The 72,089-nt window shown below is 43.8% G+C and overlaps 2 protein-coding genes across 2 annotated transcripts in view; both read right to left on the reverse strand.

Annotated features, from left to right (window-relative positions):
• Positions 1-18,299: 18,299 nt before the first annotated feature.
• PRTFDC1 (phosphoribosyl transferase domain containing 1) lies at positions 18,300-53,107 on the reverse strand. The gene is made up of 10 exons (XM_088457798.1): positions 53,037-53,107; positions 48,843-48,920; positions 46,726-46,832; positions 44,604-44,787; positions 43,171-43,236; positions 39,964-39,981; positions 37,345-37,427; positions 32,076-32,122; positions 22,710-22,786; positions 18,300-18,777 (listed from the first exon to the last, which is right to left on the reverse strand). Exons 2-10 carry the CDS (start codon positions 48,891-48,893, stop codon positions 18,730-18,732), a joined length of 681 nt encoding a protein of 226 aa, XP_088313924.1. The 5' UTR covers positions 48,894-48,920; positions 53,037-53,107; the 3' UTR covers positions 18,300-18,729.
• Positions 53,108-65,440: 12,333 nt separating this feature from the next.
• The window catches only part of ENKUR (enkurin, TRPC channel interacting protein), a 12,645-nt gene continuing 5,996 nt past the window's right edge, over positions 65,441-72,089 (reverse strand). The window contains exons 3-5 of the mRNA XM_088457807.1: positions 70,960-71,213; positions 67,168-67,314; positions 65,441-65,708 (exon numbers count right to left, since the gene is read on the reverse strand). Of these exons, the coding sequence (XP_088313933.1) occupies positions 65,535-65,708; positions 67,168-67,314; positions 70,960-71,213 (575 nt within the window). The 3' untranslated portion in view covers positions 65,441-65,534. The remainder of the gene's footprint in view (positions 65,709-67,167; positions 67,315-70,959; positions 71,214-72,089) is intronic.

Here is a 72,089-nt window from a genome sequence, read left to right on the forward strand (position 1 = left end):
GTTAAATGGCGGCGATTTGACGATCGCGATCATTTTTTGATCGCGATCGTCAAATCGGCAAAATCCAGCATGTTAGATTTCTGAGATCCTGTGATGTTGGGTTGCAGCATCGCAGGATCGCGGCAATCCATCGCAGATGGATGGGGCCCATAAATCAGGCCCTATATCTCACAACGGGGAAGGTTTTCAGCATTCCTCAAACTAACATTATCGCTTAAATGATAATAAAACTTACAATTGATAACCTTGTGTACCAGTAATTTAATTTCAGATACTGACTTTTGCCTATGCTGAAATACCAGTATTGTCTTTATCATGGCTTCAATTAAGGGAGCAAAGTTATATTTCAAAATCATGGTAAGTATTTTGCAAGTGTTTTTATGAGAGATAAATGTCGCAATTCAGTATTATAGCCATGTAGTTAAAAATAGCAAATGGAAACTGGAAAAATATGATATAATATAGTGGAATAACATGATTTTGCTATATTGCAGATGAGGATATGTATCATGTTTACCTGATTCACAGAACATGTGTGATTGGGTGTGTGGCAGAGTCTTCATGGTAATGTTTTTTTACACAGTGCCTTTTTGTGTTTGCAGTTTTTTTAATTTCCTAGTGCACTACAAGTCACAGTGGGCCCTTGCAGGGGGTGCGAACCACACCCGGGTGTCATCCGCTGAGAGGTGACACCAATGTGCCGACTCCTCAGTGACGGGAGCCGGGTGCTGCACTGTAGCATTACGTGCAGCATTCGGCTGACACAGAGAGGCAGCAGGCACTGCACACAGAGTGGTCCCTGGGGGCAATCCGCATATCCGGGATCCCCGAAGTGACTAAAACAGGGGTTCGGCCCAAGGGGCCATGCCCCTGCCCGCAAGGCCACGCCCCCTTTTCACTGCACCGGGTGTCACCACGGGGAAGGATGCATCTACCTGATTGCCCAGGCATCCTGGTACTTTTAGTTCAGCAAATGCCAGCATGTCCTGACAACCATGGTAATGCTGACACTTGTAGTTCTACAAGCACCAGCATAATTAAGCAGTTTATGACTGCCAGTACTTGCTGGGACCAGTAGTGCAACATGAAAAGCAAAAAGCTGATTTACTGTATTTGATTAAGACATTTATTCCATCAAATCCGACCAACAGGTCTGTTGAGAGGAATCCTAGCTTTCAGCACACGCTTGATTTATCCACATTTTTGTAGGCCCAAATTCCCTAGGGCAGTGGTGGTAATCATTTAAATTGGGAAACTATTGGTATAAGGTTCCATTGCTAAATGAACCCCTATTCAATAATTACATTGCAACAGCATAAGGATATTTTATTAGTTACGTAATTCTCCATTTTTCATACATACTTACCAACTCTCCCAAATTCTCAGATAGCCCCCTGCACCCCCGAAATAGTGGACGGATCTCCCACATCCCTACCACTCCCTAGTGAAGTGGGAAGAATGGGGGAGATAATTACTGGGAATCGCAGCCATATGCAGTGCCGGGGAAGGGGCCTAATGACGTGAGACCCAGGCCCTGCCCCCCGAAGTAGCAAACAGCATCTCCTCTCTGGGCTTCTCCCGGAGAGGAGATGAAATAAGTCAATGGGCGGGATGCAGCAACCTGAGAAATGCTGTAAACCCCCCAAAATGCGTGTTTGACCGCATTTCCCATGTGCGCCAAGCCGCTTGGTTGCAGTGGGTAACGCCATCTTCCTGATGTCATTACCCATAGAAGCCTATGGGCTTCTATCATTAGAGCATACCTCCCAACTGTCCCGCATTCAGCGGGACAGTCCCGTTTTTATGGGACTGTCCCGCTGTCCCACCTGTGGGCCGCGGTGTCCTGCGGTGGGGGGGAAGTTGGGGGAAGCATACACCGCTGCTCTGCACAGCAGAGCAGCGTGTATGCAGAGCCAGAATATTCACAGTACGGGGGGGAAGCCCGGGGGCAGTCCAGCATCTCGGAGATGCTGGACGCGCACCTTAGTGATGTAAACGGGGCTTGCCGCTAGGCCATGCTCCTTTCACATATAGACCATGCCACTTTTCGGGATCGCGCACGCCTTCGGCGTGCAGATGTCCCTAGTTGGTATTATCAAATGTTGGGAGGTATGTTAGAGTGCTGTGAGAGGGATCCAATAGGATCCCTCCCAGCACTCCCTGCTGCACGCACATCCTTCTGTGCATGCGCAGTTAAATAATTAAATATCCCCCTTGGCCTAGGTGTACCACGGAAAGAATTGTGGAGGGCCTAATGGCGTCGTGAACAGAGGAAGCTTGGAAACCACTGCCCTGGGGGATTCATTCCTGTGAACAGGCTGGAGTCCTGTATGACTGGGGTCCTGCTACAGTGGGGATTTCCCTGCTGTAATGTCCCTATGGCCAGCCTGTTGCAGCCAGAGGCTGGTAGTGAGTTTTTGCAGGGGAACCCACGTAAAATTCCCCCCCCCAGTTTCAAAAGAAAAAAAGCCAGCCCAGGCTACGAGCACTGGTACCAATTTTGAACAGGGAGGACAGAGGATACACATCTTTTTTTTGTTCAATGTCTTTATTTACATTTTTTATAATTAGCCAGCAAAAAAATGCTGTCGTCATCAACTTGACAGTGGTGTCTGGTGTTTCTATTGCATGATGACAGAGTATGATATGCTTTACAGTAAATGTATCGTTATGCAGAAGATGCATTTCATATAGTATGCTAAGTGCTATGTATCTCAACATACGTACGTGCAACTCAGCATGTACATGTCATTGCGTCATTATTTTGGATACATTTTATTTCTGCATTATTTATATAAAATGCGTCCAACTCTACATAGAGATCTGGGTGAGTAACTATTAGTTATATTTATCTTATTTTCATCTATTTATATTATTTTATTTACATTATTTATATATCGCAAGTTTGCCCCTGAGGCTGAGTTCCTAGTGGAAGATTCTGGAACCAAGTGAGATTTAAGGGTCTATTTACTAAGCAGTGTTAGGAGACAGAGTGAAAAGTGATAAGAAAGTGATAAGGTGCCAGCGCATCAGCTCCTAACTGTCATCTCACAGGCTGTGTTTGAAAAATGACAGTTTGGAGCTGATTGGTTGGCACCTTATCACTTTGTCTCCTAACACTGCTTAGTAAATAGACCCCACAAAGAGTAGTCGGTGACACAACACTATGAGCGGCAATGAGAGCTGTCGAGGGGTGCAGCCAAAGCCAAGTTGGGTGCTGTCAGCCTGACTGTGAAATAACTGAATGTTAGGAGGGTGTATGTTCCCTGTGAGAGGGATGTACAATGTAGAGATTGTCCACTTGTTAGTAGCAAGTGGAGTAAGATAGCTACAGGGAAGAGATAACTTGGATGCAGTGAGATGAGAACAGGACAGGCGAAGTGAGCATAGGGGCTGGAGAGTGAGAGACAACACCAATCAGCAAGAGTGCCAGCTCTGGGGTTAAATTACATTTTGTGCTACAGCTCTGATTTATGCACTAGCAGAGAAGTGTCTGTCCCACACTACCAACTGTAGTAAAACAGACTTAACTAAGCCTGGTTGATGCCTAAAACGATCCCCAGAGCCAAATCACTTTTCTCTACTTTATCTGCAGACATCTAATGATTTAGCCATTGCCATACTATTGTATGGTGACTGAATCATGCAGATGTTATTATAAAATAATAAGTCCACTTTTGTGGCTTATTGTTTTATCACATATTGGCAGAATTCCCTGCTGGTATGTGTGCTAACCTGCAGTGGCCGGGCAGCTTCTCAGGCTGCGCACAAGATCTTGTGATGTTTGCCAGCCAGGAGGTACTGTAAAGGTGCCCACACATATACCGATGTGCTCACGATACGATTTTATGGCCAATTTCCTCATGAACTTTCACGGGAGCTCCCTTGCCGTCGTGATCACGATTTGGGAAAAAAGACACCCAATCTGTCTTACGATCTCACGATCTATCGGATCGTACGCATCGTGAGATTGGACATAACAAATCGTGAGTTTAAAAAAAAAAAAAAAAACAGGCTCTTGACTATTGGTGGGAAATTTAAATAGCCATAACAATGTTAGGGGCTATCAAGGGAGTATAAACAGCAGGAACCGTTTAAACTCTGTGTACATTCTGCTCTGCTACTAGATGAGGCTAGGTGTATTCCTGCTGAATCCTGTACATTGCTACTGTGCTCTTTGTATTTGGCTTGCCTTATACAAAGTTTATTCTACCTGCAAGTGTGTGCTACCTACCTGCATTCTATCCTATTCCTGAATTCTGTACTGATGTGTCCCTATCAGTATAAACTTAAAGTGTTGGTCGCTGAAGCCGGGGTCCGGGAGATTAGGAAGAGGGCCCAGCGAAGAAGGACGAGAGCATGCTGGACCAAGGAGTGGCTGCTACAAAGGGATACCCGCTCTCACATGTCCCTGCTGATAGAGATCAAGGAGAACAACCCGGAGGACTATCGGAACTACCTGCGCATGGATGACGCCAGCTTCCAAGAATTGCTGCATCTGGTGATCCCCCACATCAAGAGACAGGACACAAGGTGGCGGAGGGCAATCCCTGCTGAAGACAGACTGGTGGCTACCCTGAAGTACCTGGCTACAGGAAGGTCACTGGAAGACCTAAAGTTTGGGATACTCATCTCACCTCAGTCCTAGGGCGTCATCATTCCAGAGACCTGCAAAGCCATCGTAAAAGTGCTACAGTACCAGTATTGCAAGGTAAGTTAAAAAAAACACCACACATTGGTTTCTTGTGCAAAGAAAAAATTTTATATTTATTTTTTACTCAACATATAAAGCAAGAAATTGCCTTCTTTTAGTACAATGTGCACTGACCTGCAGGCAACTGAAAGTGTGCACTAAACTGTGTGCAAAATACTTTTTTATTACAACTTTACAAAAGAACATTATCACCAAATTTAATGAATCCCAATAGGTAGCCGGCTGTATGTGATAGGGTGGGTCAGACGCCAGTTTGAACAGGCCAATACACACATGGAACAAGTACACATTGTGGCCCCGGCTTCCAGCTATTTGTACTTGTGCCATGTGCGTAGTGACCTTGTTCAAATGGTGTCATCACCACCCTATCCCATGCAGCAAGCACCGATTGGAATTCATAAAATTTGGTGATATTACAATATAGAAAAAATGTACATCTCTGTATATTGGGGCGACTCATCTGCTGCATCCAGCAGAGCATTATACAAGGTGGTGCTGGTGCTTGGGGTGCTTGGTGGGGGAGTAATATCTAACTGGGCAGGGGGGGGGGCAGACATACCTATTTGGGGCAGGGGAAAATAGCATTGGATCTGCAATGTATGTCGAATTTGAGATATTTTTGCTCATACAGCGACTCAAGAGGTCGTAGTTTAACCGTGAAAATTTTTTTGGGATATCTGCATCCAGATTTCTCAATGTGCTGTTCACATGAGCTGTGAAATCATCAATTGCATCTGGGGGTTTCTGCAGCAGCCGTTCTGCGTTTTGTAAAAAATGGTGCTCTCGTTCTGTAAAATTCTCCTTTCTGCCTTTTTTTTTCTTTTTTTGGGGTTGTTGCGAAGATGAGGGTCCAGGTGGAACTTGACTTTCCACTTGTGTGCTATTCTCCGGATCACTGTCGCCACCGAGCAGACTGGGGTCCGGTGTTGATGTTAAATCAGGGTCTTGGGTGGGAGTCTATATAGGGAAAAAAGATATAAAAAATATTATAGTCATGTTTTAACATCTTTTTTCCTATTTTTACAGTTTCCTAACACCGTGGAGGAGTGGACTAGCATCGCGGAAGATTTTGAACAACGGTGGAATTTCCCTAACTGCGGAGGAGCCATCGATGGGAAACACATCCGCATCAACCCACCTGCCAACACCGGATCATATTACTACAACTACAAAGGATTCTTCAGCATCGTTCTCATGGCAGTGGTGAATGCCAACTACGAATTTCTGTTTGTGGATGTCGGCAAGAATGGGCGTGCTTCAGATGGTGGATCCTTCAAAAAGACGGCTTTCTACCAGAGACTCGCCAACAAAACCCTCAACCTGCCCTCACTGGACCAGACAAAGCATGGCTTAAATTACGTTTTCGTTGCAGACGAGGCTTTTGCATTACATGAACATGTGATGAAGCCATTTGCACACAGGGGCCTGTCCAGAGAGAAAAGGATATACAACTACCGTCTATCCCGGGCACGGCGCATTGTGGAAAATGCGTTTGGAATAATGAGCAACCGCTTCCGCATTTTCCACACCACCATCAATCTACATGTGGAGAAGATAGACTGGGTCGTGATGGCGTGCTGTGTGCTGCACAACTTTCTGCAAAGAAAGTCTACTCAACGAGGACCAGTCCCAGCTAGACCAGAAGATGTAGGACCCCTGGAGGACATTGAACATTTGACATCTGTGTCTGCACCAACAACTACAACAACATCCACCGCACGTGCCAAAGAAGTGAGGGAGGAGTACATGACCTATTTCAATGGACCAGGTGCTGTACCATGGCAGGAGGACTATCTGTGAACTACTGACTAAATTGGACATTTGGGATTTAACAACAAAAACATTAAGGATTTTGGTTTAAACTGTGTCACTACTTACCAAGACTTCTGCAACCTCCTCATCTCCCTCACGCTCAGACATCAAGATGATTGATTCCCTTTGAGGCTCTTGTTCACTGATGAATGACATCATTTGGTAGTACCACAGTGCAGGAGTATATATTTCATCTGTAGCCGCTCCTGATTTTTTGGAGTCATCCACCTTCTTTTTTTCTTTCATGTATACTGTCCTGAGATTTTGTATCTTTTGCCGTACAGTTTTCAGGTCTGCATCAGATATGTTTTTTTTTGTATACACCAACAGTTCCTCGAGTGCGGCCAACTTCTGCGACTTATTGTGGTACTTCCGAGAACTGATCTTCCACAGACAGTCTTTCGAGTGCAGAATTTCAATGAATCCTGTAACGAATTCACGTTCAGAATCCATGGACATTATCTATGAATAAGAAAAAAAAGGACATTTAAATATTTGTGTATATAGTTTTGTAAAATGTAATGTTGTAATAGCTCACATTTTTAATGTTTTAATATTTTCTTTTTTACAGGTTTTTAAAGGTTTGTTATGGTATTCTAATCATGTTTTCTTTTACAGAAATGTTATGTGTTTATTGCTTGGTAATATAATGTTTTTCTTTGACAGTATGGGTTTTCCACCTTTGGGCCTGTCATTGTGGTAGAACTACAGATCCCAGGATGCCCTAAAAATAGTTTCAAAGGTGGGTGGCAGGTCATCCTGGTATCTGTAGTTCTACAACAGCTGGAGACCGAAAGGTAGAAGACCCCCAGCTTGAAATAATGTGTGTTTTTAAATGTAATGTATGGTGTTTTTTTGGAAAAAACATGTTTATTTATTTATTTGAGGTATTACACACATTGGTGGGCAGTGGGGGAGCTTAATGCATGACCCAGCCACCGCCTGCCTCAATACGGCGGGCGGTGGCTGGGTCATGCATTTATTGCCTGGGGGCACACATTGGTGGGCAGTGGGGGAGCTTAATGCATGACCCAGCCACCGCCCACCTCAATACGGCGGGCGGTGGCTGGGTCATGCATTTATTGCCTGGGGGCACACATTGGTGGGCAGTGGGGGAGCTTAATGCATGACCCAGCCACCGCCCGCCTCAATACGGCGGGCGGTGGCTGGGTCATGTATTTATTGCCTGGGGGCACACATTGGTGGGCAGTGGGGGAGCTTAATGCATGACCCAGCCACCGCCCGCCTCAATACGGCGGGCGGTGGCTGGGTCATGCATTTATTGCCTGGGGGCACACATTGGTGGGCAGTGGGGGAGCTTAATGCATGACCCAGCCACCGCCCGCCTCAATACGGCGGGCGGTGGCTGGGTCATGCATTTATTACCTGGGGGCACACATTGGTGGGCAGTGGGGGAGCTTAATGCATGACCCAGCCACCGCCCGCCTCAATACGGCGGGCGGTGGCTGGGTCATGCATTTATTGCCTGGGGGCATACATTGGTGGGCAGTGGGGAGCACATATTGGTGGTCAGTGTGGTTGCAAACTGTACAAATACTCACCAAATATCCAACAAAACAAATATCCAGTGTGCAGGCTCCCAAAGTGCAACTGACTTGCTCCATACACGATGCTGCACAAGATGGCGATGGGGCGTGTCCAGGCTTCTGTCAGTCAAATTCTGCATTGTGTGATGAATCGTACGATTCATCGTGAGGAAAAAAACCCTCACGATCGGCGTCCATCGGGTTCATGGTTGGCTAATCTGCCCTACAGCACGGCAGATCAGAAGATGCGATATACGACGAGCGGGGACGCGCATCAGCATCGTGCTCGTGAGTATAAACTCACGATTTGTACTTTTTTTACCCGATTCGTCGTCACGATTCGTCGAAATCGGCCAAATCGTGTAAAATGTCGCTATGTGTGTGGGCACCTTAAGACAAAGCGCATCAGCACTAGGCTCATTCACTGTGGTTTCTCTCCCCTACTTCGGCGGATGAGATGTTAGTACATCTCTTGGCATTTTTGCTTCCTGCTTTGCCTTGATAAAAAGGTGCAGCAGGAAGAGCTATAGAGGCACAATAAGTCGCACAATTAAGCAAAGATTGTTTTTTATGTTCGATAGTGCACCAGACCGACATTTTTTTTTTGGCTGAAGCCCATTGTCTATATTTAAGAAAAGCCGCAGTTTATCTGCACATTTAACCTCGAAATTTGAAGCGCCACTAATTATTAGGGCCTGATTCAGACCTGGTCGCAAGGCTGCGTTCACATGCAGCCGTCAACAGCCAAAGTATGCAAATCCTGCCATCGCTAGCAAGACATTAGCATGCCCACTATGTTTTGCCATGTGATCCCGGTATGTATTTAGATGCCCACCAGCCTAACACAAGACGCCCATTTTCCCTTAGTAACATACGTCATCTCCAGGAAGTGTATTACACAATCGGTAACATCGCACCACTTGTGGCTGACCATACCCTACCGCAAGCACTGCGAGTGCTGCTGTGTGTAATTCAGCCATGTGATTTGTACGCTGTTGTTGCATCTTAATTATGAACGCCCCTGAAATTCCGTCCCAATGCACAAATACACCTGCGTACGCACCACCACACCCCCGTTACCATCAGTCACCCCCTATCACCACCCACAAACGGCACTTCCTGTCACTTATGCTAGCGGAGTGTCTTTGTACAGGGTGCGAACGCTTCCCGATCGCATGGACAAGTTCGCGCACGTGCACTGCGTCTTGTACGCATGCGCAGATTGCAAACATCAGCAGGCTGCGTGCGAGCGCAGCCTTGCGGCCAGGTCTGAATCAGGCCCTTAGTACGAAATCCACCACTTAGTAAATCTAACCCCATGAGTTTTTTCTCCTGAATGCTAGTGTTTCAAACTCCTGCAGTAAGACATAAGAGTGAATGGGAAAAGGTATGTCGCTGCTGAAAAGAGCAATACAATTGCCACACAGAGAACGCAGAGCTTTTACAGGCAATGCACTCACGTGTGAGCAGCGTTAATCCTTCACTGTAACACACTTCAAGTCTTTCACCCTGTACAATAATTTTCTAGTCAGATAATTGTAGCATTGTAACACACCAATGTAGAATTATATTAAGCTATAGGTGGTCTTTCCACAATTCTGGGCCTACTACCACCCCTCTGATGGTAATGCCTATAACCATACACTACAGGTTCCTCACGGATTTGCTGCTGCTCCTTATGACAACACAAGTGTAGTGTCAATATTATATATCTACTGCCAGAAGTAGATGGAAAACTGATTCAGTAGTGACACTGTCTGAGACTGAGCATAGTTTGCTTAGTAAATGCTGCATAGATTACAGTGTTTGGCTCGCAGAGATATCTGTGTTGTCATAACTTGTCACGTAAGTATTTCTCAAGTTATGCAACAGGAAGGCTTAGTCATGAAGATTCTGTCACATGCTGCCGCCGGTCCAGTCTGACGTCAAACTGGCACCAGATTCGGATAACTCTACTGTCTATAGACAACTCAGTATGACACTGCCAGAGTATTAGGTTTCACACCCTGATCTTTAGTATCCTTATTTAGGCTCCTGTGCGACTTGCAGGGCCGTATTCATAATAGGTGCAGGATATGCGGTTCCCACACCGCACCCATATTTAGTTATACTTACCTCTCTGCAAACTCCTGTGTGCTGTTCTGCAGCGCAGCAAAAAATCATAGGGAAAATGGTGGGGGCCGTTTTCCCAGCGACTTCAGCATGCGCACAAAATATGTCCCCGGGAAAAAGTCGCAGGCGCCATTTTCCCAGAGACCCATGCATGCGCAGTAGATTCTGGCAGTAGGCCAGCATGTACTGCGCTGACAGAGAGGAGGGGGCCCAAATGGAGGCTGCACAGGGGCCCCCTCTCTCTTAAAACACCCCTGGCTACTTGGTTGCTGTTCCTGAATATTGAACTGGTCTGTTTAGACTATTCTCTCCGTCCATCCTTTAGCATCATAACTGGTTCCTGGTTGTGAGTGTGACCAATGGCTAATCCTGACAATTCTCTGTATGTCCCATTGGCACCACATCTGTGATGCCCAGGGTCGGACTGGCCAACAGGGGTATAGGGGAAATCCCCGGTGGGCCCCAATGCTTGAGGGCCCCACCCCCTCCTCTAATGCCAGGTTCCAGACCATACACTTGAATTATACCTTATTACTCTATTAGAGGATCAGTTACCTGGTAGAGCAGGAATATGGAAGAAAAAGGGTGCTTGGTTTGTCCTATGTAATGGTTGGCCAAGCCTCTTTGGTAGTTGGCAACACGCTCTGTGGCGGCTAGCCCTTAAGCATGGGCCTATACCACTGCATTTCCCCTGGTGGGCCCTTCATGCTCCAGTCCAACACTGTATCTGATCCATGGCTAATCCTGACAATTCTCCGTATGTCCCATTGGCACCACTATGATTCCTGCACCTGATCCATGGGTAATCCTGACAGTTCTGCGTATGCACCCTCGGCAGACAAATGAGGAGGGGGAGGTAGGCCAACAGACGGGAGCACCACATGCATCATTTATAACGCTGGGCGGGGCACGGCTTACCTGGCATTGTGACTCCTCTGTGAGGAGTCCTATTGATTGCCAGGCCAGGGGGATTGCTTTAGCTTTGCCCATGGTCAGAATGGCACTCCCCCCTCCTTTGAACAGCTCCCCTGGCAGGTGCCATCCTGGCTAACCATCTAGTTATGGACCTACCGGGGATGGCCAGTGCTCTTCTTCTTTTATTTCTGGAATCTGAAAAATATTTTTTTTTCCAGGTTCTTTGGGATTTCCAACCTTTGATGATAGTATTAATGTGGTGCATTTACAGATCAGTATGTACTGAAAGTCCATGTAAATCCAAAGTGCAGTTTGGACATTATGAAAGCAACAGAGTAGCTCCTTAGATTACACTGTATAGAACCAGTGTCGGAAAAGACATAGGAAACCGCTGTATAGTAAAAATGATCCCTGGAAATATCAGATTGTATTTGGTTTTTTGCTGAGCACTGTTTTTTTCTCTGTAGGCATTATGGATAAGTAGTTTTAACAAGAACCTTTTGTGTGTAATGTCTACATTCGTATTTCAAGGACATTTGTTAACTGTCTTTTAAATGCAATGGGAGAGATGTATTAAACTTTCTAAAGAGAACAAGTGAAGTTGTCCATAGCAACTAATTGGATTCTAGCTATAATTTATTAAGCACATAATGGATAGAATTTGATTGGATGCTATCGGAAACATCTTCACTTGTATACTATATAAGGTTTAATACATCCCCTCAATTACCCAAAGTACTTTTGCAGCTCTCTTGTTAAAGAATGTTGCCAGTGATCATTATTATTAATTTGTGGCACAGACCCCATGAGGCCATGGTCCCCAGTTGTCAACAAGCTACCGTGCAGGATGCTGGTGCTTCCATAACGGTGTGATGTGTGTTCACCTGGCATAGGTTGAGTCTGCCTGAACACGTCATTGACCAGTAACTGCTATGTTGCTTTGCTTGATGGCCATTTGCAGCCTCTCATGGACTTCATGTACCCTCACTACAATGGAATATTCCAGCAGGATAATGCGCCGTGTCATTGGTCCCAAGTTGTCCAGAATTGGTCCAGGAAGCATTTATAGAAGGTGGCGGAGAGATCCATTCGCACCCAATATCCTGCACCTATAAATATCAAGGAGCTGTAGGAAGCTATCCAGAAGGCAAGGGTCAACATCTCTACAGAGCTCTTCCATCCACTTGTGGAATTGATGCCATGTTGAGTTGCTGCACTTTGTCGGGCTAGAGGGGGTCCTACACAATACTGGGCATCTATCCCTTGATTCTTTGGATATCAGTGTATAATTATTATTATCTTTTATTATATGGCGCCACAAGGGTTCTGCAGCACCTCACAAAGTACATAAACAAATGAGCACACAAGAAAATAGCAACTTACAGTACAAAACAATGCAGGACAAGGACATAGTTTATAAACATTGCTGCAATTGCAATCATAACTAAACCAGCATGGCATCAGCGCACAAGTGTTAGGTGCCTTTGTGGGGAGTTTGGAGTAGATGATCGCATAAGCAAGGGAAGGAGAAGCACATGAGGGAAGAGGGCTCTGCTCGTGAAAGCTTACATTCTATAATGCCATCATATTTTGTTACACTTTACAATTGGGGAACAAAAGAGTAATAAAACTTGGATAAAAAAATTATATTCTTGCATGCAATCAACATTGGATTAATTATTCTGTAAAATAAATGTAATACTTTCGTCAACAAAACTAATTAATTTGAAATTACACTTTGATTTGTATAAAAAGGATTTAGTACGCTCAACTCCATCATTGTGATTATACAGGTTGAGTCTACCATATCCAAATATTCAGAAATACGGCATTTTTTTTAGCATGACTGATTTGATGGTCAATGTACACAAACTTTGTTTAAGGCACAAAATTATAAAAAATATTGTATAAAACTACCTGAAGGCCCTGTGTATATAAAACAAATGCATGCTGTGCTTAGATTTGGGTCCCATCATCAAGATATTTCATTATGGTATGTAAATATTCCAAAATATTCCGATATCCAAAATACCCCTGGTCCCAAGCATTTTGGATAAAGGGAGACTCAACCTGTATAGAGAATTTACATCACCAGTTACGACAATGTAATCAAGTTTTTATCATAATATTATATTTGGCATATTTTTATTATGTTAGTACTAATTTTTTTTATATTTTTAGTGTTTAATGAATAATGATATATATCGCGATTATCTTCAGCTGTGGGCAAAATCATATAATAATACTGCATTGTTACGCAAATAGAGTTTGGTTATATACACAGTGAGGACATAAGCTGAAAAGTATATTTACGTCTGTTTTCTGGCTGCAGTTTAAGCTGAAACGCGATTCTTTTTCCAGTCACGAGATGGCAGCTGATTATTGTGATCATCTGGAAAGATATTACCTCTAGCCCACATGCCTTGAAAAAGGCTACAGTGTGCAAGTCGAAAAATGGGGAAATGCTTTGACTACTAGGAGCAAGCTAACATTGTGAACACAAAAAGTTCCTGAGGGTTCTGTTTTGGACTATGTAGATATGCTTGGAATTTCACTCTTCTGGTAGGAAGTAAAGCTCATTAGAGTTTCAGCAATTTAAGTTTCTATTTACATACAATTTATTCAATGTCCATTTTGAACGTAACTTTTTATTAAAATAATATATAGAAGGATAATATGCTAGATGCAGTTTTCCCCCCTCCTTTTATGAATCATTCTCATAGAAATCATGCATATATACAACAAGGAGTCTAAATACAAGTTTGGATAAAATAAAGAGGTTATCTGCTTTTCTATATGGATGGGCATATCTTTCCCTATCTTTATTTTCCCTGCTGGAGAAAAAGGGTGATTATTATACAGTACATACGCCTCCTTGAGTTCAGTGATCACATGGTGTGAAAGCCATTTTATAACACTACAATATTTTCTTTTCTGTTTTCATTTACATAGTTTGGAAGGCAACTGGGAGCTGCAAAAAAAAAAAAAAAGGTGTAATCTGTTTACACCTCTGTGTTTTCTGGGTATTGCTTTGGTAATACCATATCATTAGGTGACCTTTTCTAGAGAAAATTATTCCCATATCCTTTTGCTATAGTTTATTATCACGGTGTCAAAATAAATAGAGATGTCAGGTAAGGAACTACTGTAGGCTGGTTGCAAAACTAATATTTCTGGGGGGTTTTTTAACAGTAAAAGTGACGTGGAGAGATGACCTCAAGATGAAATGGCAGAAAGAAATTCAGTAATCTGGGTCAACACAGATGGTAACAGATCTGCAGAGCCACCCGGAGTGTTCAAGGGATGCTCTAGGTAAACACCCTGCACCCTGTAGAGCTGCCTGGAGAATCCTAAGGACACTTCGAGCAGTGCTCTACTGAGGGTTTTCCAAAGGAAATGGTATAGATTTAAGGGGAACCAATGGAGTTAGGAATGAGCCTTGTGATATTCCAACTGATAAAAGATGAGAACCAGGATAAGACAGTATTCTGAAGACCAAGAGATTGTAGTATTTGTGAGAAAAAAATGGTCTACAGTATAGTGTCAAATGCAGCAGCTCCTGTAGATCCAGGAGCATTACATGGAAGTAATGGCATTTAGATTTAGCAATAATTAAGTCATAGATCATCTTAGTCAGTGCAGCATCTGTGGAGTGTTAGGAATGAAAGTTGGACCAAACTACTGTAGGTCAGTAGTGGCTGAGAGTTTGGACATTCATTTGAGAGTTTGGACATTCATTTGAGAGACAGTTTGGGTCAGAATTTTGCCTTCCATGTTTGAATAATAGTTGAGATATACCAATGGAATGATTGCAGATTTTTGTATAGTTTGGGAGGAGCACATGAGACATGGCTCAACTAATTTGTGAGGTTATAGGCTTAAGAGGAGAGGTAGTAAAGTAAAAAGATAATAGAGTAGATACTTCATCTTCATTTGTGCGATCAAATGAAGAGAAGATGCCAGAGGATTCAGGGAAGAAATTGAGCAGGTTGCTGTTTGATCAGATGCAACATGAAATGAAATCTTCATCAATCTTTTCCTACAAGGAGGAAGCAAGTTCTTGGCCTCTGATGGTTTGCGGTGGGTTTAGTATGGGACAGATTAGAAGAGATTTAAATGTACTGTATTATAAAGGGGTTTGGGAATAGAAGCTTGAGCAGAGAGGAGAGGCTATATATTTGTTTGGAAAAGTCTAGAACCTTGTGAAAAGGAGTGGTAGACAGTCGTACATATGTGAGGAAGTTTTTAGAAGTGCTATATTATCACCATTGACGTTCTATTTTGCAAGAAAGTTTTTAAAAGAGGTTTTATTACTTTAGAGTTCCATGGCTGACATTGAAGTAAATGTGGAGAGTGAAGAGTAGCTAGAGCCACTACATCAAAGGCAATTTCTAGGGTTTGAATAAAATGTGGTACAGAAATAGACTTAATAATTCTACAGGTATGAGGAGGCTTGGTAAAATTCATAAACAGTGAGGTTAAAGTATTAGAGGAGAGCGTGCAGGTGAGAAGGTGATCTCAGAGAGGCAAAGAAGTGTTAAGAAACCGAGAAGTCCAGGGAATACAAGCTCAAGATCATGACCATTCAAAATGAGTAAAATAGTCAGTCCACTGGGAGAGACCAAGAGCAGAGATTAGAGAGAGTATCTTGGATCCAAACAACTCCTGAGCACTTCAGAACCATCCTGATTTTCGGGCACTGTCCAGTGGGGAGTGGCAAGGTTGGGAAGTCTCCCTCTCACCTGCTGCTTTGCATAGGAGTACAGCGATGAATGGATGCACATACACATGGCATCAATACACTGGGAGAGGGACCGAGGGCAGCCCAGCAGCTTAGGAAGTGCTGGGCATGCCCCCCAAAAAATGGGGGCATGATGCAAACCCAGTCCCTCGTACCAAAAGGCCACATCCCTGTACTGTGAAGGTACCTCCCTCTTTCATGTACATACCGTGGCCACACGCACAATGTCCCGCTCCCCTCCCCCCAATGTTGGGAGGTATGGTACAGTAACACACTAGATAGGTTTGTATTGTTATTCCAAATAACTTTTTATAGGTTTTGTTTTAATTTTCAGGATAGGTCGTCTGATTTTAACCCAATTTAAATAATTTGTCCATTAATGGTAATAATTAATGAGAGGAGTGAGCCCAGCACTGCACAAAAGGAAATGCACACTGTGAGACCCTCTCTCTCCAGAAGAGATACAGGTGCTCTCACCACAGTTCTTAAATTGCACCATGTTGCCCTGTTAGATGACTGCCATAGGGCCGGATTCATTACGGATCGCAACAGCGTATGCAAATCGGCCGAATGGGAGTACTGCACATACATCCGAGTGCGTGCGTGAGTTAGCATTGTGATTGCTTTGCAATCACGCACGCAGAAAGAAAGCCATCGCAGATGGAGGGACGGGACATCAGCATTTGTGGGTGGTGATGGGGGAGTGGTCGGAAAAACGCAGGCGTGTGTCCGGTTGAACGCGGTTGCATGGGCGTGCATAAATTAGCCACTGTGATGGCATACACAGCTTGTGTACTCACTGCATGCGACGAGGATAGCAAGTTCTGAGTAAGGTCAGGGTTGCTCTAATTGTGCGTGAGGAGCCAATGGTACTCGATGTTCCCAATGTATACGCAGGACAGCAAGATATTTTGCGGATGTGAGATAGCGGTAGTGGGAGTCTCTATACTGGCTGTGCGATGGCATTGTGATAGCAGTCATTAGCATATTTTCACAGAAAACTGCTTGCTTAATCGCAGCCACGATCGCAATAGCGTTCCGTAGTGAATCAGGCCCATTGTTCATGTCTAGTTATGTGACATAACTAAACATGAATGTAGTAATTCATTAATGCATATAATTCCACTTTATTCCATGCATGTAGGTTACAGTTTGTGATTGATTGTTGATATGTGTCATTGTGCTCATAATGTTTAAGTTATGGTAAGTAGATGTCGGTGTTTCTATTGAACAGACAATGATTGATAAATTGAATCGCTGTGATTAGGTTTTTCCACAAAAAAAATAAACATTTCCGTTTTTGTGTTACAAAACAAGTGCTGTAATGTTACCATCACAATCAGATATTTACTTTCAATTGCTTAACTGCGAGCCTCCAGTAGCCGTATACGCTCACAGGCCTTGCACTCAGACACAGGATTTTTTTGTTGTTGTTGGTCTACACATTATATATATATTACACACACAAACAATCTGCCGCCCTCTAACAGTTCACCAGTGCAGACGATTTACCATGTTTAAAGTCCGCCAGATCGCGTTATTTACCTATTATTTCATGTGTGATACGCTTCATTACTCCTTCGTCTTTCCATGCCTATGCCGATGCAGACATCCCCACACAAGCATTATCTGCAGAATAGATCATTTGCATAAAATTACCTGGTGGTCATAATAATGTGGCCAATCAGGGTATGTGTGTGGAAAAAAAAAAAAAAAAAAAAATTAGATAGATATATATCACGCAAAGACTTTCGGGGTATATTTACTAAAGTGTGGGTTTTTTGAAGTGGAGATATTGCCCATAGCAACCAATCAGAATCCAGCTATTATCTTCTAGAGGGTGCTAGATAAATGTTAAGTAGAATGTGATTGGTTGCTATGGGCAACATCTCCACTTCTAAAAACCCGCACTTTAGTAAATATACCCCTCAGGCTAGAATTTAATATGAATCTCACTAAATTGTAGACACACTGATGCATGAAACATACACATTGCTTTACTGTGTGTTATGGGGAACAAGTTACTGTTGGTTTTGGACTGAGCTCTATGTAACATTTATTCCTTGTAATAAAGTGATAATTTATCCTGAAGTCACTCTGCTGCTGAGATCCAAGGAGCCAAATTTATGATCATCTCCTGCACTTTCCTTCTATCAGGGCATACAAATAATTGCCAATCCTCATCATTCATATATTCCCAGACTGTGACATCACAGGATACTTCCTTTCATCCTTCTCTAGAACGAGAACAACACACAAGTTGGAGATTCATTAGTTGGGCTGCAGATAGCTCAGTTACACAGCTGGAGAACGACAGTATCTCTACAGCAGGTCACCCCTACTATAGTTGCAGGTAACGCAGGAGACATAATACAGAAATCACCATTTTTATATAGTAGCTATAGGGATAAGTCTACGTCTTAGCAATCAAATGATTCCTTGTCAAAGCCAAGCAGGTATCCAACAGTTCCCACAATGCACTGATTTTATTTTATTTATTTATTAACAGTTTCTTATATAGCGCAGCATATTCCGTTGCGCTTTACAATTGGAAACATTGACTGATTATGATCAGTTGATAATTGCTGGAATTTTCTTCACCCCATCAAATAAAGCAAGGGCTCGTGCAAAATTTCTGAGTGCTGCTTATATAATAAACTTCAGGATCCTTATTTAAAGGAGACACATCCCTATAAAATAGACATAATTGCTCTTTAATAATCCAATCTTGATTTACAAGGATTAGAAGTAACTGCACCTCATTTAGGGACTGAGAGTTTATTGCAGTCATAGGAATGAGACTTTCCTCCCTCACATGAGAGCTCTTCATGTTTCAGGTCGTCTTTCTTTGTTCGAATAATTGGAAAGCAGAATGCAATGCAGAGTTTTCACACCTTGTACTTCTCTTTGCCTTTTTCATTGATGATACATATATGCTGCAAAGCAATTTAGGACAATTTAGTACATATTTATTGCTTACTATACAGATCATAAACCTCCACTTTATTCATAACATCCTTGCGCAGGGGCGAAGTAGTAGTTTCTGGCCCCCAAAAGCAACATTTGCTGGGGCCCCCGGGTAAAAAAAAACCCCACATAGAAACATGGGACAGACAAGGAACACAGGACCCCTCAGCAGTGGGCCCTATAGAAGCTGCACCTAGGGTAGTTACGCCCTTGTCCTTGGGCCCTTTTTTCAGTCTACAGTTTCCAGACATCAATAATTTACCTCCAGCAGCCAGGTTTAATCACAGGTTGGAACCACATCTCAGGGATTAGGACCAGTTTCACTTTAACCAAATTACAGGCTTTCATTTTGGGTGTTAGTTTCTTGCCTAGCTGGCTTGTAGATAACCTATCAAGGGTGCCAAGTGGGAGAGGGGCTGATACGGATTACCAATGTCTGGAGACCACGACAAGGACCTGTGCCAGCCCTGAACACAAAGGATCGCCCTCCCCTCCTCAGCCTTTGTGAAGAGCAAGCACCATAGTGATTCTTTGTCAGAATGGACGTGGCCAAGTTCCTAAGCTTGGCCAGTAAAAGCTTCTCCCAAGTGACAAATCATTGGCAGATTCTGCCAAAGCCTTTATTCAATAGTATAGTACTATTCAGTGCACAACCACATAGTTGTGATGGGATCGGTATGAAACACAGCCGGACGCATGTTTCAATCGGTACGCCGGCAACAGAAGATCCCGACATAGAAGGTTTTTTTTGCTTTTACTAACCCTCTCCCCCCCCCTGACCCACCCTTAGGGGTGCCTAACCTTAACCCCCCCTGTAAGTGCCTAACCCTAACCTCCCCCTTCCCTGCAGCCTAAACCTAAGTCTCTCGGGGGAGTACCTAAATCTAACCTCCCCCTGGGGGTGCCTAACCCTAACCCCCCCCTTCCCCTAATCCTCCCAGGTGGTGCCTAACCCTAATCGCCCCCCCTTATCCTAGCCCAACCCTAATCCTCCCGGGGGGGAAGCTTAACCCTAAATCCTACCCGGGAGCCCCTAACCTATCCCTCCCCCCCGCAGCTGTCAGCGCCCGACTTACCTTCGTTTGGTATGCTGGGCGTCGGGCTCCCAGCGTAGGGATAATGATAGGAGTCGGGTTTCGAGACCTATCATTAGTCCCCTGTTGGGATTGCAGTGTTGGGAAGCCGGCGGTCGGCATTTCGACCGTTGGCTTCCTGACTGCATCCCGTTGTGACATATGGATAATGTGGCCTTCGTCAAGACAATATATATTTTTAGATATCTTAGTTAGAGCAGAGGGTTACCAACCCTTCATTTTGTAGCATCAGAAGTGTGCCATATTATTATTTTTTTGTTGATTTGTAACTAATGTGTAAAAATCTTATTTATTTGTTACTTCTTGTGGATTGATAAGGCTTCATGTAAATGTAACAAAATAGAATGACTGCATACTGTATAGGTCTGGCCTTATAATTGCAAAATAGACTCTTTAGGTTTAGCTAACACATAAAACCTAAGAGAGGAAAAAAACAAAACAAATAAACTTTGCTTCAGCCACAGCGCCAATGAATAAACATTCCTCTCCCTGACAGACAGTCACAGGTTCCAGCTGTGTAATATATATTTCTACTGTAAAAATTCCAGTACTCTAATTGGTTTATACAGAAAAAGAAAAAAAAGTGAACCATATACACAGGCAAATTAAACACAAACCTTTTGGTGAGGATTAAATCAGTTACTGGTTATAGACAATTTTCCCACTTGCGCTCAGTTTCCAAGGCAATTCTCAACTGTCTCCGCTCACAGACATAATTAAATACTTTTAACACATGGATGGCTGGAATTTATTTGTATCGCTTGGGTTTATGCATTACAGAAACACAGCAAGTGGAAAATCAAATTATAATCCTACAGCTAAAATATATGACAAGTGTATATCCCCTTGTATAACTCTATGCACAGTTACTGGCTTTAGCTGGATTGAAACCATTTACTTTCCAGATGTTTATTTTTAAGCACATATGTCCCTAAATAAACCATGGCGGCTGCCTCATAATGGGCTTTATTCACTACCGTATGCAGTTGGTAATATGCACGCAATCAGCCGATTGTAGCGTACTGTGCATGCATCGCAGTGTGCGACATAGCTAGTGCTACGCAGACCCCTCGCAGATTGACAGGAAGCACAGTTTGTGGGTGGTACCGGGGGTTCATCGGGGAAACACAGGCGTGCCAGTGCGTTCGCATGCCGTTGCAGGGGCGTGCATAAATTTCCCACTGCAATGCCATACGCAGCTTGAGGCCTCATAGCATGTGCGTGGTTGTTAGCAATTTCTGAGTAAGGTCAGAGCTTGTGCATGTGTGCGTGAGGCTGTGATGGTACTTGATGTTACCGATGGGTTCGCTATTCTGCTAATTATTACGGATTTGAGCAATGTAGAGTGGGCGTCCTTATGTAGTGCTGAATTTTCATTGCGATCGCGATGAATTAGCATACTATCGCTGTTGAACTGCGTGCATATGCAATATTGCGTTCCGTAGTGAATCAGGCCCGATGCCACTAGATACCTGCTGCTTTCTGAATCTCACGGCTAAAAAATGGCTGCCTCCAGTGGAGATAGGTACCCTGTCAAGGCATTAGGAGTAGACTGAAGATCTGCCTGAAACACTATTTGATCTAGCACCCTGGCAAGTCTTGCTAGTACTTGTGTGCACTAAACTTGGAACTACAGTGGCTATTTGGAGTATTTGTACGATTGTTTCTGAGAAGGCCTCAGGGCAGAATGACCTTGTATATAGTACCTAGTGCACAATTGGTTTTAAAAACTTAAACAATACTGTTTTTAGAGAACATATAACTTGGCACACTCCGTATATTAATAGCCCGGCACACTGAGCTATATTGTATATATTAGGGGACTACCAATCTAAAGCTCACCTACCCTGCAACAAATGATGACGGAAACAAGTATGCATAATGTGCAGTATAAAAAAAAAAAATTACAATCAATACTTGGTGACAAGTTCGCTGCGAGCGTGGCCTGAATTTCTATTCCACAGTGTTGTTAGAATTCAAATAGATTTGTATTTTGCATTTGAAAATATTCACAACGTCATGGTAATGAGGTTTCCTGTTTTGCCAAATGATAATAGCAATCTTTATGTACATTTCTCTTAGCGAGTTGTGTAATGCCATTACAACCTTCTGCCTGCAGATGGCACTGTTTCAATAACTGAGATGTAGATCTAATAGAAGATACTGTATGATAAGGAGCATCAGAAAGTACATTAAATAAAATTACATTCCTTGCAGAGTTAAATGATATTTCCATTAGGGTGTTTAACTGCTACACTTAAAGTAGGATTTAAACAGTAGAAACCTGGAGTAGATCATTTTGTCCCAGAGAACATGGATTACATCAGTTGGAGTTACGCTATTTTGTTAGTTGTATTGCTATAGGAAATCTCTAAAGTTTTAATTTGTCTTTTAGAGGATTATTGGATACACTTGTAATAAAATTCTAAATGTAACTTTATCTGCATTTATGGGGCCCATATATCTACGATGGAACTGGGGACATACAACATATTGAACAATGTAAATTCCCCAATTCCGCCCCGAAGATCGGTGAATCTGTTTGGTGGCGGCAGAACGGGGAATCGGGCCATAGATGAATGGGCTGCATTAGAGTTGGATTATTAAATGCAGGTCACAAAATTTACAATAGTATTTTACTTTGTGTGTTTTATATTCATAATCCTTAAAATGAGTTTACAAATGTTACACAGGTTGTACACACAGGTAACAAGCTATAATGTGCAGTTGTGCTTCAACCATTATAAAGTCTCGGAATCCCGCAAAGATTAAGATCTAACACTTCCCCACTGACTAAGTGCACTCACTTGAAGATCTCGGAAGTGCTCATTGTAATCCAGGGCGTAACCTACCACGAACCGATTGGGAATTTCAAATCCGGCATCTGCAATAAAATGATTGAAGTCAGTGGTAGATTGTAATACTAAAGAAAAAAAAAAAAAACATTACTGGTTCTTTCAATAGAAAACTAGAACATTATTTTTTTACAGTTTTATTGTCTACAGTTATTATACACTGCTGGACACAAATCGGGTGTAATTGCAAATGTATAACATGCCCCCCAATAAACTCACATGTTACTACAGTTACAACTTAGGATAGGCAGTGTAGCAAACTGCATTTTGTTCAGGACAAATCTTACATCTAAGATTACTTGCATCCATATAAGAGGGGCACAAATTCCTTAGTATTAGTATCCTACTTACATACTTTCATTAGTCTTTAAAGCAGCAATTTGCAGCATTTTACAGCAGAGGACAGGGCTACAAGGGATTGTGACCCCACCCCCTACTGTTCAAAGCTGTTATTCGTGGCCATTTACAACGGGGGCTGGGCTTTGGTGACACAATTCAAAGTGAATTGATTCATCGTACCTCCTGGCTGCCCTCCTCAGTCTAGAAACGGGTGGCTCTGGGAGACTGGTGAACTCTGTCTGGTGGGGCTGAAAGAGCTCCCCCAAATTAGGGAACTTCCGGGAGATTTTGGCATGTATAGATAGTATCCAAAATGCCACACTAGGCTTTGCCAGCACTATAGCAAAGACACTTGCAGTATGTGGTCCCCCTGCCACAGTGCCACACCAACCCTAGGCCGGTCACTATGTGGTTGTACTCCCTAGAGGGAATAATCAAATGCCCTAAGTAAAGCCAGCCCTATTGCTTATAGCACCAGGGCCATGCCCAAAACCCTTGGGCGGTCAATGTTAGATTAATGTTCCAAAAATAGAAAATAATAAATATATCATACTTTCCCTGGTGAACTACAAGTCACAGCATGTCCTGGCCAACTTTAAAGTGTTGGGCATGATGGACACTTCTAGTACTTCAAACTCAGGCTTACCTATGGCAGCCAGGGCATGTTGGCACTTGAGGAACCACAAGTGCCAGCATGCCCTGGTATCCAGGGCACGCTAGAACCTGTAATGTAAGGAGAAATTATAAGAAAAACACACAATAAAATCTTTATTTACATAAAGACACATACAATCCCTCCGTCACTGATTGCCATAGGTATGTTTGTGTTTACATGCATGCATGTATGTAACCAGCTCACAAGGGTGTGGTACAAAATGTCAAAATTCAGTCTGACAAATCGTGCCGATATTGTTCTAGTGTGTACCCGGCCTTATGGTGCATACACACGATCAGATTTTTCCTTCAGATATGAACGATAACGATTTAAAAATCGTTCGGTCGTTCATATCTGAAGGAAAATCGTTCATATCTGACATGCCTGAACGATGGACGATCAACGATGCGCGTTCCCGTTTGTCAGATAACGATATCTGACATCTGATGGGTTTGCAGTCAGACTTGGACGATTCCATTCATTTTAATGCAGTCAAAAATCGTTCAATCGTTCAGATCGTTTAATCGTTCAATCGTTCATCTGACAAGTCTGACAAATCTGACCGTGTGTACGCTCCATTAGTTAGACAATGCAAAATGCATGTCCTCTCTAGACTTCAATATAAAACTCACCTATAGGGCTCGATCCAATTAGGTGCGAATTGCAAGTGGCGAGTTTGTTTCTTTAAACTCGCACACTTCAACGCGAAGCGCACTCCCGACAATTCTCCAATCCAATTAAAATGCTTAATCGCACTACTCGCAGCGGAGGGGTGCGAACTGACTGCCAAATGAGATTTGCGAGAAATGCATGAAAATGTGGGGAGACCATCCTGGACCCCCCCAAAATGGATAATTTCGGTAGCAGGACTGTATAGACGGCTGTTTGTGGGCATTAGGCTTTGAAATGGTGTCAAATGGCTTGATTGGTGCTTTTTTTTTTTTTTTGAAATGCAAGAAAATTATAAAGATTAAAACGAAAAAGTTTTTTTTTTAACGAATTAAACGAAAAATGCAAAAAGTATGAAAAAGGGTGATTTTGGGGTACTTTGAGGGCACCTTGAAAAATGGAAAAAAAAAAAAAAAAAAAAAGCTAAAAACAAATTATTTCTCAACTGAAAAAATTATTGTAATTAAATTTGGGGTGCCTAAACGAACGAAAAAGTTAATTTGGGGGTAATTTGATGACTTTTTTTTACCTCAAAAAATGACATGTAATTATCGGACTAAATAAGCTAATTAGAAACTTCCAATTGCCTAATTGGTCATTAGGGGGGTAGCCAAGGGGTTCAGCACAGTGTCCCCACATTTTAACCTTACAATAAAGATTTTCCTTTCCATCTCTCACCCTCAGGGAGGTGCGAGTGGAAAGTTGCTGGAGTTTGCTGGAGTTTGTTGTGATGGCAAAGCTCTATGCCATACTAGATAACATTTAGTATGGTGTATCCCCACATACTGATCATTTCAGAGGATCAGTTTTCTGAATTATGGGAATATAAGTAACATGAGTCACAGATTGCTGGCTTGATGCACAGAGTACTACGCTGGTATCTCACATGAATTTGTCAAAGAACAGTGCACAAACACATATGCGTCTATGTAATTCTGCCTGTGCTTGGATGGGCAGTATGAGGCGAAATGCAGGTCTTCTAACTAAGGGTCAAGTATAGTACATGTGATAAGATGCAGACCCCGGAATAAGACACATACACCTAGGAAAACTATGTTATTGGCAAAAGCTACTGTTGCTGATGGCAATGCAGCTCAGGCTCTGGATTTGGGTGGGAATGCGCCAAGCCAAGTCGGTTTTATCCTGGGATGTAGTTTGGAAGCCGACGGTCTAAATCCCGACCGCCGGCTTCCAGACATTCTAATCCCGGCCTGTCATTAACCTGACACCGGAAGACAAACGCCCGGCATCCCGATCGAAGTGATGCCGGGCGCGGACAGCTGCAGGGGGGGGTGAGGGTTAGGCAACCCCCCGGGAGGTTAGGGTTAGGCACCCCAGGGGGGAGGTTAGGGTTAGGCACCCCCCCGGGGGACTTTGGTGTAGGCGCGGGGAGAGGGGGGTTAGGTTTAGGCACTTGGGGGGGGGGGGGGGGGGAGGTTAGGGTTAGGCAACCCTAAGGGAGGGTTGGAATTAGGTTAGCGATACTTACCGTAGGGATGATCTGGATTTTCACCCTTGCCGGGCTGCCGGTGTCAGGACATGTGTCCGGCGGTGATACCTACTACAGCCCTTATTATTATATAGCACCAGCATATTCAGTTGCGCATTACAATTGAGAACAAAACAATAATAAAACAAGACTGGGTAACGACAGACAAGAGGTAAGAGGGCCCTGCTCGCTTAGCCCCTGTATGTAGAAAACAAACGGATGGTCCTGAAAATAGAGAGACAGACACATTGCCGAGTCAAATCTACTAGTACACAAAATACTTTTGCTGGTTTTGAAATGATGTTCTCTATATGAAGATAAGTTTGTTTGTTTTGTTTTTTTAATCTGTCCCTTTAAATCCCCAAAATTTAAATGTACAGTTTCATAATAATGGCAAAAGTAGGAATTTTATTATTTGCTTACTCTGATAAAAAACAACTTCTGATGGAAGTATAAAATGATGACTGCACACTAATCTCTCGGCTTCCTCGACTGCTTCGTATAATTGTCCACCAGCAATACAGAGTTCTGCCTTAAGGGCAAACTGCATGACAAGGGCTGGGGCTGGCCTTGTATTTACTAAGTGAGCCGTCACGGAGGTTAGTATGCCTGTCTGGTGTTTGTGGGAGGCACATTATAAATCATTGCAGAACGATTCAGTGGAGACTGTGTGACATGTTGCAGTGTAATGTGTTTTATACAGCTATTCTGTCTCATTACTACTAACTATGCTTTCACAAAACTATTTCATATGTTATTGCACATATCCTACCATGTATCATAATCTGTCCACACGGGGCACTGTTCCATTGGAGCCTATAGCGAAAGTTTCACATCGCGCTGCTCAATATTACATCTTCATAAAATAACAAATCTGATGAAAATGAGGTTCTCTCAGTGGAATAAAAAACAAGATTTTTTTTTTTTACTTTTATATTGAACAGACAGGTCACCCACACAGTAATATGAGTGGAAATATTTTAGTTGGCAGAAAATGTATCCATTGATTTCCTGATAGTCCTTTTTTTTCCAATGAAATAATGAAAAATCAATAATAACAACAACTCTATTATTATCATCATCATCATCAGTTGCTCCACAGGCAGCCCGCAGTGGGAAAAACAAAACTTAAGCAGTGGCGTAACTAGGGTCTTTGGAGCCCAGTGCAAGATGAAAAACTGAGCCACCCCAAAACTGTGCGCGCAAAAAAGTGGGCATGCCCAGATGCCACAAGGGGCGTGTCAACATGACACACCAGCATTTCTCGTCACTCTGGAAACATTCCTTTCCATTCCATATGCACCTTAATGCCCCCAGTTGCAGTGCCCCTTATGCAATGCACCCAGTAGCAGTGCCCCTTATGAAATGCCCCAAGTAGCAGTGCCCCTTATGCAGTGCCTATTATACAGTGCCTTCATTAGTGCCCCAGTACAGTAGTAATGGCCCGTACACCTAAAACACACACACATAATTTACTTACCAAATCACCCCTCCTGTGCCCACCGCCATCCGCTCCTCCGGTCCCGCTCGACACTATGGGAGAGACGTCATGACGTCACCCAGTGCGGGAGCCAGAAGGCGGAGGTCATGGGTGAGCTCCAGCCTGGCTCTGGCCCTGGGTGCAGCAGCCAATAAAAGCCTGTCTGACACTTATTGGCTGCGGTGCTAATATAGTGCCGCGGACTGCCCTGCCCTACAGACTCCCCCAATATTGCAATAATGCGCATGCGATGTGCTGCCGGTACCAGTGTTTCTACGCCATATTGTAGCCACTGCAGTTAACTGAATAGGCCTGAGCATTATGGGGAGAGAGGAGATATGAGATGTATGATTTGTTTGTGTAGCAGAGGATAAACCATATAAACCAGATTATGGATGACATGGTGATTTTCTGTAGTTATGTGCAGAGAGGTACAGAGGATGGTAGGAGATGAGAGATCAGTCTGATCGCTGTACTTAGGATGGACAGAAACTGGGACAGATGGGTGTTTAGAAGGTTGCAGTAGTCAATTTGTGACTGTAAAGGGGCGATGCTGACACATTCTGTAAGGGGCTGGGCATGCTGTCACAATGAACATTGTGTGCACCCAGCTGCTATCTACACTTGCCCCCTCCCTACTCCCAGTGCTGCCCCAGATGCCATCATGCCCCCCCTCCCTACCCCCAGCACTGCCCCTAACATCTTCCTTGCCCCCAAGTACTGCCCTAGCAGCTATCTACTCTTAAAACCTTACTACCCCAGTACTGCCTGCCCCTAACCCCCTCCTTGCCTCCCAGTACTGTGCCGGGTGCTATCTACCCTTGCACCCCCTCCCTACCTCCAGAACTGCCTGCCCCTAGCCCCCTCCTTGCCCCCGAGCATTGTCGCAACTGCTGTCTGCCCTCACCACCCTTAATATGTGATGGACCAATAAACAGTGGATCAGGACCCCAAGTGAGGGATCCCTGGGACCCACAATTTTGTTCACTCAGCATGATCACTGACCATGCAAAGGCTGCTGTGAACATCCACCATTGCTGTCTTCCATGGACGTCCAGCCCTTTTTGTGTTGTAAGATGACCAGTGCTTTGTTCTTTTTTTAGAATGTGCCACACTTGATTTGGTCACTCCTACGGTTCACACTGTCTCTCATGGATTTTTTTGTTTTTACAGCCCAAGGATGACCTGTGTCACTTATATTGAGAGTTCACAGCAACATCTTCTAAATGTAATTGCCTCAGTTGGAATCAACTCCAAACATTTTTGCCTGCTTGAAAAGAGGGGCTACATATTAAAGAGCTGTAATTCCTTAACTCTTCATACATTTTGGATTTTAATACCCTCAATTTAAAGTGGATAGTATACACTGTAGAACCATATTCATTATATAATTGTCACTTGTATTTTTTTTAAAAACTGCTAAAATAACAAAATGAGTCAACGTCCAAATATATATGGACCTAACTGTATTTAAGCAGTTAGAGCAATCTGCCTGCTCAGAGTTTAAAGTCATTCAATATTTTAATTTGAAGTATTGCATTTTTGGTTGAGTACTGTATGTGCAACAGTGTTTACTCTATATCACAGGTTCTCAAACTCGCTCCTCAGGACCCCAAACAGTGCATGTTTTCCAGGTCTCCTTACAGAATCGCAAGTGAAATAATTAGCTCCACCTGTGGATCTTTTAAAATGTGTCAGTGAGTAATGAGGACACCTGTGCTCCTGCTGGGTAACCTGGAAAATGTGATCTGTGTGGGGTCCTGAGGACAGAGTTTGAGAACCACTGCTCTATATCTTTCACTGAAAAATATAATCATAAATTTAGTTGGAAAGTTTGTGATACCTCTGGTACCCAGCTAGGAATACAACAGTTCTTAAAATTTGCTAGGATTGTTTTGTTCTGTGTTGTAATGCTGGTTGATATCCGCTACAGTAGTTATGAGAATACCTTCTGTTTTTAGATGTGTTGCAATGCATTACTTGTATATGACAGGGCTATTTCGATCTTAATTTATGTAACTTATAACAATATGGAAATGTGCAAATTTTGTTTAGAGTGTTCATAACATGTTGTTTTTAGATAAAACTGGTCTTTTGATCTAAAGATTCACCTTGTGTATTGTCACATTATTATCCTGAACCTGGGACATAACTGGGGCACCTTTATCCACTACTCACATCATTTGTAGCTATGTGTTACAGAGCTGAATGTAGTGCCAGATCCTACATCATTTATCCTCACCTCTTGGCTCATTTACATCAAGTTACATTTTCTCAGCTTTACCTTTCTGCCACCCATAATGCCTAAGGTTACAGCTGGCCTCATTGGAAATATTCTGAAAACGAAACCCATAAATCAATTTCTCTTCCATATAGAACTATATTATTACAAACTATACAATTATTAATATAAGGTGTGCCTGGAGTGCGGGACCAATATTTAAGCTAAATTAAAAAAAAAACAAAAAAAAACGCACAATCAAACATATAACTTAGGGGTGCCAAAATCTATATTCGCTTACCAAAAAAATCTAGGCTTGGGCTGGCCCAGTGTATCACATATGATGTGTTTCCATGACAACAATCACCACACGTCAACCATGTAAGTGGGTCTCCCCTATTTAAAGAGACCATTAATTTCATCACAGAACATCCCTGAAGAAGGCTGACAAGCCGCTAAGTGTCGGACATCCACACATACTTTCTTCCTCCATCAGCTCACCTTCGTGCCTAGTATTCCTAACCTAATCCAGGACAACGTCCAAACTGTGCACGGCCCACGTGCACAGCCCGAACTGCCGACCGACTACATCCCCCAAGTCTCCCCACCGGCCGGTGGGTCGAGCGACTGGCCGCGTCATCTGTCAGCCGGGACCACGTGACCGGAAGGGAACGTGGGCTCCGGCAGACAACTTCACAGCTGGTGATTGAGGTGGACCAATAGTGAGAGTGTAACGAGGCGCACACTCCAACAGGAGGCAGTGGGACTTAACATGAAGGATAGCAGAGGACCTCGGCACCTGCAGGACACCGGATAAGTTGTCGGACTGGAGGGTACGGGACGCCGACCCTCCAGAGCGCAACTACCAAAGACAACACCTTGTTTTCTAATTGCCTGATTTTTTTCCCTTTGAGACTTTTACATGTACATAATTTTTATTATCCTGAATTTTTTTATTCTATTCCATACTTCCTCCATAGGAACTTTATCAAGGCTGTTAGCAGTCTCTCCCCTCCCTTTTTTTCCCAGCCCCACGCCAGCATTTTCCTATGAAAACACTGTTATTTATTGATTGCAGAGAGGAGCCGTGTGACTCCACTTAATTCTCTAATACAGCAATAAATAAATCTATAAAAGTACATACTTAGTCATCATCATTTACAGTAATATACAGGACATTTATTCATTTTCAAGCGCAGGCACATATTTTCTGTTTGTGAATATCTCAGCATGTTTGGCCTCAAAAGACCTCGATACCAGATAATGAAGCTTTCCAAATGACTAGCCATCAGTGTTTGGTCATCAAACAACATCCGGGTGACTGGTGTCCCCTGTGGCCAGATCATGCTCTGTGGTCATGTTACTGTTAGGTGTCGCACTGTATGACCACCTGTTACACTGTCACAGCTCTAGGAAGATTGATGCTGCTGAGAAGAATCCAAAGGCAGAATGCCAGGGGGGCATACCAAGGCACAGGTACATGGATGCAGACTCGCAGGATTTGCCAATAGCTGGAAGCAGAGCCGTAACTAGACTTTTTGGTGCCCTGTGCCAGAGAGAGCATTGGCGCCCTCCCACCCCCCCCCCTCCATTTTTTAAATAGGGACAGAAGATTGTCAGGTGCACTAAGAGCCTTGGCCTCATGGGGAAGGACCAAAGGACCAGGGAAGAGATAGGGGAGGACAGGAGATGCTGGGGATAAAAGATGAGGAAGCTACAAGTGAGAATGATAATAAACAGGAAAACTGACAGACCCAAACAGTGCCCCCTGCCCTGTGCCATGACACTGGTCACACCACCCCAGTTATGGCCCTGGCTGGAAGATAGGCACATGCAGAGTTTCAGGATTTGCCTCTTCGCAGAGGAGCTGGACCAGTTGTGCTTCCCAGCATTCTGTAGCAGGCTGCAGGAACAAACTGGAACAGAATGCTGGGAAGCACAACTGGAGCAGACTTCATGAATATACTTGAACAGAATGCAAAGAAGCAATGAAAAACTAGAATCCAGGGCACTACTGTAGGTCCTCTGGATGACAAATTGTACTAGCAATGTTCTGCCAGTATTTCCTGGGTTTAAATAGGACGCCCTAGGCACAGATAAACTGATCGATATGTGACTGGGAGCTGCTTAGTGCTTATTGGCAGAGCGGGTCATGTGACTAAATTGTAGATGGCGGCGCCCATAGTCCAGAATTGCAGGAACCACCAGGAAGTGGAGACTTGGGTGCGCTGCAGGCAGCCAGTGGGGAGGAACAAATTGATACTAAGTTACACTGCCAGGATCCAGTCATGAGGCCCCAGGATCCAGCATGTGACATACACTGTGTTTAATAAAAACCCCTCTGTCCGACAGTAATGTGCCCCTGGATAGTACATCCTAATATTTATACCTATGAAGAATAAACTAACAAAGTACAAGAGAGAAGTAAATTCTGTGTTCAAATTATCTCTTTAGAAATGACTCACAGTCTGGTCTGTATTTGTTGTTATCATCAGATCTTTTCACCAACAAGCTGGAAGTGAAACAGGAGGAGAGAAAGTTATTAAACAAGATAATATATTTCTGAAAATAAAAACCAAATAAAATCATAAAATAAAATAGCTGGTGAAAAAAAGATTATGCAGTTCTACAATTACACTAGAGACAACTGATGGCAAATCAAATCTATATAAAATATACCATTAGATTATCTGAACATGTTCAATTTATTTAGACTTCTCGTCAGCCACATCGCCTGGTCTTTTGTATATGCAGGAAGATCAGGTGATGCGGCTGACGATCCCATGGAGCGCTATGCAGCGGAGGTCAGCATATCGGGTGGTCGAGCAACAGATTGCCTGATGTCTGCCCATCGGCACTGGGATCGTAGGTCGCATCGCTGGGTACACAATCGTTTAGTGTCTACCCAGTTTCAGTCCTCAGGGAACCCTAAAGGCCCCTACATGCTACTCGATATTGCTAAAGATTTGGCCAATTCCAATGCATCAGAACGACAAATAGTACATATCATGCAGAGTCTATGCACTACATCGTGTAGTGTGCGCTCCCGATGGATAGTCAGCCGCATCGTGTGATCTTTTGCACATACAGGAATATCAGGCGATGCGGCTGACGATCCCATGCATCGCTATGCGGCGGGGGCTAGCATATTGGGTGGTCGGGCATGGGATCACCCAGTGTGTACAGACCACCCGATATATCGGCCCGAAGGCACTAGGATCATTGCAGGGGCATTTCTAGAGAGGAGTGGGGCCGTGTGCAGTCTCCGACACGGGCCCCCTCCTCTCCGCCCGACAGCCGGCAGCGCACTGAGCTGTGTGCGTACAGCACTGGAGTTATAGACTCTGGGCACTAGAGTGTGCCCATAGTCTATAATGTATGCACAGGTCACAGGGAAAATGGCTGCGGCGGGCATTTTCCCTGTACTGTGCATACGATGGGAAAATGGCCGCCGCAGCCATTTTTCAGCACAGGACCCCCGCGCCGACGTGGGACTCCGGAGCGGTAAGTAATCTTTTGGGTGCAGGGTGTGTGGGGCCCCCCTGGACTCAGGTGCCCGTGTTCCCCGCACACCCTGCACCCATTATAGATTCGCCCCTGGATCTTTGGTCCCATCGCTGGGTACACAATCGTTTAGTGTGTACCCAGCTTTACAGTCCTTGTTTTAAGGATAGTCATGCTTAGTTACAGGAGTCTTCATTAATACTTTAGTTAATTTGATATAAGCATCCTGGCTCAAATCATGGATAGCCTTAAAACTTGGGCTGTTACACTGCCTTGAAGATTGCGTTTGGGAAACCTTGTGCAAGATAAGATCAGTGCAAACCTTGACCTTATGTGAACCCACTCCACTGTCAATAAGGGCAATCATTTGGGCTGAAAGCCCAATTCAGCATATCACCAGTAAATTGAAGGGACAAATTCAAAGGCAAATCTGGAACAACTACAGACTGGGCAGGATTAACTAATTAATTTGTTTTTGGATTATTAGGCTTTGCATTTACATTGCTCATTTACATAAAACCAGACTGATTCATGGACAGAAAACAAGTGAGCCATGTTACAACTGTGTTGTCATCTCAACAGTTACAGCACTGGTAACAATGAAACAAAATCATGCGTTTGGGACATTGTAATTCTGAATATCAATGTTGGACATCTTTGTTTTAATGTATGTGCAATGACCCTGTTTAGAGAGCACTGATAGTGGATGTGTCACTATGGGATTACCTATGAGTTACAGTAACGCGGCGGGGAATGGATTGGAGATAAGTGGTAGAATTTGAGGATTGGGTGCAGAAAGAGAGTGAGCAAGTCTCCGAGTGAAGTTCAAGCTCATGGCTATAGCTTTGACCTGGTCTGGTATTTGACTGTAGGTATGCTCTGTGGAGAGCTGATCCAGATGCAAAATGAGACTGCTGCAGTTGACAGACCCATTAGATAGAGCACAGGTTCTCAAACTCGGTCCTCAGGACCCCAAACAGTGCATGTTTTGCAGGTATCCTCACATAATTACTAGTGAAATAGTTAGTTGCACCTGTAGATCTTTTAAAATGTGTAGGTGAGTAATGAATACACCTGTGCACCTGCTGAGTGACCTGCAAAAAGAACTGTGTGGGGTCCTGAGGACAGAGGGTCTCATTCAGACCCGCTCTCGAGCGCAGGACGCTCGCAAGCGGGTCGATGTTACCCCAATGCGCATGATGTTACCCCAATGCGCAAGACCCGGACAGCGACAGCACCAAAGGGGGCGTGCTGTCGATGGTGACTGACAGCACGCCCCCTTTGGTGGGCGTGCCGGGGGCGTGGCTGCCAGACGGAGGCGTTCCCATGGGAACGCCTACCGCCTGGGTCCGGCCCCACTGACATCACTAGTGATGTCAGTGGGAGTGATTTTGGCTCTGATAGAGCCAAATCACTCCAGGGCTTGCGGCCACGAGACCCTATCGCAGGGTCTCGTCGCAAGCCCGATGGTCGCGATGATCTTGACCATCGCGACCATCATCATGGACGCTCAAATAAGCTGTGGGTGGTAACCCACAGCTATGCGAGCGTCCAAAAGGCCGCTCCACATTTAAATAGGACAGCCCTGATTCAGAGCGAGCGCTCTGGTCAGAGCGTCCGGCTCTGAATCAGGGCCAGAGTTTGAGAACCACTGAGATAGAGTCTAAAGGAGAGTGCAGTTTCTTCATGTAGGGACCAATAGAGAAGCATCATAATCCGTAGCCATGGTAACCGGGAACTGATTCCACAACAAGTGTGTAACATTTATGTCCAGAAAGAGGAAGGGGCATGAATGATAGATGACCAGATAGTCAGCTGAGGGATGTAAAAAGCCTGTGCTAGGCTAGCATAAAGGTAATGTAATATGAAGGTAAGTGTACTGTTACAGATGGGGCATGAGTAATATTCATAAGAATGCAGCCTATCAAGTCATTTGTACCTAGTGCCTCATAAATACCTGGTCATGTAGTGTCTCGGGGAGCTCATTAGTTCCCAGTGAATTGAAAAGTTGCAGTCTCACGACTATGCAGTAGGTTCGGCCCACAAAATGGCTGCTAACGCTTACTATGTGTAGGTGACCCTTGTGACTAAACTTACGTTAGGATTCAGCATCTGGCGAAACATGAAAATGGCTTGTGAAAGTAGTAATTCCAAATGTGTGTCTCTGAAGATACAATACAACGATCAACTACAGGGGTTCTCAACAGGTCATGTTTTGAGGATGTGTCTGTGGAGGCAGTGGGGATAATTACGGAGCATATGGGAAAATTTCTGGACTGCACAACCTGACTATATATATGATGGGAGGTGCTACCTGATGAGACTAATTGCAGGCACAGAAACAGACAAATCTCAGGTGCACAACTCCAAATTATTAATAATATATATAAATGCAATAAAATTTTGCAATCAATAGAGGTTTTTAGCATAATCATGGTCAAGCTTATGGGCCCACCCACCATATCCATATAACCTCTTTCGGGTAGGTCCCTAACATACTAGGGTTCAAATCCAGAGCGCAGGACCCCCCAAAAACTGCCCCAGCAAAGCCGCCCCAGGGCACCAGCATAGTAAGAAAAGTGCAGTGTAAAGAGATAGTTAGGAGCAGCTGCATATAAAGAATGAAAATAAAAAAGTGAAGCACATATATATTAAACACACAGTGAAGGGTTAAAATGTGTTATAATGGAAAATGTGTTATAATGCAGTGCCCTGAGACAGATTAACCAACGCAATCCAGGGGGACCCACACCCCAAAAATGAACCAAAGTTGCACTACAGTATATAACTTTTAGGACTTACCTAGAATTGTGCCTAATACAGTGTGCATATACATCACCATACTCCATGCTTTTAAACCAATAAGGTAGGATAATTACGGACCAAGAAAAATATATTAACTCACGTGTATGATTAAAATAATCCACAAAACATGACCTGTTGATGATACTTGAGGACTGGAGTTGAGAATCCCTGATCAACTATATCAGTGGTTTGCAAATGGAGGCGAGAACCACTGGTATAGTTGAGGACTGGAGCCGAGAACCACTGGTATAGTTGAGGACTGGAGCCGAGAACCACTGGTATAGTTGAGGACTGGAACTGAGAACAACTGATCAACTATATCAGTAGTCCCGGGATGAAAAGGCTCTGTATTCCTGCTCTGGATGGTAGCAATCTAGTGCCCTTTTGCGTTAAGGGCCTGATTCATTATGGATCACAACTGCAACAGTGTACGCAGATCAGCCGATGGTGCGTACTGAGCATATTTCGCAGTGCACATGTGTGTGTGTGTGTTGGCATTGCGGTCGCTCCACGATCACGCATGCACAAAGAAAGCCCTCGCAGGTCGAGGGACGGGATGTCAGCATTTGCGAGGTGGTGACGAAAGAGTGGTCGGAGGAACGCAGGCGTGCCAGTCCATTTGAACGCCATTGCATGGGCGTGCATTAATTAGCCACTGCGATTGCATATACAGCTTGTGTACTCACCGCGTGGGATCAGGTTAGCAATTTCTGAGAGAGGTCAGACCTGTTTTAATTGTGCGTGAGGGGCCGATGGTACTCGATGTTCCCGATGTATACGCAGGACAGCAAGGTATTACGGATGTGAGATAGCGGTAGTGGGCGTCTCCATGCTGGCTGTGCAACGGCTTTGCGATTGCATTCATTAGCATATTTTCGCAGCAGACCTGTGTGCGTAATCACAGCCGCGATCGCAATAGCATTCCATAGTGAATCAGGCCCTCAAATCTCAAGGCTTCTTTTTCAAGGTATATAGAGAGAAGGCTTTTAAACCTCTTTAGCTGGGTCACATGATCAGGAACTGGTAACGTTACCGGTGCATATAACAATTCTGAACATTGATGGAGTTCATCTTAATCAAAATTCTTGAATTACCATGTGTCATTATATTTTTGTTATTATAGCAATTTTTCATCCTGTTTATATTTGATCTCCACAGTGAGATTATTATACTTTTCTAGGTAGCGCTAGTAAACTACAAACCATTTTGTTTCTTGCAAATTACCAACATCTATTCTCTCTAAATACAGCCAAAGAAATAAAACAACTTCAACCACAGAAAACTTTCCCAGCCCTAGATAAAATAGTACAGCAGTTAATGAGCGAGGTTGCCATGGGCACGGGAATCCTTTGCAGTTTTGCTTTATGCTAACAATATAAGTTCAAATACAAAGACTGTGCCGTGTCTGCTACTGTAAGTACCAACCTTGCCACCTTCACCATCTTTGGTTTGTATATTTCCAACTGCTCATGAAGAGCTTTCATTGTTCGTCCAGTTCCTATAACAGCCTAAAAATAAAGAGATGGACACATCAGCAGGACATATAAATCTCATTCAGCCTTGGGGGTATATTTACAGAGCGGCGGCTTTTGCAAGCCTTCTTGATTGGTTTGGACTTCAAACTTTCAAGCGGCACTAATCTTATGTGCAAAACCAGTAGCATTTTGCATTTAATGCCAGTTTCACTTTATATTTTAAGGTCAAACTTGCCAAGAAGCGGTAGCTTTTGCTTCGGAAATATACCCCTTGGTGAATAGATGTATGGTCACTGAAGCAACAAGGAATTGAAATACAGCCCAAGTCTCCATAAACACTTTAAAAAGATGAGTGATATGGAAAATACTGGATTTCCTTAGCAATTAAACTGAATTAGGCAGGTTTTTCATCCACATTTGGTTTGCTCACACAACTAATTGTCTTTGTTTTAATGCATCTTGTTGGTAGTATGATCTTGGCACTTAAGAGCACATGAGTGGGCTAGCCATACAAAGATGTGCGCTCATCAAGTTTGAGAAGAGAAAAGAGTATCGGTCACAATTAGGAAGCAATTGTTCTTCAACAAACCCATATTTTGCTTATATAGCCCATATGTCTTTAATAACGCAACGCTTGACTGTTGTCTATTTTTGCCAATTTACGTAGCCCCATCCAATCTTTAAATCCTCAAGAGGAGCGCGACCCTCCTGGTGTTATTCCGGAATCACTGGTTGTTTGTAAGGTTGGGGTTTGTATGGAATACTTTAATAATGTAATGGACAGTTCCTCAATACTTTCCATAATTGCCAGATGAATATCCATGATGGATCTCCAATATCTGGAGATAATCTACCTCCGATAAAAAGACAGTTACAGAATCCCCCGGCAATGATACTACAGGTCACATTAACAGCACTGCCAAAATCCTCCCTATACCCATACTTTAAATACAATCTGGGATGATGTTGTTAAGTATGGCAGTGTGTATTTTAATTATGATTTAGGGGGAGATGTATCAAACCTTTGATAAAGATAAAATAGAGAAGTTTCCCATAGCAACCAATCAGCTTCTGTCAATAGACAGCTAGATAAACAGAAGCTGATTGGTTGCTTTGGACAATTTCTCCACTTTATCTCTCTCTAAGGCTTGATACATCTCCACTTTAATCATTTAACAGTATAGATTCTATTTTCACCTTTAACTACTTATTTGCTATAACTTACTTGGACCCTACACTTAACATAAGTGGAGCACCCTCCCCTCATATTCCCCCAGTTTCTGCTGCACAGCATAGTCTCAGTGCATATGGTGACTGGTGACCTCTGCTGGACAGTGCCTGTAATGATGGATGAGAGTCACGGCAAGGAATTCCGTTCACATAATGGGCAGTGCTGAATGCAAGTCAGCCGTAATTGCTCCCATATCCCATGCACAGAACTAATTGTGTATATTCTTCTGTATACTAATCTTGGTGGCCTATCCGCATGCTTGGCTTCACAGCACTCGGGTATGAAGGATCTGAAATGCTGGGTACACAATATATCGACGGGTCGGCCGTCTGGCATACACACTTACCAATCAACCGCCTGGGGTTTCGGGCCTGATGTGACAACTAGGCGAGCATTTAAATTTGCCCGCTCAGAAGACCTGTCACTCACTGCCAGGTCCCTGCAGCAAGTGTACAGGCGATCTGCGATATCTCAGCTGTTCGATTGAACGGCCAATATACAGTATCGCCCAGTGTGTGTACCCTATCTTAACTCTGCATAGTATACAACTGTAAGAAACATGAAGCAGTAAAGGAAAAGGGGGGAGGGGGGGGGGGAGGGGAGGGAATTCCACACAGAACCTTTAAGAGCCAATTAGTGTGAACCAGCAATGTTATGTCATTCTATATTAATAAATCATAAGTAGTCGCTAGTGGTGCTCCCAGAGCCCAGAGTATAACATGATACACCAAAAAAAAAAAAAAAAAAAAGGAAGAAGGGCTTGTCGCTGGGGCACTCTTAAATTGAATAATCAGATCAAATAATTATATAAAAAATAACTTTTAAAAAAACTTAGTTAAAAATTGCAAAGGACCCCATGATACACAGAAAATTGCTATCACAAAATATTTGAAATATCAAGAGGTGATAACTTAATAATGGCAAAAATATTCAATAGGTAGAATAAAACTCCTAAAACTGTACTGTAATACTACATTAGACTCATATTACATTGGTATATAATGTAGAAGAAGGAATACCCAGAAAAAAACCCTATTAAAGATTTCACATATGATGAATTGCAAGTAAGCCAGACCGATGAACGTGTAAATACAAAAATATGTATGTAACTGCTCTGTTGTGTTACCACTTAATCCACCTCTTAATTAAAGAAGCTACAGTACCTGGTATTCCCGGGTGGTCTCCCATCCAAGTACTAGCCAATCGGTCATACAGTCGCAGTCACATTGCTAGTACAGCTATTAAAGTTGCACTCAATTCAATACTGGTTTGTAGCTCCATTTAAAAATGTTAACTTCCAAAAATGTAAATGATAAATTCAAATAAATCATGACTTACCTCTACAATCAGTACATTCTAAGAAAGGAAAAAAGAAAACAAAAATCAGAGAAAGAGAGAACGTGAAACGGCCGACTCAGACATTTGTTTCACAAAAAAAAAAAAAAACAACCTAGAATTAGACATTAAGATGGTTGCTATGGGAAACACCTTCACTTGTTCTATTAACATGATTTGATAAATTTCCTCCACCGTAACTATTAGCAGTGCACTGTAAGGTAGATTAGATTCAGAACATTTACTCTCCTTCTCCTGCCCCTAGTCCACTCATTACACTATTAACACATGGATTGCAGGAGGAAGTGCAGATAGTGTATGTACCAGATGAATTTCAGGGGGTTTGGGGGGAGTAAGGAAACAGGTAGGGGGTAAGGAGTCTCTGTTGCCCATTGAACTTTAATAGCTCACCTAATGGGAGAAATGTCCCTTATAGTAAATAGCACTACAAACAAACAATAAATTAAAAGCTGCAAATATGCAGTAACCTATAACAAGTAAACAATAATATTGTCCTTTATTGACCTAGTTAGAAAATAAATTATTGTATTTATTGGTTTCTGTACATTAGCACTAAACTACTTTTACACCCAAGCAAAAATGGTAGACGTTTCTACTACCACTAACGGACATCAGCACAAAGTGCCTGCATAGTAAGGATGTCTGGCTACCCTGGTGGTAACAAGTACAGACTGAGAGGCAGGTAGGCAATGCCAGCTATAGTCAACAAAACACAATTTCCTTTAAACTTGTGTAAAATATTGAAACTTGCAACTTCTATAGATCTTGAATTTAATTAGAAAATGAAGACATCCAACTGCGTTTGTGTCCTAGTTTTGATAAAACACACAATGTGCTAACATGTCACAAGTCAAGAGCAGATGGCCGCGTCAGTCTAATGAGAAACGCCCTTAGAATATTCTTGTGTAGTCAGGGCCGGATTAAGACTTGTGAGGGCCCCAGGGCAACTAAATTGTGAGGGGCCCCCTCCAATAAAATTGACACTATGACACCCTATATGCCCCACAGTGCCCCCTGTTTGGTATACAGTGTCCCACCACCAGTGCCCCACCTGTCCGGCTGTGAAAACTCTGTTCTGCATGCACAGTACATACAGCATAGAACGACATGTTGGACGTGATGTGTCACATGGTGCTGAGGAGAGGACTTGGTAGCCGCTTTGCACGGATTGCGCTGTGCATGCAGAACACAGAGCCAAGGTCCGGGAACAGGTATCGCCGGACACCTGTTCTCAGCAATTGCAGGGGAACCCTTCTGTGTTTGGGGGCCCTGGGGCATCCACCTGTGTCGCCCCCTCCCCCTCTTTATCCTACCCTGTGTGTAGTTGCTGATAGATGGGACTGATCCAACCTCCTTGACTTGTCTGACAGCCACCTGCGGACTTACAAAGTTACAGCTGATGTCGCAGGGACTGTGTGTGGGTGTGTATTCTGCTCAGGGGCTTCAGAACACGTACACAGCAGCAAAGTTCCTGCTGGTGCGGTACTAAGTATCCTGTAAATGGTGTTTCCATCTTAACCCCACAGGTAGATTACACACCCACATAGATGGTGTTTGTTATGTAGCAGCTGTAAATGTAAGAATTCCATTAACTGGCATGCACATTTTTTATTTATTTATTTTTAAAAAAACACTCAGAAATGATCCAAAAAAAACCTATAACTTACCATCGATTTTTTAATATCGGATCATCGTTGTTCGGAATAATGCAACTTCGAGTTCCCCAGCGGCAGATCCTCTAAGCAGCGGCTAGGTACACACTGGGGGGGGGGGGGGGTGTTAATTTACATTTCCCCAGTGGCTGCTCCTATCTGTAGTCGTCTGGTAGGGTTTACTGCCATGCCAACCGATCAGCAGTAATCGGCAGCACCACAGTCACTGGGGGAGGGTGCCGGAGGCCCCGCTGCTATTGGTGGCTGCTGAAAGATTACCTTCCACCAGCCGCCGACAGTGCAGTTCTGACAGGTCGCATAATTTGCAACTTTGGGGTCTAGTTACTAAGCAGTGTTAGGTGCCAGCCAATCAGCTCCCAACTGCCATCTCACAGGCTGTGTTTGAAAAATTACAGTTGGGAGTTGATTGGCTGGCACCTTATCACTTTTCACTCCGTCTCCTAACACTGCTTAGTAAATAGACCCTTTTATCAGTTGACGCGCAGCCTGATGTGGTCACAAACAATGTGAACTGAACAAAAATCAGACATTAGAAACCAGGCTCACAGAAATGAAAAAGGTCACTGCCAAAGAGGAGTAAAAATATTGTTAATTTTGCAAAGATATTGCTAGTTTGTGGCTGAGGTACAAACTATCTTAGGCCCTGCGGATGTGTACACTGCAGTACTTTTTTTCTGTAAGTATTACACACCTCCAGCACTTATCTCCAGGAACCAGCAAGAGCTTCCAATTACCTTGCCATGAATAAATCACTGACTAGGTTTTAAATAATCACATTGTCGGAAGTAATGTCTAGCCCAGTCTACAGACACAATATTAATGTTAGTTAAAGCACTACAGCAGAGTTCGACACTATAAATTTAAATATGATTCTTAACCAAGCAAGTTTAAAGTTATAATGCTGACCAGGAACATAACTAGGTATTTAAAGGCCCCATAGCAAAAGTTTGTAAGGGCCCCTATGTACCACCCAATAGTGAAAAATGTATGCAACACATGTAACTTTGACAAGGAAGATGGGCCCCCCTCCTCAGCTCTGGGCCCCATAGCAGCTGCACCCCTTGCACCTATGGTAGTTACCCATGATGCCGACATGGTTACAATGCTTTAAAGAAAATTGCTTCAGTGTTGGCATACTGGGGTTGACATTAGGCTGCAGACAGTGATCGTCGGCACATCATACCAATGCAGACAGTGATCGTCGGCACATCATTCCAATGCAGACAGTGATTGTCGGCACATCATACCAATGCAGACAGTGATTGTCGGCACATCATAACTATAATTACTAGGAGTATATTATGGTTCTTCTCTCATCCCCGTAATGTTAAATTAGCAATAATCACACTAGAGACTTGTTTTTGTCTCTCTCTTTATCAAGTCATTAAAGTGATGAAATCTTTAAACTATGCGCTAGACATCATTGATTGCATATGAGCATCTTTTGTTTTGCTTTGTGCAGGTGAAACCATTTAAGTGGTTCAATTTCTAGAAAAGTAAGAGATACATTAAATACCTTTCCAGCCAATTTTGACAGGTCCTCCCCTCCAATTATCTGCAGGTCTTCTGTGGACTGGTCATTCTGGAGAATTCAAGATGATGGGGAGGGGGGGGCGGAGAGATAGGGGAGAATTACAAAAGGTGTGCGCAGAAGCTGGGGGTGCTGAAATGAGACCTCCCCCTCTGCTGGGTGATTGACTACCCCGCCCCTTCCCCCTGTGCCAGCTTCTGCGCACGCCGATGGGTAACTTGCACTTTAGTATTAACAGAAACTCAAAAATAAACATTGCAACAAATAATAAAGCAAGATCATTGAAAGACCGGCCAAATGTAACCTTTATTTCATATTGCTAAAAAGGGAGAGTAAAAAAAAACAAAACGAAACAAAAAACAAACACATTGAACAAACTGCAACAAATTAATCAAAAGTGCGTTACATATGTGATTTTTTTTTTTTTTTTTTTTTTTTTTTAAGTGTTAGGATTGTCTCAAATCAGGTTATGGTCCTGCTACATCACTTTGACTACGCTCCGTCACTTCCCTGTTGCCATAACCTCCACCATGTGCCATCGCGGTGAAATGGTCACATATACATATATAATAAAAATTACAATATGCTTCTGCGCAGACCAGACAGCAGCTCCCCTCAATAGGCCCCCGAGTATCACCCGAACACAATTGGAACCTAGAGAAGAGCGCTTATCAATAAAGGTCAGTGGAAACTTCACCGGAGGGTGGTAAATCAAAATGTCACTTGAGATGTCTGGAATAGTGGAGATTGTAATTCTTCAGTCTCCCTTTGTTATCTTTGTACTTTTCTCAGTTCCTCCGGGGTGGGGGTCATAAAGAAAAACAAAACAAAAAAAAAAAACTACAAAAACAACCAATGTGTTTGGTCAAGAAATGATTGTAGATAAAAAGATGCCCACTATATCCCTCACAAATAACTTGCTGGAGGAGCGTGCGGTATATGTACTGTAAGAAAAGAAAAAAAAAAAAAGTCTCCTCTGTGTATGCTCCGCACCGTCAAATTCCCCACAACCAAGACAAGAAGATGGATGAAAGGAAATAACAGTGTAATCAATTGTATCAAGGTTTCTTTAAGTACATGCGTACAGTACTCACGTATGGCAAAGATGAAACATTCACATCAAGGTATCTTTCATGGGTATATTAATCTTCCATATCAGTATATCATTAGTAAAAGTATTTCACTCTCCGGTGAACTTTCCACTGACATTTATTGATAAGCGCTCCTCTCTAGGTTCGAATTGTGTTTTTCACATATATGTCTGGCCCCACCACTGCCCATACAAATAACTTCTCCCTCATCCTTAGTAAAAAGTATAAATATACAGAAAAGTAAGAATGTAAATGAATCCCAGGCAATTCTGCCAAACTAGGACCAGGTTTAAAAGAAAGGGGAGAAAAGTAAAATAAATAACTTACGCAGTAACTTCTCAGCCTGATAAAGTCCACTCTCATGGAGATAAACCTTTCTGAATTCCGGCTGAGGTTCTTGATGTGTTCTACTAAATCGGTACAGAATCTGTATCCTCCCTTCAGCACACATAGGACGGTAATACTATTGTCGCCAAGGTCTCTCATTATGTCACTGGCCAGTCGTTCTACCCTGCAAAACATACAATGAGAAGTCTGTGAATGCAATTTTCTGCCCATCACAGAAGTAGCAGGAGATGAGCCGGTCATCGATGGATGCTATTGGCAAGCAGCGGGCCAAGTTCAGATAGCTGCAAGCTCCCTCTAGAGCCGGGAGCACCTCTGTGTATTACAGTGTGTATACCATCTCTCTATAGGTCAAGATCATAGGGAGCGCCTTTGTGTATTATAGTATGTATATCATATCATCTCTCTATGGGTCAAGAGCATAGAGAGCACCTTTGTATTACAGAATGTATATAATCTCTCTATAGGCCAACAGCATAGGGGGCACCTCTGTATTACAGTATGTATATCATCTCTCTATAGGTCAGAGCATAGGGATCCCCTCTGTGTATTATAGTATGTATAACATCTCTCTATAGGTCAAGAGCATAGGGAGCACCTCTGTGTAGTACAGTACAGTGACGTGCGATGAGGTCAATGGCTGGGGAGGCACACATGGAAATGGGTCTGAGTGCTGGGGGCCTGTCTCACCCCCTACTCACTGTAACTCTCCCCTCACTACACAAAGCTTCAGTGTTTATGGATTCTCCTACCTGCATCACTGTGTCTACTCATGCCTCTGCTGACTAAGCTCCGATCTCTAAACACTGCAGTGCACTTCCTGGTTACATGACACATCCAAGGTGTCCATTAGTGCTCAAGGCACGCTCCTCCATACTCAGGGGCATGCCTCTATTGGCTCTCTTTCTGTGTAGCTTACGGCTCATGGTGTGGCCCCACCCCCAGCTCTGCAAGCAGTGTCTGACTTTACAGAAGCGAGGTCGAGCTGTTGCTGCCTCAACTCTCGTCTCCCTGCATTCTCAGGGAGCTCCACAAAGCTGGTGAGTGTGAACTATAAAAAATTATTACAATACACAAAGAAGATGTTTAGACGTTAAAAATATCTTCTTTGTATTATTTTAATCATTTTTATATCAAATCTCAGGAGTATGACAGGGGAGGCTCTGTAACTGGAGTATATGACCAGGTCATATTCAAAGGCCAGAGACTAGGGAAGACGTATTAAAGCTTCCGATGAGTGAAATGGAGAAATTGGCCATGGCAACCAATCAACTTACGAAGTACATTCTATAAAATGATAGGTAGAAGGCTAGAAGCTGATTGGTTGCTATGGCAAATTTCTCTTCCTGTCCACTTTTCAGAAGCTTAAATAATTAAATCTCCATCTTTAGCGGCTTCTTGGAAGAACATCAGAGCTCATTTCCAATACGGGACAGTCCAGACTGCCAAATATATGGCTGTTGTGAGGCATGTTGCACTCTAGATACTATAGTGAGGAGGTGCGCAGAGTTCCTGCCAATGCTACTAATGGCAATACAGGACTAGATTTTAGTGTAAGGGGCAATCTAGCACCTCAGTAATGCCATCTGGTGTGCCCATAATGACATGACCATATTCCACAGAGGAGTGCTTAGTGTCATGATTCTTAGGTCTGTAAGGTTGGAAGAAATAACTGCACTGTGTGAAAGGATTATAGTAGAAAAGCTAAACGTATTTTCTTACATTGTATGATCTATCTTGGCATTTTGACATCAGTACCAAGCTGGTACTAAGTTAGTTGGTGCAGCAAGACTAAATTGGGCCTGTACATGGCGGACAATTGCAGAGAAAGTGATGGGCAGAGGGTGGAAGCAGCCCAAAGTCTTTATAGAAGTATCTGTTGTCCAAAGTATCTGAACTAAACATTATGGGGCAGGTTCAATTAAGAGCAGGAATCCCAATGTTACTGTATTTTGTAAACAACAGCTCACCGGCACCAGGTTTGTGGGGGCAAATATGTAGGACTGTGTCTAATCGATTTAATCGAATCCTCTTTTTTGAAAGTGTAAAATGTATATTAAATATATGACCAAGTGGATATAGAACATGGGTTACTTGCCAGTACCTGTCCACGATGATTCCGTGAGGTATGAACACACATTCTAAATCTTCACAGTAGTGGTTGGGCAGCATAAATACATCCAGGTTGTATCCAGTCCAGCTGTCCGCAATCTGCAGAGTAACCATTTCATCAGTCATACAGAACAAGATACAATCACTACAACTTTAAATGACAGCTTAGTGCTGGCTGATTTTGATAAATATCACTACACAGATGTAGAACTGGTATCAGAAACCTATTGATCTATAGCATCTGCTTATCTAGAAGTGCCTGAACATGTGTTATGCTTACATCTAGTCCCATGCTTCTGGTATATATTTAGGGATATCCCCACTTCCAGAAAATGCTTGGTTACTATGGCAGGGTGTACATGACTTGGTTAGCTACAATGGAAATTGTGGGCAACACGGATGGCATAGTGGTTAGCATTACTGCCTCAGAGCCAAGAGGTAATTAGTTCAATACCCAGTTATGGTCTATGTGTAGTTTGTATGTTCTCTCCATGTTTGCGTGGGTTTCCTCTCGGTGCCCTGGGTTTTCGCCCACACTCCCAAAACATGCAGGTATGTTAATTGACCACTGACGAAAAAAATCAACCCTGGTCTGAATGTGTGTTCATGTGATGAGTGTAAGCTCCACTGTGACAGGGACTGCTGGGAATGAATGAAATATTATCTGTAAAGCGCTGCAGAATGAGTGCTCTACATAAATAACACTAAATAAAATAATAATTGTCTGTTCGACACAACGGGAGGTTAGTCTCTGCTACCTTGTTGAGATGGTTTCAATTCGCAACCAGGGGAAGCTGACAGGTAGTGACTAGCATTTGGTGAAATTGCTTTAGCTAAAATTAGTGTTCCAGAATTGGAGCTTCCCTTGAAGCAAAGGGCTAGATGTGGTGCATTATCCCCCATTTTATGCTGTACTTGTGTTCATGTCTGGCAGCAGACGTGGCGTTCCCAGAGGGTTTGGCGCCTTACAGATAAGAGGGCATGATTCCCATGTATTTGCTAAAGATGTTTGTATACCGACTCATTTCTCACACATACATCCAAGTTTAATCCTTAGTGCAGTGTTCGGTTTTTCCACCAGTTTCTAAAGTACAGTTAGGCAACTAGCAGTGCTCCAACTGCTGGGGAACTACAAGGCCCAGCATGCATTGCCAGCTACAACCACAGACTTCCTAGCCGTATACCGAAAACACAACATTGGAAATGCTCAGCAGTGTCCAGGAAATCTGCGTCGGAATACGCAGACTCTGGCCAATTCAGGTCTACAAAACGACATGCCCGGCTTTATGAAACGGACATCACTGACGCCCCCTCCCCACCCCCAATGGGCCGCAGCCTGTCAATCATGCTTCGGCTCCAGGGGCACTGTGAACGATCTCGCAGGAACTGTTCTGCACATGTGCAGAATGGGTCTTGTGCGTGTGCAGTCTCCCGCCATCGGAGAAGTACACAAACCATCGGTTTTGCTTACATCGCTGAATAGTCAGTTACTTAGAGCTAGTATTTTGTAGCAAAAGACTGGCATAAAGTCACAGGTTAAGCATAACGATGCATGGCGCTGGTCACTTGTATCAGACCTTTCTTTAGCCTTATTTACCGGAGATTTGTGCACTTTTTCTTCTACTTTGCGTTTTAGATCGATTAGGATTATGCTTTGACACGACTATGTCGCAAAGTCCATGGCATACTAAACAGGGCTATTTGGTGCAGTTAGAGGAATGGTGTATGTGGACACATCTGTATGAAACCATTCTTTCAATCATGTCCCTCTGTAATCAACATACTGAAACTGAGCTAACAGAACAAGCTTTGCAGTGGTAGATGCACCACCCTAGTGCTTGTTAGATAATACTTTGCATGGGGAAATGATCACAGAAAGCAGGTGAATGTTATCACCGGCAGTAGCTCCTGTCGACAATTGCAGTGTCATCACCGCTCTTGATATATCGGGTGAAGCCCCATCACCAGCAAAAATGGGCATAATGCTTACTGCCATATAATATGACCTAAACGTTTTAGCAGTGTTCCCCTCATTTTGAACAATCTCCCCCAATTTATTAAAAGTTTGTCAATACTTGTAATAAAAAAAAGTTTTGAAGCTTTACTTACCACCATTCCTTGGCCCTTCGTGCAGGGAGACCGAGATACATTATTATCCATTTAAACACATAGGAGGACTTGTCACCACTGCAGGGGAATAACAATATTTGTGAGTGTTGACATGCAGTCACAGACAGGGTGAGTGTATACTGTACATAATGGAAAGGTAGGAAAACAAAGTATTGACACACCTTTTCCATCTTGGTTTTGTCCAATTGTATTTTCAATGAATGTGTAAATAGCTTTGTTACTACCATGTCTGAGGTGCATAGCAATACATTTATCTATAATAAATTGTATCTGCAATTCCACAGCAAGTTACTATCCCTATATAACCTGGGGTCACATATGGATCATGGACACCTTACTTTCTAGTCCAAAACAAGGACATTCACTACTGACCCCTGCTCTGGTGTACATCATCTGTAGCCTAAATAGGTTCCATTTGAAATTATCCTCTTCTCTATCCTTCATCCAATTCTCTATCTATGTACCAGACCTCTAAAATGACCCCTTCCACCAGGTACTCTACTCTCGGACTCCCCATTATGTTTGCAGTCACCTGTGTTAAACTAATAAATTGATCAGAAGGGTGTTTCAACACAGGTGGCTGCAATCATAAATTACTGTAAGTGGGAATTCCAGGAGCAGAGAGTTTTGTGCCTAGTGGAATGGGTCATGTTGTAGGGTCTGATGTATCATGTACACTTTTGCCTTCTCTAGAGATCCAGTAGTACTGACATATTATGATCCAAGTGGAAAAGTAGGGAGCACTTTAGTAAAATCCAAATCTTCTATAATACAACCAAGTTTCAGTATAAAACATATCACCTCATAAAAACTCATTATGGATGTTTACTTCTTGTAACAATTCTTTGTCAAATATAATTTAGAAAAAAAAATTGATAGCAATCACATCCCTCAGAAGTTCATCAAATTATCTGCCCATAAAGTCAGGCTCACGTCCGTAGTTTTGTGGTTCCAGTGTTCTCCCCTAATTAAAGATTGGCATCACAGGCTCTAGCAATGGGTGTGGCACTCACTTGGTTATGAGCGTTGCTTTGACAACATGTTTTGGGCCTTGCTGTTTCAGAAGCCTAATACCTGAAAGTCCCCTATACAGCTTATTGCATGGATTGGGTGCAGCTTTATTAGGGATGATGATGATGGACACGTTAACAATCAAGTGATTTTTATTTCTGCACATGAGCAAAGGGACACGACTGCGGCTGCACGTGTGTAGTACCTACATGCAAAAGAGATTTCACCATCGGAACCTCTTCCCCATCAATGGTAAAACAGTTTTCTATACTGGCAATACCTATGGTGTTGATACAGTAAGTATCAGTGGCGTATGAAGGACTGTCCACACGGAAGATAACTTAACCAGACTTGTTAGTTTAATAACCAGCAGATAACAGGATGCAGGGTAACATAGGGCTAATGCAAGTAAGAGACAGAATCAGCCACATGGTTAATGCAGGTTGGATGCGTGGATGGAGTAGCACACATCTGTATATGTTGGTAGTGGACCTTTAACAGTAATCGGTGGTGACACATGGCACCCTGCAGCCAGAATCTATGCAGCAGTGCTGCCTGGAGCATCCTTAGGACGCTTCAGACGGTCACACCGCTGCCCTTACAGCTCCCCGGAGCACCCTCAGGATGCTCCAGGCATTGCTGTAATCACTGACGATTGTGGCCCCGTCTTTGTGTGACATCACATGGAGGGGGCATGGTCTGCACAGGGCCCGCAAATAATGTTATATATATCAAAATGGTCCTCGGTAGAAAAAAGGTTCCCGACCCCTGCTATACAGCCTCTGGAGGCATGTTGCACACAGTATTGTAGGTTCCACATGGTGGTGCTGGCCACATCCCTGGGTGGCACTTGATATGCCCAAGCGTGGAGCTAGAAAGGTCCCTTTGGCAGAATGCCTAGGTGCTACTTGCACAATCGCTGTAAAATAATTAACAAGGTTTTACTTCTGCCTTGGTTTCTGATTTTTCACAATTTATTGATAGTGTACACAAGTGTGCTTCCAAATATACTCACAACTGTAAGTGAAGTCATTACTAAAGGTTTTTTTGTACTTATTAATTATATAGATAGATGACACCTGACCCATCTCTCATTCCTGGGAAGGTTAGCATTGCTAAAGCTGGCCATACACGTTACAATTATCCGGGTGATCCGCCCGATAACTGCGGATCACCCCGATAATTGTAGTGTGTGTGTAGGTGACCGAGGGTTAAATATTGCTCGGTCGGGCATGCCGGATTGTCCAGCATGCCTGTCCGATGCGATATTTATGGGGTAATCTGTCGGCGGCATCGGGCAGTGTACTGCCTTCCGCGGCCGACATTTCCTGTGTTCCTTCCCTTGGAAGGAACAGGGAAATAGCTCCTCCCCCGAAGGTGGAGCGCCGATGTCGGGCTAATACACTGAGAAATCTCACAGTGTATGCCACGGACATCGGCGGCTGGCAGGCTGCCAGATAAAATGTCTGTCGGTCTGACAGGCATTTTATCTGGACGTGTATGCCCAGCTTAAGTACTTGACTGAACCACCCCAGCCCCCCATGACTGCCATCAGTGGAACTCTTGTAATTAACAAGTACTATATTTTTTGCCATCAAGAGGACATGGGGGTCCATTTATTAAGGATCGCATTTTGCAATGCGATCAGGGCATGCAGTACCGCCCATGATCACATTGCAAAATGCGATCATACCGGCCGAATGTATGACCTGGCACATGCAGGGAGACGGGCTCCGAAAAGAGCCCGTCCCTGCGATGTGGCCGGAGTGCATCCCGGGCTGCTGCGCATGGAAGATCCCTCCGCCAGCTGAAATGCGGTGAGTGCCCATAGGACACAGTGGCTAACGCCATCTTCAGATAGCGTTAGCTGCTGGGGTCAATATCGTGAATGCATTCCCGATATTGATACATTTGGCAGCATCGTATCCCCCATAGAAACCTATGGGGGAGGCGGCTGCAGGTGGCAATGGAGGGATCGCAGCAGATATCGGAGATACCTGCTGCGGTCCCTCCTTCATACATTCGGGGGATACTTAATATTTGAGGTAAACCCCCGAAAATTTACCTCAAATGCACTTTGATAAATGGGCCCCATGGTCTCTGTATAAACATACAGTATTCGGAATAGAGATGTGCAGGTCCAGATATCTGAAATCTGAACACACCCGAATTTAGGTGTTCCAAATAGAATCAGGTCATGGATCGAATTCACCTTTGTGTCCTGGTTCGGAACTCGGGTTTTAGGTTCGGACTGTTTAGATGTTTTTATGGATTCTTAATAGATTTTTATCCAAATCATGAAAATGAATCCAGATCCCCCCCAAAAAAAAAAAAAAAAAAAAAAAACATCTCTTCTTAAACTTCTAAAAATTCTCACTTTAGTAAATTTACCCCCAGGGATCTGTGCTCATCTCTAATTTGGAGCACACAAAAGATGACCTTCTTCACAGTTTTTAGATTTAAAAATAACATTACTACGTCTCAATATACGTTTCTTCTAAGAATATAATCTCAAACCCACGACGCAGGCTTCATTTTGGAGTTATACAAGTAACCAGCATACACAACTACTATTCAAAAAAATGTTAAACATGTTATTAACCAACCACCTCAAAATAAAAAAAAATCAACTTTTTCTTGTAACAAATCATTTCACCTTATTTCTTGCATTTCAATAATCAGTGATCTGCACAAGTCACGCCCACATGCAAACAAAGTCACACCCCTTTGAGTCCGTGAATGGGGATTGTTTAGATTCAGACCCTGGGAGGTATAACTAATGATGTGTTCCACATTAGAATAGAAGGCCTTGCACTTTTATTAATTATTATTACCATTTAGTTATATAGTGCCAGCAGCTTGTTTTGTGCTTTACAATTGGGATAAAAACAGTAATAAAACAAGACTGGGTAATAACAGACAGAGAAGTAAACAGGCTGTACTCTCAAGCTACAATCTGTATTACATTGTTACCATGATGTTTCCCTATCAGTGCACTCAGTCATCCTTAAATGAGGTCAGAGTTCACACATACACAGACAATGGCCACAAAACATGCAGATCCACGTGCACAATGATTCACTGAGCATAAAGTGTAGCAGCTGAGCTAGCACTTCACTGGGTCACCCCAGGTCCCCTCCGAGACACTAGTCCCCAGCTCACCTCAACTTTCCTTCCGGTCTCTAGAGCAAATAAAAGAAGGTTAGAGAAGGGGAGGCAGCTTTATTTGAGCTGGGGGGGGGAGGAGGGCTGAGCTGAAAGACTCTGCTTGTTTCTCTGTAATTTGCTGGCATACTGAGGGACTAGGTTAACTCTCTCAGCCCCGGAGTGGAATGCAGGGCACATCAGTTACGTAATTTGAGCCCAGTGCTAGTTTTGGAGAGGAGATTATATGCTTCAAAGCATGACTCTTCTCAGACCTGAAAGTCTACCAAGGCTTTTTAACAGATACAATAGGTCTGTATTATTATCATCCTTTATTTATATAGAGCGTTAATATAACGCAGATGTGTAGAAAATATGTGATCATTTTCATCAGTTCCTGTCTCATTGTAGCTTATAATCCAAATTCTATATCACACAAATGCAATAGTTTTTGTCTTTTTTGAAGCTATTTAACCTAGCAGTATGTTTTTGGAATGTGGGTGGAGACTGGAGGAATCACTGGCAAACATGAGCAGAACATACTGAGCTGCTTAGAATTAGGGATGGCCATCGGTACCACACCCATTGATGTTTGCCATCGATGGGTGTTTTAGCTGGAGCCATCGATGGCTTGAAACTATGCTGCCATCGATGGTTCCTGTTATCAAATAGTCGTGCATGCGCAGAAGAGGAGATGCTGGAGAAAGCCAGCGAGCAGCAACATTTTCCTCTGCCTGGTCCTTTCTTCCTCTATAACCAGTCCTGGATGATACACTTATGCTGGTCATACACTAGCGCGATTACGGGCCGCTTGCCCGATTTTCGACGCATCGTACGATGAATCGTGTCGAAATCATGTAGCATTTAGGTAGGATACAATCCGATGTGCACTCCCGCGGCTCTTAAAATGTATCGTATGATCAGATGTGCAGCCCATTATATCGTAATCGTATGCAGTACGTGTGTGTTAAAAAACACCAAATCGTGCCGTCGGGACTGCCGGGGAGTTGAAGGGAAAACGTACGATGAATCGCATCGTACAAGTGCCATAACTATAAATTTTGCTCCCTCCTGCCAAAAAAGTTTCAGACAATTAAAAAATTGCAACCGGTTGCTATTATATAAGTGTATATTCCTATAAAAGATCATAATAAAAATGGCATAAAAAAAACATTAAGACAAAAATAAAAATAAAATGTCTCTTATGTCTATACTCCAGGGGTCTTTCTATTGGTCCCCTTTAATGGTTATTAGTGTGAAAGCTCACCAAAGCAGTTTATATCCTTTTGGGTGTAATTGATATTGTATCCAAGTAGATCTGTAAAAAAGTTAGTTTTTAAAGGAGCACATTTCTAAAGTCCTGTTATTGCTGGCCCGGTTACCAGGATCTCCTGGGCTAGATTCACCTTAGTCCCCTGAACCTATGTGAGATTATTAGCACAGGTGCATAAAACGCTGTGCCATTTAGCTGTGTACGCACAGTCTATTATGCTGCATCCCCAGACAATGAGCGGCTTGTATGTATAACTGCATATACTTGTCACTTGTCTGGTGGTAGAAATCTCCCCCTTATACAGAGCCGCTATTCCCGGTGTCACCATGCAGCATCTGTGTAGGGGCACACCTATGTGGCTAGCCGTCAGCAAAGGTGATGTCTCCAGGCAAGTTATCATCCACTGCAGACAACTATCCCCGCCTAGCTACTTCTCTAGTTCCTGTCGGCACAGGAAGCAGAGAGAGAGCACAAACCGCAGAGCACACTGCACTCACTCCCACTTCTCCTGGTGAGAGAGATTTAATATGCTAGTAAATAGTAGAATGCAGCATAGTTTGGATGCACAGTCACGCCCATACCTGCTGTAACATTGAGCTGTTGCGCTCTGTGCTGCCCTGCCACCTGAGTGGTGCCCATACCGTCATAATACTACCTCCCAGAGGGTGGGTGAGAGACACTACACAGACAGTAACTATGTGCCGCTTCAAGTATACTAAGGATCCCATTGGCCCTGTGGGAGACGCGTCTCTCACACAGTGATGGAAAATGTAGGTGAACCTCCGTTTTTCAGTGATAGCTCCCAAAATATCTGAGCGTACGTCTGTGATTTCACTAGTCAGACATATAGGCACATTTGCCGGTGGCTTTGTCACTTCAGAAGGATAGCATTTCAGAGATATGGAAGTAGTCAGATAAATATAAGAGCAGATTTGGCATTTTGCTCTGAGGGGGTAAACGTATTGAGCTACTGGTTTTCAAACTTGATGACTTTCTCAGATTTTGCCAGACATTTTAAAAACAATATTATTAAAGGCCAAACACACCGGGTTTTGAATTTAATAACATTGCCGTTTTCATAACAGCCGGCAACATACCTGAAAAATCACTGATTTTGAAAGCAAGCAGCTCAACGCATTTATCCCTGACTGTCTATGTAGCACAATGTGGATTTATATAGAATATCACATTCCATTCTTTTGGTAAATCTGCTTGTAACCAGCAATGCATGACAGTCATTCCTCTTACATTTACAGCCTTGCATTGTGACTAATGAGAATCGTCATCCTGTCTGCTGGACTTCCTGCAAATACAGAAATAGTCACAATTCATCTTTTCTTCAGGAAAGCCGACAGCTGTGACTGAAAATGAGGTTGGATTGTCGGGTTACTACAAGATGATGCACCTAGGCCAGTACTGCTACCCATTGTCTATACCGGGAGCAGACAACCTTTGGAACTAGTACCACAAGTGGGAACTTGAGAATGTTCTAGGGATGGACATCGACAGTCGATGTTTGCTGACCATTGATGTTTTTCTTGTGACATTAGTGTTTTTACCATTTGATGGTGGCATTCCGATGTTTGCCACCATCAAATGGTAATGATTCGATAGTGTTGTGATGTTTTTTAATGCTGAGAGCTGCGCTGTCCCTGCCTGCAGCTCTCAGCATCAAGCATCTTCCTCTGCCCTGATCCCACCCTGTCCCGCCCCCAGTGCCGTCCCCTACCAGCCATGAAATAGGGCTATTGCCCATGCGCAAGAAGGGTATTTTGCACATGGAAATGTCAAATTAATAGGTTTTTTTTTTATCTAATACTTTTGATGCTATGGTTATTTTACCATTGCATCGAAATTTTTGATGGTGGAAGCCCAGCCATCATTTGATGGTGGGCTTCCGATGTCCATCCATAGAATGTTCTAAGTGGCACTTGAGTTGTCAGTCCCTCTTCTACTATGTGCCCTGTGCTGCTTTTCCCCTCTTGTGCCTCACCCTTCCCTCACAGAGGAGACATTTTTGATGCACTAGATCCTCTCCAAACTGAAGAAGCATGGCCTGCATACCCAACCTGGGCCTATGTGCCACGGTTAGTCCTGCTCACAGTGGAATAAGAGTACAAATTTCTGAAGCATGACTTAAGTCTCCAGACTACAAATGATCAACTTTAACCTGAGTAAACTAGCTGCAAAAAGGGAAGAGCAGGGAAGCCACGAATGTTTAAAGTACCCATTGATTACTTTTGTAAATGTTTGTATAGGTAGTAATGGTTGTGGCACTGCGGACATTTTTTGGGTTTGTAATGTTGAACCTCTGGCACCCAAAGAGAAAAGCATTGCCTACCAGTGGTCTATACAGTATGCTGGAAGCAACTTATGAAGCCCAAAACAGATGCTCTGCAGTGCAAAAGAGGCTTTGTGCCGGAAAAGCCTAGATTTGCTGGTGCAAAACTGGTCACTTTGCACAGTAGAAAGTCGTTCGCCCCTCTGCACAGCAGCGGATCCTTACAGTTTAGAGGATCCCAAGGGCCTCTCTGTTCCACAAAAGGACTTTTACTTCAGTTTCTGAGCTGGTAGAGATCAAGTCACTACTTTTAATGGTATTTCTTTCCTCTTGGCACGTTGCACTTCAGTGTAAGAATGTATTGCATACTTGCCTAATATCAGGGTGTTCCCTTGCACTGCCGGGCCCAGGAGAGTAGACAGATGCTGTCCACTACTGTGAAGTCGGAAGTCCTGGAGGATTATGGTGCTTGCTGAACAATGCTGTGAATTACCACTCATTTATAAAGTCAGCAAGTATGGTTTATGTCAAGGCCCGCTCTGGCCAATGTAGTAAAAAACACACATGACATAGATATAATGCTGTGTCTGTGGTGCGAAACCTTTTATTTATATATATAAGGAATTTCTGGGCAGAAGCGAGCTTTGGATGTACTAACATTTAAGTAGGGACCACATATAGAGGAGGCAGTAAAGCCAGGTACACCATGGACGATGTGTGTACCCAGCAATGTCGGATGTAGTGGGGGTGCCGGCATCAGCAAGTGCATACACACATTGCAGCGTGGCATCGCTAATGATATCCCCAGATTGGACTGCATGTACAGACGACTGGGGATATCGTTAAAGACCTGCAGGAGCGCGCATCGTTCGTTGGTAAGTGTATACACACTGGACGATTTGATATATATTGTTCAAAGATATCACTATCGTTCAAAAAGATCGTCCAGTGTGTACGGACGGGGCTCAAGTTGGAGAGTATTTGCTGTGTGATCTGCTCTCCGCTCTGTGAGGAGGGTGTGTCTGTGGATGTGGCCACTCTGTGTTGATGAATGTGAAGGGGTATCTAAAGCAACGCCTTTGGAAAAGTCAGCCTCAGTTGTTTTGTTTGCAGAAGGACCTCCTGCACAGTGGCATATCCTTATTGGGTCCAGGATGTGCATTCAAGGGGCCCCGCTGCGCACAAGAGGCTCTTAGAGTAAACCCCATAGTGTGTCTGTAGCAGGACACCCATATTTTATCTGCCACTGACACCATCGGGTGATATGTTCAGATAGGTGGCGCCAGCGTAGGTATTAGCAAGGTATACAATCGGGAAGCCGGCTGCCGGAATCCCGGCAGCAACTGGCTTCCCGACTGCTTTATCCCGCTGTGGGATAAATGACCGGCGTCTAGATATAGACGCCGCTCATTTCCCCGACGCCGGGAGGCAGGCGCCCGGCATCCCGATCGAGCGGATGCCGGGCGCCGCAAGCGAACAGCCGCGGGGGGGTAGGAGGGTTAGGTTTAGGGCACCCGGGGGGGACTTAGGGAGGGTTAGGCTAGGGGGAGGGAGGGTTAGGCACCCCTGGGGGGGACTTTGGGTTAGGCACCCCCCCGGGGGACTTAGGTTTAGGCAGCGGGGAAGGGGTTATTAGGCACTTAGGGCCTGATTCAGAGCCGCTCGTAAGCAGCCGCTCGATGGCTCCGAGCGATGTTTGCCCAACTGCGCATGCGTACGGATCGTTATACGCATGCGCGAACCAGTCAGTGCGGTTGAAATTCATGTGCTCGCAAAATAGCGAATGCCTGATAATTTGAGTGACAGGAGTAGGCGTATGTGGGTGGTAACGGGGGAAGGTGCTTGAAAACGGGGAGTTGAGATCCGTATGCAGGCGTGCTTAAAGGTCAAAACGGGCGTTTTATGGGTGTGCATAATTAATACAGCAGCGTCATTGACCACGTCACTGGGTTATTTTATAGCCAGAACTGCTCGCAAATTGTGGTAGCAAAAACCAACCCCAAGAATAGCGAGCAGTTCATACCCTGGTCGATGTACTCGATTAATCTAATAAATAGCGGATATGACGTAGGATGCGAGCGGCCAGGAGGCGTATTTATCAAAATTATGTTCGTATGTTTTGTTCGCTCGTTCAGACCTGGAGGCGTGAACAGACCGCAAAGAGCGAACGGTTCATTTGAATAGCCACCCCTATTTTCTGGACGAGCGAGCGCTAATTGCGTTAAGCTCTGAATCAGGCCCTTAGAGAGGGGATTAGGGTCAGGCACAGGGGGGAGGTTAGGGTTAGGCACCCCTGAGGAGGGTTAGGTTAGTAGATACTTACCTTACCACGATCGGGATTTCCAGCGCTGTGGGGCTTCCGCTGCGGGGCTCTGCTGTTTTGTCGGGCTGCCGCTGCCAGGATTCGAACTGCCGGCCATGCGGCAGCCGGGATATCATACTGATTCCATTAGCAAAGACTCTGGCACACTGGCCATTGCTATCTTCTGCACATGTGCTATTTTCCTGCATATCACACTGAAGCTGGCGCCACTGCTGAAGGTGGAGGGAGGCAATGTGCACGGGCTACACCAGACTTTACTACGCCTCTGCTCCTGCACATAGTTGTCACATCCACTTGTAACAAGTTAAATTGGACTTTCTAAAGCAGTGGATGGAGTTTTCTTTAAAACACTGACCTCTTCCCAAAATAGTTATCCCTTTCAAACTGGGCTACCTATTCTATTTAATATGTATTGTCACTGTAAAGACACAAGGTCATTCTTCCCTCTCCTAAAGAAAACTGGAATATCCTCTTTTGCGACGAGTCCGCTGTCAATATATGGAGCACCATATACAATGCAATATACAGCACTTAGCAAAGAATGTGAAGGGGAATGGACAGATCTTTAAAAGAGCTCCAATCTCCATTGCTCTTGCTCCTACAAAGTTTAGAGCACCATAGTATGACAGAGAATTTCCCTCTTTCAAACTACTATTCCCGAGTTTTTTGCGGCTTCCCCGTCCCAGGAATAGCAGCGCAGAAAATAACAAAGGTACTGTGACAGAGGGCCTGATTCAGAGCCGGACGCTCTGACCAGAGCGCTCGCTCTGAATCAGGGCCGTCCTACCTGAAAATGGAGCGGCCTCTTGGACGCTCGCACAGCTGTGGGTGAGCGTCCATGATGATGGTCGCGATGGTCAAGACCATCGCAACCATCGGGCTTGCGACGAGACCCTGCGGTGGGGTCTCGCTGCCGCAAGCCCAGGAGTGATTTAGGCTCTATCAGAGCCAAAATCACTCCCACTGACATCACTAGTGATGTCAGTGGGGCCGGACCCAGACGGTAGGCGTTCCCATGGGAACGCCTCTGTCTGGCAACCACGCCTCCGGCATGCCCACTAAAGGGGGCGTGCTGTCAGTCACCATCGACAGCACGCCCCCTTTAGTGCGAGACCCATAACGACGGCTTGACCGTCGTTATTCGGGTCTTGCGCATGCGCACGACGGAGCTCCTTCCGTTGTGCACATGCGCATTTGGGTACCATCGACCCGCTTGCGAGCGGGTCTGAATGAGACCCAGAGTCTGTGCTATCTACTACACAGGCAGTGATGCACTTTATAGATGTGGTCAGGGGACTGACTGGTTTAAGCCTCATTACGCCCCTGAAGACAGCACAGGACCCCCTTGGTTTATTGTCCCATGTGCACTATAGACCCTGCACGGACTGCTCCTTAGTATTTATTTATGGAGTTTTCCAGGAATTAATATATAATATACAGTCAGGTCCATAAATATTGGGACATTGAAAGAATTTTCAGATTTTGGCCTCTATTCACCACCACAATGGCTTTGAAATGAAACAAACAAGATGTGATTTAACTGCAGACTTTCAGATTTAATTTGAGGGTAATTACATCCAAATCAGGTGAACGGTGTAGGAATTACAACGGTTTCTATATGTGCCTCCCACTTTTTAAGGGGCCAAAAGTAATGGGACAAACTAAACAATCCTAAATCTAACATTCACTTTTTAATACTTTGTTGCAAATCCTTTGCAGGCAATTACAGCCTGAATTCTGGAACGCATAGACATCACCAGACGCTGGGTTTCATCCCTGGTGATGCTCTGCCAGGCCTCTACTGCAAATGTCTTCAGTTCCTGCTTGTTCTTGGGGCATTTTCCCTTCAGTTTTGTCTTCATCAAGTGAAATGCATGCTCAATCGGATTCAGGTCAGGGGATTGACTTGGCCATTGCATAACATTCCACTTTTTAGCCTTAAAAAACTCTTTGGTTGCTTTTGCAGTATGCTTCGGGTCATTGTCCATCTGCACTGTGAAGCGCCGTCCAATGAGTTCTGAAGCATTTGAGCATATAATATTGCCCGAAACACTTCAGAATTCATTCTGCTGCTTTTGTCAGCAGTCACATCATCAATAAATACAAGGGAACCAGTTCCATTGGCAGCCATACATGCCCACGCCATGACACTACCACCACCATGCTTCACTGATGAGGTGGTATGTTTTGGATCATGAGCAGTTCCTTTCCTTCTCTTCCCATCACTATGGTACAAGTTGATCTTTGTCTCATCTGTCCATAGGATGTTGTTCCAGAACTGTAATGGCTTTTTTAGATGTTGTTTGGCAAACTCTAATCTGGTCTTCCTGTTTTTGTGGCTCACCAATGGTTTGCATCTTGTGGTGAACCCTCTATATTCACTCTTGTGAACTCTTCTCTTGATTGTTGACTTTGACACATATACATCTATCTCCTGGAGAGTGTTCTTGATTTGGCCAACTGTCGTGAAGGGGTTTTTCTTCACCAGAGAAATAATTATTTTGTCATCCACCACAGTTGTTTTCCATGGTCTTCCGGGTCTATTGGTGTTGCTGAGCTCTCCGGTGCGTTCTTTCTTTTTAAGAATGTTCCAATCAGTTGATTTGGCCACACCTAATATTTTTGCTATATCTCTGATGGGTTTGTTTTGATTTTTCAGCCTAATGATGGCTTGCTTCACTGACAGTGACAGCTCTTTGGATCTCATATTGAGAGTCGACAGCAACTGTTTCCAAATGCAAATGTCACACCTAGAATCAACTCGACCTTTTACCTGCGTAATTGATAATGATATAACGAGGGAATAGCCCACACCTGTCCATGAAATAGCTTTTGAGTTGATAGCCCCATTACTTTTGGCCCCTTGAAAAGTGGGAGGCACATATTGAAACTGTTGTAATTCCTACACCGTTCACCCGATTTGGATGTAATTACCCTCAAATTAAATCTGAAAGTCTGCAGTTAAATCACATCTTGTTTGTTTCATTTCAAAACCATTGTGGTGGTGAATAGAGGCCAAAATCTGAAAATTCTGTCAATGTCCCAATATTTATGGACCTGACTGTATATACATTTAATATGAGGAAGGGGTATACAGTACTCTAAAAGCCCCCTAATATTGTCCCAGTCAGCCTAATAGGAATGCAGGGCTGCCCACATTTGCTACAGCTGCTTGTCTGCTTTTGTAAAAGTATATGCTTTCTTTATTTTCTTATACTTCAATCTATATTTATGGCTCTATTATTATAACATAGTCGTGTGTGTATCGGATATATATATATATATACATATATATATACACTAGCTGGAGTACACGGCGTTGCCCGGGATTTTAAGAATATTTGTTTACACATCATCCTCCAACCAACCTCTCCTTAGGCAGGACTCACGAAAAGTGTGACAAACTTCCCCATCAACGGTCCTAAGGTCTTCGAAGGAAGTAGGACCGGTAACGGTGTATAGCAAACTTCGGAGATAGAAGCATTCAAAATTTATCGGATGTTCAGTGTAAACACGGCCAGGAGCTTCTGTTGCTCTGATACCAGGATGACCATCTACGGCGACTCTCTGTTTTCTGCGCATAAAAACTTTTCGAGAAGCATTCTATGTGTAATATTTTGGCAGCTCACAGTACAGCAGGGTCCTTGCAAAGTCATCATCTTGACACAGTTCTTAGAAAGAAGTCAATGTTGTTGCGTAATTTGGTATAGTTAGAGAGCTGAGAATGCTGGCAAAGGCTGCTAAAGCTCTCTTTGATAATAAACATTAAATCATGACAACACAAAACGTTTGCTCCAAGGCCCTACCCATATGCCGTGAGGCCCCACAATGAGCGTCCCACAACAATTGTGTTTTTTAATTAATTAAAAATGAACAGTAATTCATTTAGATTTAAAACATTTTTAGTTGCCTCCGCCGTGTTTTAATACACTCGTATGTAAAATTTCACGATCTTCGCTTGTAAACTGTGGATTTGTATAGAAAGACAGAAGGACAGTAGGACAAATTTTCTCTTTTATATAGTATAGTAGAGAAGATAGAAAAGAAAAAATAGTACCTGTAGATAAGCTAAATCCTTTTCTAATTCCATAGCTGACCTGTAGAGGGCGAATGCTATGCAAATATTGTGTTTTTTAATTAATTAAAAATTAACAGTAATTCATTTCGATTTCACATTTTTTTAGTTGCCACCGCCATGTGTTAATACGCTCATATGTAAGATTTTACGATCTTCGCTTGTAAACTGTGGATTTGTATAGAAAGACAGAAGGACAAATTTTCAATTTTATATAGTAGCTTTATATATATAATGGAATCAGTATGATTTACCGCTGGCCGCATGGCCGACAACGGCAGCCCGGCAAGGGTGAAAATCCCGATCGTCAATTAAGGTGTAAGTATCGCTAACCTTTCTGACCCCTCTAACCTTCCATTAGGGGTCATGAAATGAAATGGGGAAGGGAAAAGAGGGGAATGAATTCACCGTACCGATCCTGAGTAGATCTAAATGAGTAGGATGTAATAGGTATGCTAAGGCCACCTCTGATGCGTATTGTGGGGCTATAATACCACTAATGTTACAGGGTGGTGGTGCTACCCAGAGTAAATATGTAGGAATCAGAAAAATTGGGTATCAGTTCATAAAGAACTTCAACCAAGAAACTCTGAGTGCACTCTAATAGCTAGAATATCATATTTAAAACATAACTTATATGAATACCTACAAAGAACTATGTTTTAAATATGATATTCTAGGTATTAGAGTGCACTCCTATAGACCTCCCTTAGGGGTGCCTAACCCTAACCTCCCCCCCAAGTGCCTAACCCTAACCCCACTCTAAGTGCCTAAACCTAACCCCCGCCTTCCCCGCAGCCTAACCCTAAGTTTCCCGGGGGGTGCCTAACCCCCCCTTCCCCTAGCCTAAACCTAACCCTCCCAGGGGGTTACATAACCCTAAGTCCCCCACGGGAGCCCCTAACCTAACCCTCCCCCCACGGCTGTCCGCGCCCGACTTACCTTCGATCTGGATGCTGGGCGCCCGATCGTCAGTTAAGGTAAATATCGCTAACCTTTCTAACCCCAACCCTCCCTTAGGGGTGCCTAACCCTAACATCCTCCCCAAGTGCCTAACTCTAACCCCCCTCCAGGTGCATAATCCTAATCCCCCCTTCCCCGCAGCCTAACCCTAACCTCCCCCCAGGGGTGCCTAACCCCCCCCTTCCCCTAGCCTAAACCTAACCCTCCCGTAGGGGTGCCTAACCCTAACATCCTCCCCAAGTGCCTAACTCTAACCCCCCTCCAAGTGCATAATCCTAATCCCCCTTTCCCCGCAGCCTAACCCTAAGTCTCCCGGGGGGATGTGTCTAACCCTAACCTCCCCCCAGGGATGCCTAACCCTAACCTCCCCTTCCCCTAGCCTAAACCTAACCCTCCCGGGAGGGTACCAGACTAAAGGTCCCCCCCGGGAGCCCCTAACCTAACCCTCACCCCCCGTGGCTGTCCGCACCCGGCTTACCTTTGATTGGGATGCCGGGATCCCGGTGTAGGTAAAATAACAGGCGTCAGGATTTTGACGCCTTACATTAGACCCTTGCCAGGATTAGACAGTCGTCGGCATCCCGACTGCATACCTATATAATACAGATAGGCTTGCTATGTCATCCCTTTTTTGCTATTGCACCACCTGCTGGAAGTCATTATGCATTTCAGTCTTAGGCTACTCAGATAAACAACTCCTCACATAAGATAATATTTATCAATTATGGGGACTTTTTCCCATTAATTATAATTTCTTATTGCCGCACATCGCAGGGACAGGGGCTCCTTACATATATACACAATGCGTGGGGTGTTACCACAGTCCCCCACTCCACACCCAGTGGTCACACTCGAAGCCAGCCCTGATTGCATTGTGTATTCATATTTTGGACAAAAAGGGGTATATTTACTAAAGTGATGGTGCTGCCCATAGCAACCAACCAGATTCTAGCTATTATCATCTATAAGGTGCTAGATAAATCTTATGTAGTATCTGATTGGATGCTATGGGCAACAGTTCCACTTCTAAAAACCCGCACCTTAGTAAATATACCCCAATGTCTTTCTTTGAGTTTAGAAAAATAAAACACATCACTTATTTTATTGCAGTTTACTTTCTGGTATTTCCAATGATAAAGCAACAGCTTTTCTGCTATTTTGCATAGATGCTCAAGGGTTGTGAACAATACAAGTTTCTAAAATGTAAAGTAGTTGGGATGGGATCATCTGGAAGCACGGTCTGCACAGGGGCGATAACAGCTTCTGCAGTGAAGGGGACAACTACTAGAATACCTGCTGAATGTGTCTCATCTCTATCAGTATTAGTGTACCGCTGACAGAAGGAGATGAAGATATAAAGATATATAAATAATCTGGAAGAACTTATTTGCTAGCATAGTTTAAAGGCTGTCTGTATTATTGACTGATATAAATACCCGTTTAGTTTAAAATATCTGCTTTTTAAAGCACGCAAAAGAAAATATTCAAAGAATGGAAAAACACCCAATATCTTTAAAAGTGATCTATAATTTACTATTTCATGCTATGACAACTGGTCCTCTCCTTCTGGTTTTGTAAGCACACAGCCGGGAATGAAAGTGCTAGTGATTTGCAATGTACACGATCTTGTGCCTTTCAAAAACATCAATATCCCGCTCCAGCTGTCTCATCTCTGCCTCCAGTCTCTCTTTGTGTGCCTTTTTGGGAGGTGTATCAATCACGACGGACAAGCGCTGATACTCATGGTGTAGCTCATCCCAGTTTTTCTTCAGTCCCTGCAACAAAAAAAGAAACGTTCAAAGAGCCTTCAGGCCACAGTACAACTGACCATGAACATATCCGACTAAATAAGTTCTGTGCAGATGAGCCTGCACCACGTCACAGCATGCAGGGACCCTTAGGCTGGAGTTACACCAGAAAGGCTGAGCCCAGGGTAGCTAGGATTCTCTCCGCTAGTTACTCTTCTCCTGTCACACAAGGCCATTCCCGAAGTCACTGACTCTTGTGTGATGGGAGAGACTGTTACTGTGGGAAAGGGAGCAATCTGCAGCCTGACATTGTGTCTTTTCTTCTACCAGCCTCAGACCAGCGACACATGGGTGCTCTGAGTGCAGTATATCTCATCCCCCCGCAGCCTGGAATATATAGATACATGGATAAGCTCTATAAAAGTAGCCCTCAGCATTCATAAAGCATATCAGTGCTTGCACATCTGGAAGATGGTTTTCACAAAGCAGTCAAATGATGAGTTCCAGGCCTGAACGACAGGCGTTCAGGAAAGCATTCTTGCAGAAGTTGCCCATGTTGCTTTGAATATTGTGCTGCATCGTGATCAGTGATCCTGGTGCTTGTCTCTGGTCACATGAGCATAAGTGTGAACCTCGGGGCAGCCTGAGAAGCTGGAATGTCATACATGCCGATTTACAAGGATACCACAGAAAACATGGGAATCTTGGGACTTGTTTGGTTGTCTGCTTTATCTATCATTACATGTTTTAGGGTCTATGGGGGGGGATATATCAAGCCTTCTAACAAGTGGAGAAGTGGTCTATAGCAACATTCTATATGGCTCAAGTACATTTAAATGGCTTGATACATTTTCCTCTATTTATGAAAGCAAATAGGGAGGATTGAGGGGCACACGAAGACCCTTTCCTCTATATGCGCCTCTGGATGGTGTGGCCGAGGGAAGAGTTGGGGTGGAGTGAGGGGCATATGCATAATAATGAGAATAAATTATTATCCTGCAGTGTGCTGCATGGCTCCCTCCCCATCTGCATCAATATCCTCAGTCACCTCTACTCTACTTGTTTTATGTAATACATATAATTATTACATGTGGTGCTGCTATAAACTGGAGCCTGTTAATACATAAAACCCTTGGTATCTGTAGGGCCGCCAAGAGCTGAACGGGGCCTGGGTACTGGGGGGACGGACATGGCCCCTCTGAAAAAGGAAAAAAAAATGAATTTGTCCCCCTCAGTAGCAGCTGACCCGGTACCCTGCCGGGCCCCTTCAACAAGTCCACGTAATCAGTTCTCCCCCCCCCACACACACACACCTTGGCGCCCCTGGGAATCTGCAACACTTACACATTATAACTAAAGTTGTTAAACAAGTCTGTTGTGTGTTCTTCTGTAAAATCTGTATTGCCATTATACCACTTAACATAAATGTGATCTCCACAGTGATAGCTCTGGCCTCAGTCTTCTCTATGGATTAAATTATCATTACCTCCAGCATACTCTGCCTCTCCTCCTCAGAAAGCTGCTGCATGGCGCCCATCTTAAGACGTTGTTTTATGTAAGCATCATATTCCTCTTGAGCTTTCTTTACTTCTTCATTTCTCTTTACTAGATACTCCGGAGTGGAACCATAATCCTTAAAAGACAAACATAAAATAATTATTAATTACTAGTATGCCCATGGCGAACATTTCGCAAATTTGAACCCAGAACATTCGTACGGAAAATGCTTCACTAGATAATGGCTAGATCATATGTTAATACGACGGAATCAGGTAATAAAAGATGTGTGTGAATATAACCGGCTAAGCACGCCCTTTTATGGTTTTTGGGGAATTTTTTATTGTAATATTTCGCCAATTTGTAAGTGTGATTATATATTTGCCCATGGATTCTGAAGCAAAATGGATTGTTTCCATGAGGTATTGCAAGCTCAGCCCCTATAGATGCACATGATAATGAAGTGTTACTCCGCCTCACCGTCTCCCAGCCTCCTGCCAATCAGCGGCTGTCGACAGCTCTCGTGGAAAGCAGAGAAAATAGGCGTTGCTTTCAAGGTGAAAACCCGGTGCTGATTGGCTGGGAGTTGCGAGCCTTGAATCGACGTGAGCTTGGTCACCAGAAAAACAATCATGATACTGTCGAAGCTGGATAATTGGCTGAGACAAGATCAGTTTAAAATTGAAGCGTGCACGACGCCATCTTGCGAATGGCAGCTAGACTCCATTTTAGAAACAAGAATCTACAAGACGCCATTTTGCGTATGAAAACGCTGGTTGTTAGCTTCATGCGCACGCATCTGCCCCAAGTTAACTAGCGTCTTTACATCACACCCCGCATACTCACACATTACATATCCACATACAAGGTTCCAAAAGCTTTAAGGGATAAGATTTAAGTTCGTTCATTTAGTATAAATGCTGTGAAATAAAGATTATTTGGTAACTAAGGTTTTATACATGCTAATTAAGCCATGTTTGGTTTTGTACTGATGCGTACTCTTTCAACAGAATTCCGGTATTATCGATGTGGAGATCGCATCATGCATTCTCAACTTATGGACCGCAGAGACTTCAAGCAACAAAATGTATATTATATGAACAACTGTTAGGATGATTGCATGGGGCGGGAGGGCAGAGACCCCCAGTTGTTGGAGGCTGGGTGTGTCTATTTGAACCAGCCTGTTAAATGCTCTGTAACAGATGCTTCCCCCTTGGGAACCAATGGCATAAGCAACAAACTACTCTATTGTTCTGTCTATTCCGGGGGGGTATAAATATGTGTGCTCCAACACTGGGTTCTTGGTCTTCTTGCTGATGCCTAACATCTGGACCAGAGAGCGCTGCGTATGTATACTGTACTTGGGTCTGTATAATTCCTTTGCGCCAAATTGTGTATGGATCAATAGCGTGTAACTGACTGTACTTTTACTTGAATAATACTTTGTGCTTTGGAACCACACGTTCCAAGTCTGGAGTCTTTATTTACTGTATGACTGCGTACGCACAATAACGTCATCCTTAGAGGTTTATAGGTAGGATATTAGAAGGTATAGGCAGGGGTATATAGAGGTACAAATATAGATTCCTTAATACTTAAGAGGTCTATTACGATCCCAGCGGTTGGGATGCCAGAGCTCAGAATACTGGCGCTGGAATCCCGAAAGCAGCCGGAATCCCGACCGTCGTGATCCCATACTTAACCTGTCTATTAGTTATTCCTTAATTTCTACAAAAGTAGGTGAAAATTTTAATTTTCACCTGTATAGCTTTCAGTCCTGATCTGGTCTGATGTCCCCATACAATAATATGGGGAACTAAATTAATCAAGCTCTGAAAACACTACATTTTCGGAACTTGACAGCAGAAACTTATGCCATCTTCTGGCGCTGATTTCTGGACCTATGGGAAGAAGGTTTGAGTTGAGAAAAGGGATCCTTTTGGAACTATTCACCCCTGTTCGGATCCAACCACTTTCTTTGTAAGCATGCTTGAACCCAGTTCCCGCATGTGCACTAACACTGCCAAGTCAGACTCGGCAGTAGTAACTTTCACTGCTTCCAAAGTAGCAGTGTTAGAGATCACTGTGACAGCTGATTTTTTGGATCAGCTGTATCCAAACATGGGAGCAATGTCGAATTGCTCCTGTGTTTTATTATCCATCGCTGCTACTCGCAGTGAGATGAATTTTAAGTTAACACTGTCGAGGGATAGTACGTAATAAATTAACCCCTGAATATCCACACCCCATTGTATGCCCAACAAATGTATTATTCCATATATTATGCGATTTCCAGGATCTCCCCAACTTGATGGTAATGGAAAGTGAGGGCTTGATTCTGACCCGCTCGTAAGCGCTGGACGCTCGCAAGTGGGTCGATGGTGCCGAAGTGCGCATGCGCGAGACCCGGCGGGCAACGAGGAAGCCGTCGCTCGGGGTCTCGCACCAAAGGGGGCGTGCTGTCGGTGGTGAGTGACAGCACGCCCCCTTTGGTGGGCGTGCCGGGGGCGTGGCTGCCAGATGGAGGCGCCTACCGTCTGAGTCCGGCCCCACTGACATCAGTAGTGATGTCAGTGGGAGTGATTTTGGCTCTGATAGAGCCAAAATCACTCCAGGGCTTGCGGCAGCGAGACCCTACCGCAGGGTCTCGTCGCAAGCCCATCATCATGGACGCTCGCTATAGCTGTGGGTGGTAACCCACAGCTATGCTAGCGTCCATGAGGCCGCTCCAAGAACAGGTAGGAGGGCCCTGATTCAGAGCGAGCGCTCTGGTCAGAGCGTTCGGCTCTGAATCAGGCCCTGAGTTCCGTATCCAAAGATCACATCAATTCATTTCTGTTATAATTGTACTACTCTTTTTCAATGTGGCAAGACCGGGCCCTATTACAACCCTGGGCTCCGGGTTCCTACCTACACTTTCTTACTATTATCCCCCACGGACTGTATTCTATAATACTGTCAAACTATAATAATTATACTCAGCAGAGAAGACTGACGCAAAGGCGGCTCTCTGATTGGTGTTGTACAATTAGTTTACACTGTGTGTGTTTTATATTTAGTTTAAAGCTAATAAAGAAGACGGGACACAAAGCATACTACCATCAGGACTGATACATAATATGATTGATATTGAAATTGTACCATATGCATTAGACTATAACAGAAGACCATGTTGTGTGAGCTTCTATATTAGTAGCCTTTACGCTGTACTAAGCATACAGATTAATGTCATCTTCAGATTGTTGCTAACAACCAGCCTTCACATGATATAAATGCTAAGCTAATTACTGTTGTAACCTGTGGGTCTGATTCAGTAAGGATTGTTATTGTATACGCAGCTACGAATGTATGCTAATGCCTGCCATAGCTCATCTGGCATAGAGACGCCCACTGCTGCTTTCTCACATCTGTAATACCTCGCACTCCTGCGTATAAATCAGTACCAGCGACGCACATCAGCCCGTCACCCAACTTTTACACCAGGTGTGACCAGCCGCAGAACCTGCAAGTCTCGTCGCATGGAGTGAGTACTCAGGCTGCGTATGCAATCACAGTGGCTAATTTATGCTCGCCAAGGAAACGGCGTACAAACGGATAGGCACGTCTGTGTTTTCCAATCCAATCTCCCGCCAACACCCCCAAACGCTCACGGCCTATCACTCACTCTGCGATGGATTCCTCAGTGCGTCCGTAATCACGGTGCGGTACATACGCATGCGCAGTGTTTAATAATTGATCGATCTGCGTATGTAATTGCACACAGTGTACACAGCAGTATTACCTTTTTCTTGATGTACTTAGGAACAAGCCCAGAAGTTTCCAGCAGATGCTTGTCTCCCTTTTTGTTGTCCACATAGATGGGCTGAGGCTTTTTAGGCACAGCCATAACAGCCTCAGCCACATTGGTTGTGATGAAGCTTTTGTTAGTCTGCACTCCCATGACTGGCTGCTCCGTTCGGAGTGGTACTGGGGGGCGTCTCTTATCTTCCGCCAAGCACCTTGGGGGTCTCCCTGTGGACTCATAAAATGCACTTTCTTGTTGTGTACAAGAAAGTGAAGCGACAATCAGTGATAAGTCATTTTATACTTCTGTTTTACATTAATATTTATGCTAGAATGTATAATAAAATATATTTTTTTCTGTGGTTGATTTTCAAGTTTGGTCTTTTCCCCAGTGTCTGACTACACTTGTATTATATGTACTGCACTATTCCCCCTTTTTACACATTACTTACTCTATGGAAAACAATGAGATGATTCCAACAAAACTTTTTTTCCCATCAATTTTTTATTAACTTTAATTTTTGTAAAGAAATACATGGTAAAAACAGGGACGAAGCAACATCAATACAACAGGGACAGACATTCTAGAGTCTAGACAACGGACCTAGGGCCTGATTCAGACCCGCTCGTGAGCACACAGCGCTCGCAAGCGGGTCGATGGTCCTCCACTGCGAATGCACACGCCGGAGCCGGCTCCGGAGTGCACATGCGTGAGACCCGGGCCAGCGACGGGCACTCCGTCGCTACGGGTCTCGCACCAAAGCGGGGCTGACCAAATGGAGGCATTCCCGAAGGAACGCCTGCCGTTTGGGGCCGGTCCCATATGACATTACGAGTGTCACAAGGGTGACCCTACCATAAGGGTCTCGTCGCAAGCCCCGATGGTCGCGACCATCACCTGGCCGCTCGCTAAAGCTGTGGGTGGTCACCCACAGCTATGCGAGCGGCCAGGAGGCCGTCTTTAAAAAAAAACAGGGACACCCTGATTCAGAGCAAGCGCTCTTAAAAGAGCGTCCGGCTCTGAATCAGGCCCCTAATGCATACTTGGAAATAAATCAGGTGTAGGTGCTTCTCAACTGCTTGCAAACTTGTACAAATCTTGTGTGTATGTCTGATTGCTATAATTAT

Source organism: Taudactylus pleione, unplaced genomic scaffold, assembly GCF_031769625.1.
Source record: "Taudactylus pleione unplaced genomic scaffold, aTauple2 ptg000788l, whole genome shotgun sequence".
NCBI lineage: Eukaryota > Metazoa > Chordata > Amphibia > Anura > Myobatrachidae > Taudactylus > Taudactylus pleione.

Excerpts from the sequence above, each read along its gene's own strand:
- PRTFDC1 (XM_088457798.1), bottom strand. The coding sequence starts at position 48,893 with ATGGATAATAATGTATCTCGGTCTCCCTGCACGAAGGGCCAAGGAATG. Across the intron at positions 44,788-46,725 it reads CACGGAATCATCGTGGACAG|GGTAGAACGACTGGCCAGTG; the intron begins GTACTGGCAAGT and ends TATGTTTTGCAG. Across the intron at positions 22,787-32,075 it reads CAACAAATACAGACCAGACT|ATGCCGGATTTGAAATTCCC; the intron begins GTGAGTCATTTC and ends ATTTTATTGCAG.